General features: G+C 39.2%; 3 protein-coding genes across 3 annotated transcripts; 1 reads left to right on the forward strand and 2 right to left on the reverse strand.

Annotated features, from left to right (window-relative positions):
* Positions 1-14,369: 14,369 nt before the first annotated feature.
* On the forward strand, positions 14,370-33,924 carry LOC128870067 (uncharacterized). Its single transcript, XM_054112666.1, has 5 exons — positions 14,370-15,189; positions 15,237-16,120; positions 25,434-25,511; positions 33,694-33,771; positions 33,904-33,924. Exons 1-5 carry the CDS (start codon positions 14,370-14,372, stop codon positions 33,922-33,924), a joined length of 1,881 nt encoding a protein of 626 aa, XP_053968641.1.
* Positions 33,925-34,479: 555 nt separating this feature from the next.
* LOC128870068 (uncharacterized) lies at positions 34,480-50,934 on the reverse strand. Its single transcript, XM_054112667.1, has 7 exons — positions 50,639-50,934; positions 46,724-46,907; positions 46,133-46,665; positions 40,923-41,106; positions 40,332-40,864; positions 35,126-35,309; positions 34,480-35,067 (listed from the first exon to the last, which is right to left on the reverse strand). Exons 1-7 carry the CDS (start codon positions 50,932-50,934, stop codon positions 34,480-34,482), a joined length of 2,502 nt encoding a protein of 833 aa, XP_053968642.1.
* A 5,780-nt stretch (positions 50,935-56,714) lies between these two features.
* On the reverse strand, positions 56,715-57,338 carry LOC128870069 (uncharacterized). The gene has a single exon (XM_054112668.1). It carries the CDS (start codon positions 57,336-57,338, stop codon positions 56,715-56,717), a length of 624 nt encoding a protein of 207 aa, XP_053968643.1.
* Positions 57,339-72,089: the final 14,751 nt, after the last annotated feature.

Raw genomic sequence — 72,089 nt, forward strand, 5'->3', positions numbered from 1 at the left:
GGAATAAGACTTTGAAATAGTGAGATTTAAATGTTTTTGAAAAGAGAATTTAGAATCAAATACCACACCAAGATCAGTAATTTCACTTCGATGAGATAAGCTAGAACCACAAATGTGGTAGGAAGTGGGTATAAGAGAACAAGATTTAGAATAAGAAATATAAAAACACTTGCTTATATTTAAATCTAACTTATTTCTTTTACACCAAGAATCAACGTTATCTAAATCAGATTGAAGGTTTAAAGAGTCCACTGTACTTGCAATCCTCGAGTATATCTTTAAATCATCGGCATGCAAGAGAAAATTTGCGTTATTAAAACAACTAGAAATGTCATTAATAAAAAGTATAAAAAGTAAGGGACCCAGTATACTTCCCTGAGGTACACCAGAGGACGCAATAAAAGAAATAGATGACACACCATCAACATTAACAACACATTTCCGAGAGGAGAGATAGGATTTAATCCATTTTAAAAGAGTGGAATGGAATCCTATAGCACTCAATTTGGAAATTAAAACCCTGTGATTAACCTTATCAAATGCTTTTGAAAAGTCTGTGTAAACAGCATCAACTTGAGTTTTTTTTTTAAACGATGATATACAATATTCAGAGAACACAGCAAGATTTGAAACAGTAGATCTACCTTTCATGAAGCCGTGTTGGTCAACTGAAATATAACGACTAACTACGAAATAGATTTTATCTTTCACTATTAATTCAAATAATTTTGAAACCGTGGATAATTTGGCAATTGGTCTATAATTAGCAATATTGTTTTTATTTCCACTTTTGAATACTGGATTAATGGTTGTTACTTTCCAGGCATCTATGAATTCTCCTCGATCGAGGGATTTGTTAAACATTAACAAAAGTGGATAGGCAATTGCAGAGCAGTTTTTAAGAAGATACGAAGATAGCCCATCTACATCAGATTTTGTTGATGTTTTGAGTTGCCGAATTCCATCTTCGATATCAGAAAGCGTAAAAGTTAACGAGCCAATATTGATTGAGGAATTCATGCTCGAATGAAACTCATCATTAAATCAAAGTCTACTTGAAAATTTGAACAAAAAAAATCTGCGAAAAGATTGGCTGCATCTGTAGAAGTATGTGCTTGAGTTTCGTTATAGAAGACAACCGAAGGAATACTTGAGCATGATTTCCTGGATCTAACATAACGCCAGAAGGAACTAGGATTTGATTTAATGTCCGATTCGAACTTGAGAATATAATTTCGCTTTAAGTCCCTATCCAAAGATTTAAGTTCTCTAGAGAAATGTAGATATTTATCTTTATCTGTGATGGAATGAGAAAACTTATGCTTTTTGAAATATTTATTTCTCAAATTTTTTAGTTTTCTCAGTTCCTTGGTATGCCACGGTACTCTATAACTAGTCCTATTTATCACTGGTATATTATTTTTACAGATATCATTTATATTATGCTTGAAAATATCATAACAATTGGCAACTTCAACCCCAGTAAATAAAGAATCCCAATCTATAATATCAACTGCTGAATTAATTATATTAAAATCAAAGTTTTTAAAACAGAAATTGGTAGTCACATTCTCAAAATAAAAATCATTAAACACATAGAATTCTATATGAAGGACAAGTGGTACAAGTGGTAAAACAGAAGTCGCAGAGACCTGAGATGAAGCAGCAACAGAAGCAAAGGTAACTTTTGCAGGTGCAGTAATAGTAGCAGCAGCCGTCTTAGATGTAGTCTTAGCTTTCTTTTCCTTAGCGACGGCAGAACCATGCAAAGCAGATGTTTGCGACGCAGGCTTAGACGTAGCAGCAGAGTTCAGCGCATTGTTTTCATGGTCAGTAGGCGGACAACGAACAGAAAGAGGAGAGAGCAAGGAGCTCGCATGTTTTGAATTTCCACTACCGAGAACGCTAGCAGAGTTAGCAACAATGCTTTTGAGATTTTTTACCTCAGTTGTTAATGTAGAGAGAGCGACATCTTTTGCTTCAAGCTTAGAATGCAATGAGCGAATTTCTGCAAGAAGATCATCTGATTTTTGCATTGTTTGTTTTTTTTCTTCACGCAGAGCATTTACAGCAGATAGTATGCGACTGTTTTCCGTTCTAAGCGCAGCTAGTTCTTTAACAACAACAAGCAATGTAATTTGTTGCTTATTATTGTGCACATTTGTATCATCATGATTTTTATTTTTTGTTTCGGCCGAAAGTACTGATAAAGTTTGACACCTAATGGAAGAGCGTCTATCAGCAGAGCAGGTCTTGCAGAGATACGGTTTATCAGATGAGAGCAAGAAATCCACATCTGCCTGTAGTAAACCAACACAATCAAGGTGAAAGAACTCTTGACATTCAGCACACTGCACTTTCAGTTGAGGACGATCAACTTTTTGTCCACATACACACGGCATATTTGTCTTGTTTTTTATTTAGTTTTTTATTTACACTAATTTGAATTTAGTTCAGACTATAATAAATATAGCTTAAAGTCACTGTCTTTTAATTTTTGATATTAACACTAAAATGCCATTTTATATTATGTCGAAAATTACTTTTGTATAGCAAAAATACAGAGCGATAAGAAAAACACGTCCGACATATCTTCTTCTTAATTGGCGCGATAACCGCTTACGCGATTTTGGCCGAGATTAACAAAGCGCGCCAGTCGTTTCTTTCTCGTGCTAACCGGCGCCAATTGGACACTCCAAGTGAAGCCAAGTCCCTCTCCACCTGATCTTTCCAACGCAGAGGAGGCCGCCCTCTTCCTCTGCTACCACCAGCTGGTACCGCATCGAATACTTTCAAAGCCGGAGCGTTTGTATCCATTCGGACGACATGACCCAGCCAACGAAGCCGCTGGATCTTTATTCGCTGCGCTATGTCTATGTCGTCGTAAAGCTCATACAGCTCATCGTTCCATCGTCTACGATATTCGCCATTGCCAACGTGCAAAGGTCCAAAAATCTTACGCAGAATCTTTCTCTCGAACACTCCAAGCGTCGCTTCATCGGATGTTGTCATCGTCCAAGCTTCTGCGCCATACGTTAGGACGGGCATGATGAGAGTCTTGTAGAGTGTTAGTTTTGTTCGTCGAGAGAGGACTTTACTGCTCAGTTGCCTACTTAGTCCAAAGTAGCACTTGTTGGCAAGAGAGATTCTACGTTGGATTTCAAGGCTGACATTGTTATCGGTGTTAATGCTGGTTCCTAAATAGACGAAGTCTTTTACAACCTCGAAATTATAACTGTCTACAGTGACGTGGGTTCCGATACGCGAGTGCGCCGACTGTTGGTTTGAAGACAGGAGGTACTTCGTTTTGTCCTCGTTCACCACCAGACCCATTCGCTTTGCCTCTTTATCCAGTTTGGAGAAGGCAGAACTAACAGCGCGGTTGTTAAGGCCAATGATGTCAATATCATCGGCATACGCCAACAATTGTACGCTCTTAAAAAATATTGTGCCTGAGCGGTTAAGTTCTGCGGCTCGTACGATGCTCTCCAACATCAGGTTAAAGAAGTCACACGACAGCGAGTCACCCTGTCTGAAACCTCGTTTGGTATCAAACGGCTCGGAGAGGTCCTTCCCAATTCTGACGGCGCTGTTGGTGTTGAGCAACGTCATCTTACATAGCCGTATTAGTTTTGCGGGGATACCAAATTCAGACATCGCGGCATACAGGTAACTCCTTTCCGTACTGTCGAATGCAGCTTTGAAGTCGACGAAAAGATGGTGTGTGTCGATTCTCCTTTAATGGGTCTTTTCCAAGATTTGGCGTATTGTGAATATTTGGTCTATGGTAGACTTTCCAGGTCTGAAGCCACACTGATAAGGTCCAATCAGTTGGTTGACGGTGGGCTTCAGCCTTTCACACAATACGCTCGCTAGAACCTTATAGGCGATATTTAGAAGACTAATCCCGCGGTAATTGGCACAAATTGCAGGATCGCCCTTCTTATGGATTGGGCAGAGCACACTTAAATTCCAATCGGCAGGCATGCTTTCATCCGACCATATTCTGCATAGGAGCTGATGCATGCACCTTACCAGCTCCTCGCCGCCATGTTTGAATAGCTCAGCCGGCAGTCCGTCGGCGCCCGCGGCTTTGTTGTTCTTTAGCCGTGATATTGCTATTCTCACCTCGTCATGGTCGGGTAACGGAACGGCAATTCCGTCGTCAACGATTGGGGTATCGGGATCTTCACATTCTCTATGACATGCGCAGCTGTCACCGTTTAACAGGTTCGAGAAGTGTTCCCTCCATAATTTAAGATTGCTCTGTACGTCAGTCACCAGATCACCGTCTTTGTTCTTACAGGACAACGCCCCGGTCTTAAAACCTTCTGTAAGCCGCCGAACTTTTTGGTAGAATTTTCGGGCGTTGTTCCTATTGGCCAGCATCTCAAGCTCCTCGCACTCACGTATTTCGGCCTCTCGTTTCTTCTGTCGGATAATACGTCTCTCTTCCTTTTTCAGCTCTCTGTAGCGATCCCACATGGCTCGCGTTGCGCCCGATCGCAGCGTGGCTCTATAGGCGGCATCCTTTCTTTCTGCGGCAGCATGACATTCCTCGTCGTGCCAATTGTTTTTTCGGGCTCGCCGGAATCCGATTTCTTCTTCGGCGGCGGTATGTAGGGAACGAGAAATGTTGCTCCATTGCTCGCGCATGCCGGTTTGTTGGGCAGTGCTCTCCGAGAGCAGGAGTGAGAGTCGAGTGGCGAATCTTCTGGCTGTCTGTTGTGATTGCAGCTTTTCGATGTCGAACATTCTTTGCGCAGGTAGATGTACGTTTTTTGCTGCACAGAGGCGGGTGCGCAGCTTGGCTGCAACAAGGTAATGATCCGAGTCGATGTTGGGTCCTCGGATCGTGCGTACATCTAATACACTAGAAGCGTGTCTTCCATCTATCACAACATGATCGATCTGGTTTCGCGTTTTCCGATCAGGAGACAGCCAGGTAGCTTGGTGTATCTTTTTATGCTGGAATCTGGTGCTGCAGACTACCATGTTTCGGGCCCCGGCGAAGTCGATCAGCCTCTGTCCGTTACCGGATGTTTCGTTGTGCAGGCTGAATTTTCCGACTGTGGGACCAAAAATTCCCTCCTTGCCCACCCTGGCGTTGAAGTCGCCAAGCACGATTTTTATGTCGTGGCGGGGGCAGCGCTCATAGGAACGTTCCAAGCGCTCATAGAAGGAATCTTTGGTCGCATCGTCCTTCTCTTCCGTCGGGGCGTGGGCGCAAATTAGCGATATGTTGAAAAATCTGGCTTTGATGCGGATTGTTGCGAGACGCTCGTCCACCGGAGTGAACGACAGTACTTGGCGACGAAGTCTCTCTCCCACAACAAATCCGACACCGAATTTGCGCTCCTTTACATGGCAGCTGTAGTAGACGTCGCAAGGTCCTATGGTTTTCTTACCTTGCCCCGTCCATCGCATCTCTTGGATGGCAGTGATGTCTGCCTTTACTCTCACGAGGACATCAACCAGCCGGGCAGAGGCACCTTCCCCATTAAGGGACCGGACATTCCAGGTGCATGCCCTCAAATCATATTCCTTATTTCGTTTGCAGGGGTCGTCATCAGTAAAGGCAGTTCTCATCCGAGGCTTGTTAATTCTTTTCATTGGAGGGGATTTTTAAGTGGCGGGTCCCAAACCCAGCGCACAACCAGCTATCCTGGAATGCTTCGCCTTCTCACGTTAGCTCACTCCCGAACGGGTGTTCGGAAGCTACCCAGAGAATACGTGGGCTAATCCCGGCCGTTGTGAGCTGCTTGAACCATATCTAGAAGAATCGTCCTGGCCACTCCCAAGTGAATGGCGATCAGTAACTTTCCCCACTTGCGTGGACTTCTGCACATGGAACCATCCTCCGACGTCCGACATATACCGCATTTGAAATGAATTGGTATTCATGCATTTTAGAATATAATTTTAAATATTTCGCAATTAATGACAATTTTTTTCGCAGTTTCCAAACAGCAAATCAGAATGGGAGGTCATAACAACAGAATTCGCAGTTCAATGGCAATACCCCAATTGCATTGGCGCGTTATATGGAAAACATTTAATTTCTCGTCCCCCTTGCACTGACGGAGCTTTTTACTATAATTACAAAGGGACTAACAGCTTAACTTTATTAGCCCTGGTGGATGTCAATTGCAAATTTATTTTCGTTGGCGCGGGTTGTAACGGTCGCAGTAATGATGTTGGAGTGTGTCTTCAAAGCGAGTTAAGTACTGCTTTTCAGAGTGAGAAGGAAATACTAAAAGCAGATTTAATTGGAAAAAATCGATGCGTTCCGCACGTCGTAGTCGGAGACGACGCATTTCCCCTGCAGGTGCATTTAATGAAGCCATATTCTTACCACATGCAAGGCCAAGAAAAACAAGTTTCCAAAGACTCTCCCGGGCAAGGCATGTAGTGGAACATGCATTTGGAATTTTATAGAACCGATGTCGCGTTTTTCTAGCTCCTATAAATCTTGAAGTGGCCACTGTTGAGAAAATTGTATTAAGAATTGCACATTACTCAATTATTTGATTGAAAGTGGCCAAACATACACTGATGGTAGAGGAAATGCAGAAGCTGTAAGCAATAACACTGCGTTACAAAAACGAACTTTTTTTCTGTCCTATGAACCAAATATACTTTTTCGGAAAGGGCAGAAAAAATAAAAATACACATGTATCGGCGATTTTCATGTACACGTCAGAATTTTTTTTTTTATGTATAAAATATAGAGCTCGTAGTCCGCCTGTGTGAAAAACTTTGGGTCAATTTTTAACCCTTTTTCCGTGATCCGATCGCGCTGGATTTCTGCAGGCAGACCCGTGGAAATGTTTTTATTATGTAAAATTAAAAAAAAAAAATTGTATCAATTCTCAGATTTTCTTGCATTTTTTTTTTTCTAAACATTTTTTCTAAATTTTCGGCATAACTTGAAGGGACTCCAAATTTTTAAACAACTTATTAACCTTTAATTTATTGTTTCATACAACACACTCTGTGCCGTTTGTGTGTTTGTTACAGTTCCGGAAGTTCCGATCATCTGAAAGTTGCGCTACTAGGAGACGTATACTTTGACAATTGTTTTAAGTTCTGTTGCGCGAAAACGTCTTTCTGTATATTTCATCTTACGAAAACTGCAGTGCCCGACTCGAAATAACTTTTTTTACGTTTGTGGCTTATTCGCACCAAGTAAAAATTTTAAAAATATTACGAAAGCAGTGGTTAATTCGTTTCAGAAAATATTCAAGACTGCTTTTGTTCCTTACTTGTGGTATACTCCGGAAGTCGTGTGCGACTATTGCTATAGAAATTTATGCAAGTTTACTGATGGAAGGTCAACAATAAAGTACTCTGTACCAACAATTTGGCTACCACGTACGGAGCACTGCAGTCAACTGTCCTTCGATGACCTTGTACGAGAAGGAAATTTGTCAAAGAGAACAGCCGAACTCTTTGCATCACGCTTTAAGCAGTGGAATATAGTGGCGGCTGATTTTAAAATAACAAATGTTACAAACGCAAAAATAAAAGGCCTAAGTTTCTTTAAAAGCATTAAAATTTTTAATGCAACAATTTTTTATTTTAATATAATAAAATTAATAAAAAAATTCGCGCTTTTATATCTCTATTGTAATGCGGAGCGAAATACCTTTCTTTTGATACCCACATCGGCATATCTCATGCAATTTTTCTTTAATTTCGAACAGGTGGCAACCCTGTGAAGCATTGTCAGTGGCAACACCTAGGTGAAAAGTCTAGAAATGTGATACACTATCTGTGTGCCCAATTTCATTCAAATCCGTTAAGCTAATCCTGAGATCGTGTGACTACAGATATGCATACAAGAATTGCTCGTTTAAAGTTATAAAATAAAAAAATTGTGACGTGTACATGAAAATCGCCGATACACGTGTATTTTTATTTTTTATCGCCTTTCCGAAAATGTATATTTGGTTCATAGGACAGAATGTGTGTAACGCGGTGTAATTACCCAATTGGTTCGCATATATCTATATATAATATATAAAAATGAAATGATGTTCGTTTGTACGCATTTTTTTGGGCCGATCCGAGGCCAATTTTATTCGTTCTTTTTTCATGTTATAGGGATCCACTAGGGGAAGGTTTTTAGCAAACAAATTTTTTTTTTTAATATTTTCTTCATATAAAAAAAAGAAAAAATCAAAATATTGTACAAATTGTGTTTTTAGTGAAAATTCATTTTCTGTGTACAATTTTTTTTTTAATAAATATACGAATTTTTCGTTATTGTGAAACGATTTGTGTCGTGTTGCTAAGTTGCAATTTTTTTTCGACGGTGAGTAAACATAAACACAGAGGTTTGTACGCTCTTTATAAAGAGAAATGCTTCAGTACACATACACGAACGCCGAACTACTGATTTGTGTTTTGTGTGCAGTTCATTTGTAAGAGCAACAAGTGTGTTGACCAAGGATAATAGATTTACCAAGGTTTTCCAGACAAGAAAATAGTTATTCGCCTCTCAGAGATTTGACAGAAGTTGTTTTTGGGTTTACGTTAAACGCGATATACATTTTGTAAGAACAAAGGAAATGCTCAAACGGTTTGTTTGCGAATACCGCACACCAGAGCACACCACTTTATACCTTTCCCCATGTGATGTGGCAGAAAAAATTTGTTTTTTCAGTTTTCTTTGGGTATTCACATCGATAAGATTACAATTGAATACATTGTTCCCGGATTGATACGAATTGAAAAAAATAACATTACATTTTCGGAATGGCAGATTTAAATAAAGTTGTGGATTTATTTACCGAAGATGATGAACACATAAATACACAAAATTCAGATAACTCCAACGATATGAGCGTGTTTGAAGACATGGGAATTCAGATCGATGAGGAAAATGTGATTGTTGTTTCAGACAAAAATTCAACGAACAACGAGTCAAAGACGGAAATTGTTCATCACGAAACGAAAACACAATCCGAAGTTCTCAATCGAGAACTGGAGCGTGAATACCATTATGATTGTAATGAACTAAACACATTTGTAACATCAAATTTAACGAAATTTAATGACCCATGTTGCTGTTGGTGATACAATCATGAATAATGTTAGCCATGGAACTGGTGGATTGTTTTTCTTGAATGCTCCTGGGGGAACAGGAAAGACCTTTTTGATTTCATTGATATTAGCAACAATTCGATCAGATAACAACGTTGCATTGGCACTCGCTATTTCCGGAATTGCGGCTACATTACTGGAAGGCGGTCGCACAGCACATTCTGCATTAAAGTTACCTTTGAATATGCAGGTAAATGAAACACCAACATGTAATATTTCGAAAACATCTGGAATGGCAAAAGTTCTTACAGTATGTAAGCTCATCGTATGGGACGAGTGTACTATGGCACACAAGAAATCATTGGAAGTACTTGATAGAACTTTGAAAGATCTACGAGGAAGCCAAACAGTCTTTGGAGATGCCATGATTTTATTGGCTGGAGACGTCAGGCAAACATTACCTGTGATCCCAAAATCTACGGCTGCAGATGAAATCAATGCATGCTTAAAATCATCGTATTTGTGGAGACATGTAAACACGTTTACACTTGCTACAAACGTACGTGTTCAACTACAGAACGATCCGTCAGCAGCTGAATTTTCACACCAATTACTGAAAATCGGAAATGGCCAAATGTCTGTCGATCCAATAGGAATGATTACATTGCCTAACAATTTCTGCACTTTTGCACAGTCTAAAGAGGCATTGATACAGAGTGTATTTCCAAACATAGTTCAACATTACAAAAACCATGATTGACTCAGCGAAAGAGCAATTTTAGCTGGGAAAAATAAGGGCATCAATGATATAAATGCAGCTATTTTGTGTCAAATACCTGGTAACATAGTTGCATATAAGTAAGTCAATGGACACTATTACTGCTCAAGATGATGTCGTAAATTATCCAACTGAATTCTTAAACTCACTCGATTTGCCAGGCCTACCACCTCATAATTTACGATTAAAAATTGGAGCACTGATTATTATGCTGCGCAACATTAATGTGCCACGACTTTGCAACGGTACCAGACTCGCTGTGAAGAAGCTAATGGTTAACGTTATCGAAGCTACAATTTTGAAAGGGAAGTACAAAGGAGAAGACGTTTTGATACCCTGAATTCCACTGATCCCGACGGATTTACCATTCGATTTCAAACGTTTGCTGTTCCCTATTCGCCTTGCCTTCGCTATGAGAATTAATAAGGCGCAAGGACAGTCTCTACAAATGTGCGGTATTAATTTAGAATACTCAATTTTTTCTCATGGACAATTGTATGTAGCTTGCTCACGAGTAGGCAAACCATCGTCATTATTCATTTACGCGAAAGATGAAAAAACCAAAAACGTTGTCTACCAAAAAGTGTTACAAAATAAAGTTCGAATGGAATTGTATCAAAGAATTTGCTTTGTTTCGTATTAATTTTATTCTCTTTCAGCAAATCATTGAATTTATCGTCTAGCGAAGCGGGCGAGGGTACGCTAGTAATATTATAGGTATAATCCGAAAAAATAAGGCAAAGGCAAGGAAGGCACTGAAGGAGGCAAACTTAACTGCTTAAACAATAAATAATCTGTTTTTTTTTTCTATTAAAGTAAATGTATATACTACGTATAAGTTTTTGTACTTCAATAAAAAAGTTAAATTAAATACACTTCATGTATAAATACTTAACTTTAAATTCATGAAAATTATGGCTTAAAACACAGTCTCACATCTTTCAGGTACTTTGGTTTTTAGATTTCATAGACTTAACTTAAATATTATAAGAATTATGGCTTTAAACACAGTCTTATGTTTCGTAGGTACTTTGGTTTCTATGATTCCTTCGACTTAACTTAAATTTCATGGAATTGGTGTATTACACGCAGTTTAACTTTTTTTGGCGCTTAAATATCTAAAAATGAAAAAAAGTGGAATTCAATATAAAGATGTTCCATAAGTTTTTTAAATCATGCCTGCTTTACCAGCAAAAATCATCCTTGTCGAATATTCCATCCATGGACAGCTGCAGTAAGTCCTTGTCTGAAGATGTTGATGTTGTTAATGAGGCAGGAGTGCTATGATTGAATTCATAGATTTTTCTTTTTGTTACCGACTGTATTTCCCAAGCAGCGTTCTGCTGTTTGTCATGGTCTATTTGATTGGCAACCAAAGTTCCCAGCCAGGCGTGTTTTCGGAAGTTTTTTTTTCAATCATTGCCTTAAATAATGTGAATTACCGCTGCATTTGACCAAACTAGTTACTTTTTTATTAAAAATTATTTTTTTTTATATTAATCGGAATGTTAGTAACTTTTTCTTTTTTTCGATGGCTCATCGTTTACGCCCGAGCTGCTGTTTTCTGTATTAATAAATTTGCTATTCTCTGTGTTCGTATAAGTTAAGCTACCCGAAGAAGAAGGCATCTGAAAAACAAATTTGCGAAGTATGTTAAATTATTGATTCATTGCAGTTATATATTATACCTCTTAGGTTACCACAATTAATTTTTTCTTAAAATTTGTAATGCATTGCATATCCATATTACCTCAGTATTGTCTTGGCTCTGTCTGGTTGTCTTGGCTTGGGTGGTACATGGCCTTCTGGAAACGACAGCTGGTCAAAACACCAAAGCTTTGCTTCATATAAATCGTTTACTCCCCTTCCACTTTTCTTGGAGTTTTTTCTTCTTTAAATGTGTATTCGGTCCCACTTGTATTCCATTTTAAAAAACCGGTTGATTACAGTACTTTTTCCAACAAAAGAAGAAAACGAATGAAGCAAATGTCAAAAATGGTTTTGCAGCCAACTTTAAGATTGGAAATACGAATAAGAAGCACAAGGCGTGCAGTACGGGAGACAAAATCCCTTCCCCCTTCAACATCGACCCTTCTCCCACGAACAAAATGCCTCCCTTCCAAATGTTTTCCTGTGTATATGGGCACATACAGCATGTGTTATAAAGGCTGGTGCCTACAATGTTTTATTGCTTCATTCAATAACTCATTGATTACTTTTACAAGATCCGGCATTTCCGTACATTCAATTTTTATTGGAGGTTGAATTAGTTTTAAAGGTGAGACACAGATGGCGCTATTTATCACTTTATCGCGTTGGCAATACTGAATATATATTCATGACAAAGCCTCATCCCTAGGCTTTGTTTATCAGTATCTGTCATTTCGCTGAAGTATAAACAACGCAGTGTTTTCGTGCTCCGAGTATGTCAACTTTCGTGCCGTCGAAACGCAATTTGCGGGAAGCTTTGCTTTTCTGCTTCAATTTAAAAAAAAATACAGCCCAAGCCCGTGAATTGCTGCAGGAGGCCTACCCAGACCATACTCCGTCGATTTCAACATGTGAGTACTGGTTTCGACGATTCAAAAGTGGTGATTTTCACACCGAAGACAAGGAGCGTCTTGGCCAGCCCAAAAAGTTCGAGGACGCGGAATTGGGGGAATTGGTAAACGAGGACTCGTGCCAAACCCAAGAAGAGCTTGCTGAATCATTGGGCGTTGGTAAATCAACCGTTTGCAAGCGTCTAAAAGCGATGGGAATGATCCAAAAGCAAGGACATTGGGTCACGTACGAGTTGAAGCTGCGCGACGTCGAACGGCGATTTTTTACGTGCGAATTGCTGATCGAGCGACAAAATCGGAAGGGTTTTTTGCATCGGGTGGTGACTGGCGACGAAAAATGGATCCACTACGATAACTCAAAACGCAAAAAATCATGGGGTTTGCCCGGCCACGCATCAACGTCGACGGCCAAGCAGAATATTCACGGCAAGAAAATCATGCTCTGCATTTGGTGGGATCAGGTCGGCGTCGTATATTTTGAGCTGCTCCAACCGGGCGAAACAATCACGGGGGATCGTTACCGACTGCAATTGATGCGTTTAAGCCGGGCATTGAAAGAAAAACGGCCGGAAACGGTAAAAGGCACGACAAGGTTATTTTGCAACATGACAACGCTCGGCCGCATGTTGCTCAACCTGTCAAAAAATACCTTGGAACGCTTGGCTGGGAAGTGTTACCCCACCCGCCGTATAGTCCAGACATAGCTCCCTCCGATTATCATTTGTTCCGGCATATGAGTCTCGATTTGGCGGACCAGCGGTTCTCCTCGTACGAGGCTACCAAAATATGGGTTGAGTCATGGATAGCCAAGCAGCGGCCAGAATTTTGGAGAAACGGCATCCGGAAATTGCCCGAAAGATGGGCGAAAGTTGTAGCTAGCGATGGCCAATACTTCGAATAAAATATTTTGTACCGTTTTTTCACAATAAAGCCCCAAATCTTCGAAAAAAACCTTTAAAACTAATTCAACCTCCAATAAATTTTATATTTTTGATAATTATTTTTTCATCTTCACAAAAATATAAACACGCAGACCACAGGTACAGGGGGATCACAATTCTCTCCCTTCTCTCCCTTGTCTGACCAGCTCATCCCTCTCACAGTTTCCCGCAATGTCATTGTGACTAGGAACCCAGATAAGGCTTATATCAAAGAACTCGGACGCAGTCGAAAGTTAGGTCAGGCATTCCCTGACCAGGATCGAGTGCACCGTCGTTTGGCTTTCGGAGTAAATATTTACTTTTCTGACTGTTAGTACGCATGTGAGCAGCCAGTCAGCTTCCTCCTTGATCTCGGCTACCTCAGCCTGGAACACACTGCAGTGGTACAGTAACCTAAATTTGAGTCTGATGGGGAGCTCCTCGCAAAAAACTCCTCCGCCAACTTTTCCTTCCATCTTCGATCCATCCGTGAACAAATTCTCCACTCTTTTCTTCATGGTATATGAGTGGAGAAAGTTCCGGTTGGACTAAGCGAGTGTATACATTTGTGGCAGCACCGCTGCTCAATTAATTTATGACATGTGGCAGCACCGCTGCTCAATCAATTTTATGTCAGTTCGTCAAATAATGTCAACCTTAAAATTCAATGAAAATTTATTCTCTTTTCAACCGGCGACGAGACCACACCATAATTTGATTCAACTTATTTAAGTTCCATTTACTTGTGTATTTAATTGGATATAATAAAAACTTCATATTGGTGACCCCGACGTTTAAAAATAATTTTTTTAAATAATCAACGGAATTCACTCGCAATTTTTTTGGACGAAATTTAACACGCTATCCATAAACGCAATTAAGGAAAAGAAGACCTTATTGCCGCCACGTGGTTTCAACGCGCCGATATTTGCGAGGGTTTGTTCGTCGTATTTTTTCAAGAGGACTTGCATGAGCGATCGTTAGCAGAAATTGTTTGAGGGATCTTTCGTCTGGAAGTCGAATCGTGACAAAATTTTGGAAAGTCTACTTCGTGCATTCAACATGCCTGGAGATAGCGAATCGAGCGGGACTTCGCAGTCAAGCAATACATCATACGTGAGTACTGTTAATTCTATGCCTTTACCAGAAATCAGTCGGATTACAATAAAAGCACCGACATTCGTTAAGAAAGAACCGGATTTATTTTTTATACAAATGGAAGCACAATTCATTAACGGTAGCATTACTCGCGACAATTCGAAGTATAATCATGTAATATCTGTTCTCGAACCTGAGTATTTATCAATGGTTTCTGACTTGATTCGTAGTCCTCCCGCGGAAAACAAATATGAATCACTTAAAAACCGTCTAATTAGTGAATACACTCAATCTGATCAAAGGAAACTCAGAGTTTTACTCACTGAAATCGAACTTGGTGATGACAAACCGTCACATTTGCTACGCAAAATGCGTGATTTAGCCAAAAATGCTCTCACCGATGAGGCAATCAAGTCCCTTTGGATTGAACGTTTACCGGAAAACGTTCGTGCCGTCGTGGCAATTTCAAACGACGACCTCAACACCTGTGCTACCTTAGCAGATAAAGTTGTCGAATTGACTGCCCCAAAACTAATTTCGGAGATCAAATCGGATAACACACTCCTTCAATTGAACGCTCGTATCGATGAATTAGCCAAATCTTTTCGCGAATTTAGAGCGAGCAGAAACAATAGTCCAAATAAATCCCAGAAGTCACACAATTCGAGTCGTTCACGTTCCAAATCTCGTAATAAAAGACCGTATTGTCGATTTCATTATCGTTTTGGGGCCATGGCACGCAAGTGTGAACAGCCATGCGCATTCAAAAAGCCCGACGATAAAAGTGATGAACATTCAAAAAACTAAATTCCACTTCGTCATTTGCGGTAGACGAAGTGGGTCTGAATTATTCTCGCCGCTTATTTGTCACAGATCGTTCAAATTGCCGCAAATACTTAGTTGACACCGGAGCAGATTTCTCCGTTTTACCTCGAAATTTGTTCAATAAATTAAAAATTCCCGATAGCTATAAACTTTTCGCCGCAAATGGCACACCCATAGCTACTTTCGGTTATTTCACTTCTTCAGTCGACCTTGGACTTCGACGTAATTTCACGTGGTCATTTCTCATCGCCGATGTAGCAAAGCCAATATTAGGTGCAGATTTTCTCAATGAATTTGGCCTCTTAGTTGACATCAAGAACAAGCAATTAATCGATGCGAAAACTAAGTTACGCACCAAATGCAATTCTCAATTAATTCAATATGAAAGAGTCAACACTATTGACGACAACTCGATTTTTAGCGATTTATTGCAACAATTCAAAGATCTTACGCTTCCCCCTACTTTCAATAAAGGTAATAATCTGAAACAAAGTTCAGTCAAACATCAGATTGTTACAAGTGGACAACCAGTCTTCTCCCGTGCTCGGCGTCTTAATCCAGAAAAGCTAGCAATAGCAAAAAAGGAATTCGAACTGATGATCAAAGCTGGTATTTGTCAACCAAGCAAAAGTCCTTGGGCAAGCCCCTTGCATATGGTTCAAAAAAAGACAGGACAGTGGCGCCTTTGTGGCGATTATCGCATGCTCAATGCTATCACCACGCCTGATCGATACCCTTTACCTCACATTCAAGATGTGACACACATTTGTGCTAATAAGGAAATTTTCTCAAAGATTGATCTCGTAAGTGCTTACAATCAAATTCCAATTGCCGAAGAAGACAAAGAAAAAACAGCAATTATTACCCCTTTTGGTCTCTTCGAATTCAATGTAATGACATTTGGTTTGAGAAACGCATCTCAAACTTTTCAACGTTTCATGAATAATTTAAGCCATAGTAGGAGTCGTTCGAAGCGCCCAACTGGTTCCAGTGAGTGCCGACCTCTGAACTCTCTCCAACTTCTTCACCGATGTCGTCCTCTCTAGGGAGTTCCACTAGACTATGGCTCCGAGATAGGCTTTACAATAGTATTATATAGCCAAAAAACAACTTTAGGCGGAAGGCCCCATCTTTTGCCAATTGCGCCCTTGCACCTATACAAGGCGATTTTTGCCTTCCTCACTCTTTCCTCAATATTGTAAGCTTATTGTCAAGGATTATACCAGTTAACACATGACTCCCCCACCAACCACATTTCCACAGAAACAGTATTTGATAGTCTGCAACGCTTCCAGTTTTGATGCTCAACTGCTAGCGTTTTCCAAACTAAACAAAATTATCAAGTTTCCGAAATAACAACAGCTATAGCTACCGTTGCCGTTACAGCTGAACACAATAACAACAACAATGACTGCGGCTGCCATTGCGGCTGAAACTGACACCATAACTACAACAATAACTGTGGCTGTCGTAGCGGTAAGCTGGTCCTCAAATAACAATAAACAACAACACCAACAACTGCAGCTGCCGCCGCCGTTGCAGTTCTTAGAATTAAGTCAATACCTACATTTAAGAAATTTTGTATTCTTAAGTTTAAGATATTGTTCAATAAATTCAGTTAGATTCCGGCAGACAACTGAGCGGGACTACTCAACCTCATAACTGGTGCCCAACAAAATTATTGAACCCAACAATAATAAAGGACACAATAAATAATAAAGGGCCCAACAATATTAAGGAACCCAACAATAATAGAGGACACAACAAATTATAAAGGACCCAACAATATTAAGGGACCCAACAATAATAAAGGGCACAACAAATATTAAAGGACACAACAATATTAAAGGACCCAACAATAATAAAGGACACAACAAATAATACAGGACCCAACAATAATAAAGGACCCAACAATAAAATAAAGGGGCCAACAAAATGAAAGGTCTGAACAAAATAAGAAGACACAACAAAAATTAAAGGACCCAACAATGTTAAAGGACCCAACAATAATAAAGGACGACACCAAGGATGAAGTACCTGGGATATATACCTATAAGCATAAAACTTAGAATTAGAAACAGTGTGAATAAAAAAAAAAGGAAAAATTAAAATAAAAAAAAAAACAAAGAAGAAAATGATAAGGATAAAAGTATATATAAAAATTGGAAGCCCAAAAACAAAAAAATTAAAAAACCAAATTTGCATACAACAAGAAACTTAGTGAACATCGGTGAAAAATACGTAAAAAAATTTACCGAAGAATTAAACAATAAAGCAAAAGAAAAATACGAGTGAAATATAAAAATGGAAAAATTTAAACAAAAAAGCAAATAAAGAAAAATCTGACAGAAGAATTATAGTACAAATAAAAATATTAAAGAAGAAGAAAAAAAAGAGAAGAAGAATGAAAACAAAAAAAAAAAAACATTTCAGACCGAAACACAATGAGAAAATATATACAAATTAAAGACGCAAAAAAATAGACAATTAACAAACATAAAACGGAACAAAAACTGAAAATTCGAATAAAAATATAAAAATGAAAAAAGAACTAAATTTAAATTTTTTTAAATTAAAGTTAAATATAAAAATTAAACTAAAGAACTAAAAAAGCGATAAAAATAAAAATATAAATGGGAAACGCAAACAAAAAAAAAAAACGAATAAAAAATAAAAGGGAAAATTAAAGCACAAACACGAAAATTATTGTAGTATATAGAAATGAAAACCAAAATAAAAAAATATACATAAAAATTGAACAATGAAAAAACAACAAAAAAATATAAAATGAAAAAGGACATTAAAAAAAATTAAAGAAAAGTGAAAACTTTAAAATACAAATAAAAATATAAAAGAGACATGGAAATACAATTAAAAATGAAAATTTTAAATAAAAAGAATTAAAAAACTATTAAAAATAAAAAAAGTAAAAGTAAATAAACAAACTACTGATACAAAAAAATAACAAAAGACTAAAATTTTAAATTAATAAGAAGTAAAACACAACTAAAAAGAATTAATAAACTGAATAATAATAATAATAATAATAAACTGATTAAAAAGTAAATGAAAAAATGAAATAAAAAACAAACAAAAGAATTAAACACTAACTTAAAGGAAAAAATGAAAATTTCAATAAAAGTATAGAAATGAAAACAGTAATATAAAACAAAAGACTTAAATACTAATCTTACAGAAAAATTAAAATGCAAATAAAACTTAAAAAATAAGAATAATTACAAAAATTTAAGTCACAGAAAAATTAAAAAAGTTAAAACCCAAATAAATATATATTATATATAAAACACTGTATAAAAGAAAATGAAAAAAAATAAGTAAGATATGAAAATATAAAAATGAAAAAGAAAAATTGATCGTGAAAATCAAATAGTGTAAGTCTGGCATAGTCAGCCGCGTTCGCGAGTGAACACAAATTAAAGGAAGAAGGACTTCCCTGCACTCAACATTCACACCATCATTCCGGAGGACTCCTGCAGCAGAAGCAGCAGACGGTAGAACCATAAGCGACTGGTGTCATCAAAAAGGTCTCTGTAGTGCCCGTCCGCAGAGCGCTCCGCAACGAATGTGCTGTCACTAGGATCCTTAGTAGGACAACAAAATGGAGGCATCCTAGCAGCCGATGGAGAAATAATGCTAGCCTACTCTAAGTTTTAGTTAAGTGAAAAATAATTAAGAAATCTTGTAGAAATTATTGAAAAATTTTTTGTGTGCATAAATTGAGTAAAATCTTTAGGCTCAATCGTGAAAATTATGTGAAAATAATTGAAAAAAAGTAGAGTTAAATTTTAAAAGCTCGATTGTTAAATTTAGTTGCGAAGTGGAAAATATTTTTCTGAGCTAAGAAAAATCCATGAGAGAATAATTTAATTGAATAAATTAATAGTGAAATAATATATTAAGAAATTAAATTTTAAAAAATAATAGTGAATAAGGGCTAAATATTCTGTAATATTATGAGCCAATTAAAAGAAGGAATATCCATGAGAGCAGTCTAGGAGTGAAATAAGTGAATAAAAATTAATTTAAAAAAAATTTAATTAAATTACAATAAAAAAAAAATGTCTTTACATAAAAATATCATTCAATAATTTACGTCAAGATGCAAGTGTAAATCAATATCCAACCCTCATGGAGGTGGATCCCAGGGCTATTCGGGCTATAACCCTCGATTCAGAAGAAATAGGTCTAACGTTTGCAACAACGTGGAGAACCCCCCGATGCAGGTTAGGAATAGATTTAACATTGTGGCGATGACTCCGACACAAAGCTCACAACCAGTAACGTCTAGAAAACAATAAATAAATAAAATAAAATGGAATTAATAACAAAGTAAAAAATATATTGTAATAATAAATACAATAAAAAATAATGTAATAAAATAATTAAATATAAAAAAACCAATAAAATAAAATAATAAAATAAAATGAAAAAATAATAAAAAAAAAAAAATTAAATAAAAAAATCAAATAAAATGATGTAAAAAAATATTATTAAATAAAAAATCAGATAAAATAATATAAAAAATAATATTAAATAAAACAATTAAATTAAATAAAAAATAAAATAAGTATTAAAGAAAACAGAAAAAGGTAAAAGTTAAAAAAGACATATAAGTACAAAAATATAAATAAAATTAAATGAAATATAAAAGTAAAACAAAAATAGAAAACCAAAAAAAATGTTTAAATAAAATAAAAAAGAATAGAATAAATTATTAAAAAATAAAAAAAATAAAAATCGTAAAGTGAAACAGAAAAAAATATCAAAATAAAATTAAATATAAGAAAAAACAAAGAAGATACACATTTAAAGAACATAAAGAAGAATAAATTAAAAAAAGGCACAAAAATAAAACTAAATGTAAAACAAAATTAAGACACTCGAGTAACCGTTCATGTTAAAGACAGTCAACAGTAAATTGATCATAGATCAAGGGTGTCTAATGAATTTATTAATGAAGAGAATATATATAATATAATATATAAATATATAAAGTATGAGCAAAGTAAAGCAAAACAAATCGAATTTATATGAAACTATAATTATAATATATAATATAATAAATTAATCAATTAGAATTAGCTAATTTTCTACCTTCATATGTAGAAGAAAGATTAGCTAACCAATGATATTCAAGCATATAAATCAAACCGTAATCATATGAAACTTAGTACTTTCAATATGATAAGCAATTAAGCATATTAATGAACAGAATATATATAATATAACATAGATATATATAAAGTGTGAGCAAAGTTGGTTTACAAGTAGCCATCACGATTAAGCAAAGGACGAGGTCCCCCAGTATCCTTGCGGAAAAAAGGACGTGTTTGAAACGCAGCCGCTTTGCTAGTGTAAAACTTAAATTAACCAAACGGTTTATGTGTAAAAAAACTGACGCTATTCAAAGCTGCGAATTAAAAAGTAAAACACTTAAAATAAAAATTTTAAAGTGAAAAATTAAATTAGCCAAATGGTTTATGGTTGAAAAAGCTAATAATAGCTGTGAACCGAAAAATGCAAAATCGGAAATTAAAAATTTTAAAGTGAAAACCACAAAAAACCTAAAGGTTTAAATAAAAATACGACCGAACTAATACTGTGAATATATAAAAAAAAAAAAACTTGCAACTAGTACAAGGTGGAACTAATGAGAAAATACACATGTAGTAATATTTGAAGATAAAGTAACTATAAATAACACATTTTTTGAAAATAAGGAGCATAAAATATACGACTATACAGAATATCCTGGTTTACAGAAACTAAATGTTGTTAGAGAATTAGAAGAACTGAATCTGAAAAATATTAAAATATTTATTAAATATTAGCAAAATATTAAAAGGAACCACAACAACATGAAAACAGCCTTATGGGTTACCGAAGTGATTTTATCCATATTAATTATTTTAAAAGTTTGGAATCATAAAACGATTAAGCTTATCATGAAAAGACAACACCAGCAACCCAATAGTGTCAATATACGGGAAATGCTGAGACAAGTGAGTGCACCAAATGGAACAAATATTAGCGAGTAATCGCGGACGACTACACTTAAGAAGGGGAGGAGTTAACACATGACTCCCACACCAACCACATTTCCACAGAAACAGTATTTGATAGTCTGCAATGCCTGCAGTATGACTCCCACGCCAAACAGATTTCCAGTAGAAGCAGTATTTGATAGTCAGCAACGCTTGAAGTTTTGAAGCTCAACTGCTAGCGTTCTCCAGACTAAACAAAATTATCAAGTTTCCGAAATAACAACAGCTATAGCTACCGTTGCCGTTACAGCTGAACTTGAGACAATAACAACAACAATGACTGCGGCTGCCGTTGCGGCTGAAACTGACACCATAACAACAACAATAACTGTGGCAGGCGTTGTAGTCAAAGCTGGTCCTCAAATAACAATAAACAACAACACCAACAACTGCAGCTGCCGCCGCCGTTGCAGTTCTTAGAATTAAGTCAATACATTTAAGAAATTTTGTATTCTTAAGTTTAAGATATTGTTCAATAAATTTAGTTAGATTCCGGCAGACAACTGAGCGAGACTACTCAGCCACATAACTTACCTAGGTACCTTACCTTGTCAGAAAGTATCAGAGGAGCGCTCCCAAGTGAGGGAAGTTGAGCTCTCGGTATTTTATATTTCCTCGTAAATAGGACGAGCTCCGTCTTAAGAGGATTCACCGACAGGCCGCAATCCGTTGACTACCTAACAACTACGTTCGGATATCCCTGCCTCAAGTTGTACAGAGTGTCTCCCGTTTTTCCTCTAACAATTAGTGCCACGTCATCCGCGTAGGCAACTACCCTGCAGCCCCTTTCCACCAGCTCCTCCAGCAAGTCATTTACAGCAATAACCCAGAGAAATGGTGAGAGAACACACCTTGCGAAGAGCCCCTACTCACATGCCGGCGGATGGAGATGCCGTCCGACTCTGCCGCTACAGTTCTGTCGCTAAGCATTTTATAGATAAATCTTATGAGGTCGGTTCCGACCCCCAGTTTACCTAGACACCTGGTAATTACCTCCCGGACGACGTTGTTAAAAGCCCCCTCAATGTCGAGGAAGGCTCTCAATCACTTTCACAATTGTATGCAGGGCATATTCCACCGATCTACAATTGCAATAAGCATGTTTGGTATGCGACAACCGACCCCGAGGAGTTTCGCTTCTTATGTGCAGGTCAATCAGTCTCTCAAGGGTTTTCAGCAAGAAAGTTGAAAGACTGATTGGACTAAAGTTCTTAGGGGCGACATGCAAGCCCTGCCTAACCCTCACGGCGCTCCATTATCTTAGTATATAGCCCCCGGCTACGCCACTCGCATGGATAGGGCTCAACCAACGGTATGATACCTCCACAGATTTCTCCAGTGGGGAGGGAATGATGCCGTCAGAACCAGGCGACTTGAAGGGTTTAAAGGAGTCAATTGCCCAAACCAGGCGACGCTTATCCAGCAACCAGCCCCGGTCAGGAATGTAAGTTGAAATGCTTTCCAGGCCGGTGGGGCTAGGTGCTGGGCTCGCCAGACTATGGGCGTCGAGAAGTAACATCAGTGATTCTTCGCCGCCCATCGCCCAACGTCCCAATTCGTCTAGGTAACCCTAGGGAGCGGAACTCTTCGGGAGTACTCGTCTTAACCTGGAGGACTCATGGCAGTCGTCTACGCTCTCGCAGAAGCATCTCCAAGAATCCTTCTTAGCAGGGTTTTCCTCACTACCCTCATAAAAACTGCAGAGATTGCGCACGCTTCCCTCTTCCATTCCATCCTAGAGATAGTCCCGTCTTCTCTACCGCTTTTCATCACTCCGTGAATGATAGAGCCTGCCTGCTTAGCGACTTCGCTAAACGATTTTGGCGGACCACCACCAATCCTGGGCCTCTTTTCTTGGAAGATATTCTCCTCCTGGGAGCGTTGCCTTTTTACTCCCGAGTCCAATTCTGGCGAATTCGCTTTCCCTCCCTTCTCGCTGCCCTCCTCTGCTCCAATGATAACCTTCCTGGCCCACTCGAGCGTCTGGGAATGCTTCTCAGATAACTGAGAGTCATTCTGGCCACCGTAGCGCTCCAGGATCTTGGTAGCCATACGAAGATCAGAGAAGGACCGTTTGCTCTGCCCTGCCTGCCGTTTGAGCCTAGTGGAGGGTATTCGAAGAGATACCCCAAAAGTCCCCGGAAAACTAGGGGAAAGCCCTTTGTTGGTGCTGGCTTCTCCTTCCAACGCCACTACTCTAGGATCGCAGATGGTTCCGTCTGTGATCCGCTACCTATAAAAGTTGGATTCCCACCTGAGACCCCCGGATTAATGCTAAAAGTTGGTTCCGATTTGCCCTCGGTGTCTCCCTTGGTCACTGCCTTACGCGTCGGTTCGCACGCATTACCCGCACTAGCTGGTATATATTCTCATAGACTTAAAATTGAAAGATCTGTGCGTCTCCCTAATGCTTGCAGTGTCTTTCAGGCGGAAGTACTGGCAATTGGGGAAGCTTGTAGGCTACTAATCGCAGATCCCTCTTTTAAGGGCAATATCGCTATTCTTTCAGATAGCCAAGCTGCAATCCAGGCACTGAGTTCAGCTACAACAACCTCTAAAGTAGTGGAGCAAAGTAGAAATAGCCTCACCACCTTGAGCGAGAACCATGAACTTACCTTAATCTGGGTCCCGGCACATCGGAGCATCGAAGGTAATGAAAAAGCGGACGAACTGGCAAGAAGGGGATCTGCCATGAATATCGCCCTTGCAGAATCGGTATTAGTGGTGTGAATCAAGAGTGCAATTTCCCTAAAATACCTCCGAATTGCAGATTGTAGATGGAGAGACCAGACAAAATGCAAAATTAGCAGAACGTTATGGCCCACCTACAACCATAAGCAATCGTCAACATTGATCAACATGAAACGACGGGACGCCTGGAGACTAACGGCAGTCATAACTGGCTTTTTGTCTGTGGGAGAACAAGCAGCCAAAATGGGCATCCCTCACAACACATACTGTCACAGTTGTAAACAACCGGAGAAAAAGGAAACAATCAACAACATTTTCTCTGCGAATGCCCTGCCCTATGGAAGGACAGAATGTTAACCCTGGGTAAACCGCTGTTAGAGAGCCTGGAACAGCTGTCTGGCTTATATGTCAACAACCTGATAAGGTTCCTGAACCGCACAGACTGAATATAGTCATGCTGTAAATAACTGGTAAACAAGTTGGTAACGAGGATGTGGTAACAAAAAGGTGCAGAAGCGATAGTTGGATTCTGGAAGAATCACCACTTAAACCAACCAACCGCCACTAGGGAATACCCCCCGGGGCAAAAATTTTTCAGGAGGCGATTTCACTCCTCCTGTCCTGAGAGAGGTGATTTTGGGATTCGGTTCCGAATTCCCGCTACCCCCTGAAGCTCAGGTTTCCACCGTTCATAATTCAAAAGAAGGAAGGCCGTTGAGGCCGCAGATCATTTAGCGCTACCCAGGGTGCACCACGCGGAGGCGTGTTTATTTAAAGCTAAGATAAACGTAACAAAACTTTACTCCATAAGTAAAATATTAATGAAAATTTTGATTTCTGGAGCAATGTTATTTATAGCGACGAGATTCAATTGAACATTTTTCAATCGGATGGAAGGATTCGAGTCTGGAGAAAACCCAATACCGAATTCAAAAAAGTAATACACTAAGTACAGTGAATCGTGGTGGTGGGGGTGTAATGGTGTAGGGTTGTATGTCAACGGTAGGCGTGGGTAGTCTTGTATTTATTGATGGTATTTCGGATAAACCTAATCACACAATCCATCGTAGCAAATCTCCGAATGTAAATGTCCGCTCCGAATCGGAGCAATTTTTTATCATGCAACCCATGTGAATTCGAAAAAGTTGTTGCCATACGCATATTTTAAATTTTGCCGTTTCGAAATCAGATGTTTTGCAATAAATTGTAATTTAAATAAAGACAAGCGTAAATAAATTTAATAAGACTGAAATATATATTGGAAAATCAAAATGGATTTCCTGGTGCGATTTTATGTGTAGACGGAACACACATTAAAATTGTTGCGCCAGCTAAAGACAAATTCCTGTATTTTAATCGTAAAGGGTAGTATAGCATCAATGTTATGATTGTAAGTCTTGCAAAAACAGATATTTCTAATATCTTTCTAATTTTTCATTTATTGCAGATATGCGATAATAAAATGAGAACTCGTTACGTGAATGCGCAGTATCCTGGCAGCAACCACGATGCTCATATTTGGAACGTAAGCAGCGCGCGAAATTTTTTGAAAATAAACACCTAAACGGCGAACGAAACACTTGGCTTTTGGGTATGTGCATACACATATAGACCGTTTGAATAATTTTTTGCTGAAATGATTTTATTTATTTCACAGGAGACGCTGGATATGCTCTAGAGTCATGGTTAATGACACCTTTTCGTTCACCTACAACAGGAAGCGCCGAAAAAAACTACAATAAAATACATGCAAAAGCAAGAAATACTATAAAAAAGGACCATAGGTGTATTTAAGAACCGATTCAGATGCCTTCTGGGTGCTCGTGAGCTTTATTATGAACCCATGAAGGTTTGCCAAATAGTGAACGTTGCAGCATTGCACAATATTTGTATCCATTATCGCGGGGTTGATGATTTTTCAGAAAATGTTGAAGAAAGCCATTTTAATCAAACGTATGAGCCTTCTCCTTCAACATATACTGATGCAGCTATTCGGATAAGGGAATCTATATCTTCAACATTAACACGACTATAATATTCAATTAAAAAATATCAAGACTTGTATGTTTTATGTATTATATGTATGTCTGTTCTTTTTTGTTTTTCGCTAGCTTCCTTTTCATATACGCCTTCCAGTCTAGCCATACCTAGTAAATACGATGTATAAGCATGCATATATACACACAAGTAAGGCACGAAAATTATTGTAGTATATAGAAATGAAAACCAAAATAAAAAAATATACATAAAAATTGAACAATGAAAAAACAACAAAAAAATATAAAATGAAAAAGGACATTAAAAAAAATTAAAGAAAAGTGAAAACTTTAAAATACAAATAAAAATATAAAAGAGACATGGAAATACAATTAAAAATGAAAATTTTAAATAAAAAGAATTAAAAAACTATTAAAAATAAAAAAAAGTAAAAGTAAATAAACAAACTACTGATACAAAAAAATAACAAAAGACTAAAATTTTAAATTAATAAGAAGTAAAACACAACTAAAAAGAATTAATAAACTGAATAATAATAATAATAATAATAAACTGATTAAAAAATAAATGAAAAAATGAAATAAAAAACAAACAAAAGAATTAAACACTAACTTAAAGGAAAAAATGAAAATTTCAATAAAAGTATAGAAATGAAAACAGTAATATAAAACAAAAGACTTAAATACTAATCTTACAGAAAAATTAAAATGCAAATAAAACTTAAAAAATAAGAATAATTACAAAAATTTAAGTCACAGAAAAATTAAAAAAGTTAAAACCCAAATAAATATATATTATATATAAAACACTGTATAAAAGAAAATGAAAAAAGATAAGTAAGATATGAAAATATAAAAATGAAAAAGAAAAATTGATCGTGAAAATCAAAAAGTGTAAGTCTGGCATAGTCAGCCGCGTTCGCGAGTGAACACAAATTAAAGGAAGAAGGACTTCCCTGCACTCAACATTCACACCATCATTCCGGAGGACTCCTGCAGCAGAAGCAGCAGACGGTAGAACCATAAGCGACTGGTGTCATCAAAAAGGTCTCTGTAGTGCCCGTCCGCAGAGCGCTCCGCAACGAAAGTGCTGTCACTAGGATCCTTAGTAGGACAACAAAATGGAGGCATCCTAGCAGCCGATGGAGAAATAATGCTAGCCTACTCTAAGTTTTAGTTAAGTGAAAAATAATTAAGAAATCTTGTAGAAATTATTGAAAAATTTTTTGTGTGCATAAATTGAGTAAAATCTTTAGGCTCAATCGTGAAAATTATGTGAAAATAATTGAAAAAAAGTAGAGTTAAATTTTAAAAGCTCGATTGTTAAATTTAGTTGCGAAGTGGAAAATATTTTTCTGAGCTAAGAAAAATCCATGAGAGAATAATTTAATTGAATAAATTAATAGTGAAATAATATATTAAGAAATTAAATTTTAAAAAATAATAGTGAATAAGGGCTAAATATTCTGTAATATTATGAGCCAATTAAAAGAAGGAATATCCATGAGAGCAGTCTAGGAGTGAAATAAGTGAATAAAAATTAATTTAAAAAAAATTTAATTAAATTACAATAAAAAAAAAATGTCTTTACATAAAAATATCATTCAATAATTTACGTCAAGATGCAAGTGTAAATCAATATCCAACCCTCATGGAGGTGGATCCCAGGGCTATTCGGGCTATAACCCTCGATTCAGAAGAAATAGGTCTAACGTTTGCAACAACGTGGAGAACCCCCCGATGCAGGTTAGGAATAGATTTAACATTGTGGCGATGACTCCGACACAAAGCTCACAACCAGTAACGTCTAGAAAACAATAAATAAATAAAATAAAATGGAATTAATAACAAAGTAAAAAATATATTGTAATAATAAATACAATAAAAAATAATGTAATAAAATAATTAAATATAAAAAAACCAATAAAATAAAATAATAAAATAAAATGAAAAAATAATAAAAAAAAAAAAATTAAATAAAAAAATCAAATAAAATGATGTAAAAAAATATTATTAAATAAAAAATCAGATAAAATAATATAAAAAATAATATTAAATAAAACAATTAAATTAAATAAAAAATAAAATAAGTATTAAAGAAAACAGAAAAAGGTAAAAGTTAAAAAAGACATATAAGTACAAAAATATAAATAAAATTAAATGAAATATAAAAGTAAAACAAAAATAGAAAACCAAAAAAAATGTTTAAATAAAATAAAAAAGAATAGAATAAATTATTAAAAAATAAAAAAAATAAAAATCGTAAAGTGAAACAGAAAAAAATATCAAAATAAAATTAAATATAAGAAAAAACAAAGAAGATACACATTTAAAGAACATAAAGAAGAATAAATTAAAAAAAGGCACAAAAATAAAACTAAATGTAAAACAAAATTAAGACACTCGAGTAACCGTTCATGTTAAAGACAGTCAACAGTAAATTGATCATAGATCAAGGGTGTCTAATGAATTTATTAATGAAGAGAATATATATAATATAATATATAAATATATAAAGTATGAGCAAAGTAAAGCAAAACAAATCGAATTTATATGAAACTATATTATAATTATAATATATAATATAATAAATTAATCAATTAGAATTAGCTAATTTTCTACCTTCATATGTAGAAGAAAGATTAGCTAACCAATGATATTCAAGCATATAAATCAAACCGTAATCATATGAAACTTAGTACTTTCAATATGATAAGCAATTAAGCATATTAATGAACAGAATATATATAATATAACATAGATATATATAAAGTGTGAGCAAAGTTGGTTTATAAGTAACCATCACGATTAAGCAAAGGACGAGGTCCCCCAGTATCCTTGCGGAAAAAAGGACGTGTTTGAAACGCAGCCGCTTTGCTAGTGTAAAACTTAAATTAACCAAACGGTTTATGTGTAAAAAAACTGACGCTATTCAAAGCTGCGAATTAAAAAGTAAAACACTTAAAATAAAAATTTTAAAGTGAAAAATTAAATTAGCCAAATGGTTTTTGGTTGAAAAAGCTAATAATAGCTGTGAACCGAAAAATGCAAAATCGGAAATTAAAAATTTTAAAGTGAAAACCACAAAAAACCTAAAGGTTTAAATAAAAATACGACCGAACTAATACTGTGAATATATAAAAAAAAAAAAACTTGCAACTAGTACAAGGTGGAACTAATGAGAAAATACACATGTAGTAATATTTGAAGATAAAGTAACTATAAATAACACATTTTTTGAAAATAAGGAGCATAAAATATACGACTATACAGAATATCCTGGTTTACAGAAACTAAATGTTGTTAGAGAATTAGAAGAACTGAATCTGAAAAATATTAAAATATTTATTAAATATTAGCAAAATATTAAAAGGAACCACAACAACATGAAAACAGCCTTATGGGTTACCGAAGTGATTTTATCCATATTAATTATTTTAAAAGTTTGGAATCATAAAACGATTAAGCTTATCATGAAAAGACAACACCAGCAACCCAATAGTGTCAATATACGGGAAATGCTGAGACAAGTGAGTGCACCAAATGGAACAAATATTAGCGAGTAATCGCGGACGACTACACTTAAGAAGGGGAGGAGTTAACACATGACTCCCACACCAACCACATTTCCACAGAAACAGTATTTGATAGTCTGCAATGCCTGCAGTATGACTCCCACGCCAAACAGATTTCCAGTAGAAGCAGTATTTGATAGTCAGCAACGCTTGAAGTTTTGAAGCTCAACTGCTAGCGTTCTCCAGACTAAACAAAATTATCAAGTTTCCGAAATAACAACAGCTATAGCTACCGTTGCCGTTACAGCTGAACTTGAGACAATAACAACAACAATGACTGCGGCTGCCGTTGCGGCTGAAACTGACACCATAACAACAACAATAACTGTGGCAGGCGTTGTAGTCAAAGCTGGTCCTCAAATAACAATAAACAACAACACCAACAACTGCAGCTGCCGCCGCCGTTGCAGTTCTTAGAATTAAGTCAATACATTTAAGAAATTTTGTATTCTTAAGTTTAAGATATTGTTCAATAAATTTAGTTAGATTCCGGCAGACAACTGAGCGAGACTACTCAGCCACATAACTTACCTAGGTACCTTACCTTGTCAGAAAGTATCAGAGGAGCGCTCCCAAGTGAGGGAAGTTGAGCTCTCGGTATTTTATATTTCCTCGTAAATAGGACGAGCTCCGTCTTAAGAGGATTCACCGACAGGCCGCAATCCGTTGACTACCTAACAACTACGTTCGGATATCTCTGCCTCAAGTTGTACAGAGTGTCTCCCGTTTTTCCCCTAACAATTAGTGCCACGTCATCCGCGTAGGCAACTACCCTGCAGCCCCTTTCCACCAGCTCCTCCAGCAAGTCATTTACAGCAATAACCCAGAGAAATGGTGAGAGAACACACCTTGCGAAGAGCCCCTACTCACATGCCGGCGGATGGGGATGCCGTCCGACTCTGCCGCTACAGTTCTGTCGCTAAGCATTTTATAGATAAATCTTATGAGGTCGGTTCCGACCCCCAGTTTACCTAGACACCTGGTAATTACCTCCCGGACGACGTTGTTAAAAGCCCCCTCAATGTCGAGGAAGGCTCTCAATCACTTTCACAATTGTATGCAGGGCATATTCCACCGATCTACAATTGCAATAAGCATGTTTGGTATGCGACAACCGACCCCGAGGAGTTTCGCTTCTTATGTGCAGGTCAATCAGTCTCTCAAGGGTTTTCAGCAAGAAAGTTGAAAGACTGATTGGACTAAAGTTCTTAGGGGCGACATGCAAGCCCTGCCTAACCCTCACGGCGCTCCATTATCTTAGTATATAGCCCCCGGCTACGCCACTCGCATGGATAGGGCTCAACCAACGGTATGATACCTCCACAGATTTCTCCAGTGGGGAGGGAATGATGCCGTCAGAACCAGGCGACTTGAAGGGTTTAAAGGAGTCAATTGCCCAAACCAGGCGACGCTTATCCAGCAACCAGCCCCGGTCAGGAATGTAAGTTGAAATGCTTTCCAGGCCGGTGGGGCTAGGTGCTGGGCTCGCCAGACTATGGGCGTCGAGAAGTAACATCAGTGATTCTTCGCCGCCCATCGCCCAACGTCCCAATTCGTCTAGGTAACCCTAGGGAGCGGAACTCTTCGGGAGTACTCGTCTTAACCTGGAGGACTCATGGCAGTCGTCTACGCTCTCGCAGAAGCATCTCCAAGAATCCTTCTTAGCAGGGTTTTCCTCACTACCCTCATAAAAACTGCAGAGATTGCGCACGCTTCCCTCTTCCATTCCATCCTAGAGATAGTCCCGTCTTCTCTACCGCTTTTCATCACTCCGTGAATGATAGAGCCTGCCTGCTTAGCGACTTCGCTAAACGATTTTGGCGGACCACCACCAATCCTGGGCCTCTTTTCTTGGAAGATATTCTCCTCCTGGGAGCGTTGCCTTTTTACTCCCGAGTCCAATTCTGGCGAATTCGCTTTCCCTCCCTTCTCGCTGCCCTCCTCTGCTCCAATGATAACCTTCCTGGCCCACTCGAGCGTCTGGGAATGCTTCTCAGATAACTGAGAGTCATTCTGGCCACCGTAGCGCTCCAGGATCTTGGTAGCCATACGAAGATCAGAGAAGGACCGTTTGCTCTGCCCTGCCTGCCGTTTGAGCCTAGTGGAGGGTATTCGAAGAGATACCCCAAAAGTCCCCGGAAAACTAGGGGAAAGCCCTTTGTTGGTGCTGGCTTCTCCTTCCAACGCCACTACTCTAGGATCGCAGATGGTTCCGTCTGTGATCCGCTACCTATAAAAGTTGGATTCCCACCTGAGACCCCCGGATTAATGCTAAAAGTTGGTTCCGATTTGCCCTCGGTGTCTCCCTTGGTCACTGCCTTACGCGTCGGTTCGCACGCATTACCCGCACTAGCTGGTATATATTCTCATAGACTTAAAATTGAAAGATCTGTGCGTCTCCCTAATGCTTGCAGTGTCTTTCAGGCGGAAGTACTGGCAATTGGGGAAGCTTGTAGGCTACTAATCGCAGATCCCTCTTTTAAGGGCAATATCGCTATTCTTTCAGATAGCCAAGCTGCAATCCAGGCACTGAGTTCAGCTACAACAACCTCTAAAGTAGTGGAGCAAAGTAGAAATAGCCTCACCACCTTGAGCGAGAACCATGAACTTACCTTAATCTGGGTCCCGGCACATCGGAGCATCGAAGGTAATGAAAAAGCGGACGAACTGGCAAGAAGGGGATCTGCCATGAATATCGCCCTTGCAGAATCGGTATTAGTGGTGTGAGTCAAGAGTGCAATTTCCCTAAAATACCTCCGAATTGCAGATTGTAGATGGAGAGACCAGACAAAATGCAAAATTAGCATAACGTTATGGCCCACCTACAACCATAAGCGATCGTCAACATTGATCAACATGAAACGACGGGACGCCTGGAGACTAACGGCAGTCATAACTGGCTTTTTGTCTGTGGGAGAACAAGCAGCCAAAATGGGCATCCCTCACAACACATACTGTCACAGTTGTAAACAACCGGAGAAAAAGGAAACAATCAACAACATTTTCTCTGCGAATGCCCTGCCCTATGGAAGGACAGAATGTTAACCCTGGGTAAACCGCTGTTAGAGAGCCTGGAACAGCTGTCTGGCTTATATGTCAACAACCTGATAAGGTTCCTGAACCGCACAGACTGAATATAGTCATGCTGTAAATAACTGGTAAACAAGTTGGTAACGAGGATGTGGTAACAAAAAGGTGCAGAAGCGATAGTTGGATTCTGGAAGAATCACCACTTAAACCAACCAACCGCCACTAGGGAATACCCCCCGGGGCAAAAATTTTTCAGGAGGCGATTTCACTCCTCCTGTCCTGAGAGAGGTGATTTTGGGATTCGGTTCCGAATTCCCGCTACCCCCTGAAGCTCAGGTTTCCACCGTTCATAATTCAAAAGAAGGAAGGCCGTTGAGGCCGCAGATCATTTAGCGCTACCCAGGGTGCACCACGCGGAGGCGTGTTTATTTAAAGCTAAGATAAACGTAACAAAACTTTACTCCATAAGTAAAATATTAATGAAAATTTTGATTTCTGGAGCAATGTTATTTATAGCGACGAGATTCAATTGAACATTTTTCAATCGGATGGAAGGATTCGAGTCTGGAGAAAACCCAATACCGAATTCAAAAAAGTAATACACTAAGTACAGTGAATCGTGGTGGTGGGGGTGTAATGGTGTAGGGTTGTATGTCAACGGTAGGCGTGGGTAGTCTTGTATTTATTGATGGTATTTCGGATAAACCTAATCACACAATCCATCGTAGCAAATCTCCGAATGTAAATGTCCGCTCCGAATCGGAGCAATTTTTTATCATGCAACCCATGTGAATTCGAAAAAGTTGTTGCCATACGCATATTTTAAATTTTGCCGTTTCGAAATCAGATGTTTTGCAATAAATTGAAATTTAAATAAAGACAAGCGTAAATAAATTTAATAAGACTGAAATATATATTGGAAAATCAAAATGGATTTCCTGGTGCGATTTTATGTGTAGACGGAACACACATTAAAATTGTTGCGCCAGCTAAAGACAAATTCCTGTATTTTAATCGTAAAGGGTAGTATAGCATCAATGTTATGATTGTAAGTCTTGCAAAAACAGATATTTCTAATATCTTTCTAATTTTTCACTTATTGCAGATATGCGATAATAAAATGAGAACTCGTTACGTGAATGCGCAGTATCCTGGCAGCAACCACGATGCTCATATTTGGAACGTAAGCAGCGCGCGAAATTTTTTGAAAATAAACACCTAAACGGCGAACGAAACACTTGGCTTTTGGGTATGTGCATACACATATAGACCGTTTGAATAATTTTTTGCTGAAATGATTTTATTTATTTCACAGGAGACGCTGGATATGCTCTAGAGTCATGGTTAATGACACCTTTTCGTTCACCTACAACAGGAAGCGCCGAAAAAAACTACAATAAAATACATGCAAAAGCAAGAAATACTATAGAAAGGACCATAGGTGTATTTAAGAACCGATTCAGATGCCTTCTGGGTGCTCGTGAGCTTTATTATGAACCCATGAAGGTTTGCCAAATAGTGAACGTTGCCGCAGCATTGCACAATATTTGTATCCATTATCGCGGGGTTGATGATTTTTCAGAAAATGTTGAAGAAAGCCATTTTAATCAAACGTATGAGCCTTCTCCTTCAACATATACTGATGCAGCTATTCGGATAAGGGAATCTATATCTTCAACATTAACACGACTATAATATTCAATTAAAAAATATCAAGACTTGTATGTTTTATGTATTATATGTATGTCTGTTCTTTTCTGTTTTTCGCTAGCTTCCTTTTCATATACGCCTTCCAGTCTAGCCATACCTAGTAAATACGATGTATAAGCATGCATATATACACACAAGTGAGGCACAGTAAACATTTGTAGTTTTCGATAAAATATGTGTATTATTTTTTTTTTTTTTTTGACAACGCTTCGAGGCTCTTATTTTCTACTTCTAACATTTGTTGTTTTATTTGATTTTTGGCCGCATTCAAGCACTCCATGTTTCTATGGTGCCTACGCGTTTCTTCCAGGTCGGCTGCTTTTAGGTCGCACATTTTTTCCAGTGCCGAACACATTCGCTGGGTAGTCGAAGAGAGATTGTCTAGCTTCATATCTTGCTGTTCAAAATGCTGCAGACTCTTTGCTTCAAAGTCCTTTTGAAGGGCTAGCTGCTCTTTAATAAGATCTGCAGTACTTGTATCGACTCGCTTTTGGACAGTTGGTGCACGTCTAGTGAAAGAAGGACTGCAGTTATCCGACAGCATGGATACGTTCGGATCGGGTCCACTATTCTCTGCTTCGACAGTAGCAGGTAGTGCCACACTTACTGTGCCTGTGATACCGTGCGTGCTGGTCTCTAAAGCGGTCAGAATGATGACTTCTTCTTCCATCTCAGTAAGGTGGTGCTGCTTATATCGGCCACAGATTGTTTGCTCCCTCTTGTTTTCGGACAATTTTCGCTTTATATAAGCCTTCCAATCTAACCACACCTGAAATAAAAATATGTTGTGCAAACGGTTAATGTTCTTATATACAGCCCTTTATTACCTTTTTCCAGCTTGATACATCTTTGGTTGGTGGGCCTATACTGTTAAGCTGCTTCGCAACATTTTGCCAAAACTCGGCTACCTCTTCCTTTGAGTATTTGGAGAACCCCTGAGCAATTTCTGCCTTCTCCTTTATTAGCTCCAACAAACTGGCATACTGCTGACGTGTTGTTACAACTTTGTACCTGTAAAAATCAAATAAAAGTGCATATACTTAAAAAATTCCTTTTTGTTTATAGTTTAGTTAATATAGGACTTACATTTTATAGCTTTTTTATTTGTTTCCTTTTAAATTTTCTTCTTATTACTCCTTCTAATTTTTGTCCGTTAGTCTAACGTTGTCGTAGAAAAATTGTACGAAACTGTAAGATTTGACGTTATGAGTGTATTCAGTGAATGCTACTCTACGAATTTCGAATGTGCGTTCGGAGATATTCGAATTGTATGATTACATTTTCTTAGTTTCTACGAAAAACAGTCTACGACGGATTCTATGACAGGGCTGAATATTTTAAAAGAAAACTTACAAGTGCGCAAAAGCTGTGTGTTCGAAATAACTTTTATTTTCAACAAGATATTAATTCCAAGCATATTACCTCCGATGTTCATATATGGATCATACATTATGTGCCTCATATTCTTCCAACACCATCATAGTCTCCTGACTTGAATCCCATCGAATATTTGTGGGATGAACTCGGTAGGCGTGTCGCTAAAATTATTGTATCATAACTAGCAAAACCCAACTAAAGGAGGTACTTCAACAGGAACGGCGAAATTTTAGTCCAAATGTGACTAAAAAACTAGTTAACTCTATGCCAAATAGACTTAATGAAGTGATTGGGCAAAAAGAAAAGCCCACTAAATATTGGAATTTCATTGATATATTATTTGTGAAATTGAGTTGTGTGAAAAATTGTGTCCCTTAAAAATATGAAGAATTTTACATTTTTTAATAATTTTTCATTCATGGAGTAAAGTTTTGTTAAGTTTATATTATGTTTAAGTAAACAATAAGTTTGTGTATCTTTCTTAGAATAACATTTTCAATCACATAAATTTTTTTTTCAAGATACAACCTATCGAATGATAAATTAGTAGTTGTGTGAATAATTTTGTCCGTGTGTGTATGTGGATCACATACAAATACATACGTACGTACATACAAGTAGGTATTGCTAACTTCGCAATATAGAATTGTCGCGAATTTGGCGAATGGTGATATTTTTGTTGTGGCGAGTTGGTGCCGGTGTATATATAAACATATATGTTAAAAAAAAGTGTGAGAAACACAAGGTGGAAATGGCTAACAGTGACTTGACAGTTGATTTAATAATACGATTAATCGCTAACGCTAATATAGGCCTTAGGCAGGAAATAGGCAGATTAAGGTCTCATGTCGAGATTTGGCAAGAGACAAGAGACAAGATTTGATCTAGAAGCAACAAATGAAAGTGTCCTATGTCAGGGGTCCTTGGACGTAATAAAACCACAACAAAATAATACCAGCCCCAGTTGAAAATGGTATAAAGCGTCAAAGAGAAAAGAATAATAGATTTAGGCCGCAAGGAACCAAAAGTTCCCAAAATACTCGCCGATATGTTTACCGGCAATAATAAAATAATAAAAATCATTTGGAACCAAAATTTCCACACGACCCAAAGATAAAAAATTATTTTGAAGTTACCAAAAATAAAAAATCCTTTGGAACCAAAAGCTTAAAAGGTACCCGCCGATATATTTACCGGCAATAATAAAAGAATAAAAATTCTTACGAAGCATAAGTTTCCAAGCTAAGCAAAAATAAAAACATTATTTGGAACTAAAAGTTCCCAAGGTACCCGTTGATATGTTTACCGGCAATAATAAAAGATTAAAAATCTTTCGGAACCACAAATTTCTAAGGTACCTAATCATAATAAATTCTTTGGAACCAAAAGTTTCCGAGGTACCCGCCGATATGTTTAGCGGCAATAATATAAATCCTTAGGAACCAAAAGCTTCCAAGGTACCCAAAAATAAAGAATTCTTTGGAATCAAAAGTTTCCAAAGTGCCCGCTGATATGTTTACCGGCAATAATAAAAGAATAATAATCCTTTGGAACCAAAAGTTTCCGAAGGACCCAAAAATAAAAAAATATTTGGAACCAAAAATTTCGAAGGTACCAAAAATAAAAAATCCTTTTGAACCAAAAGCTTAAAAGGTACCCGCCGATATATGTAGCGATAATAATAATAAAAATACTTACGAAGCATAAGTTTCCGAGTTACCCAAAAATAAAAAATCCTTTGGAACCAAAAGTTTCCAAGGTACCCACTGATATATTTACCAGCAATAATAAAAGAGTAAAAATCTTTTCGAACCACAAATTTCCAAGGTACCTTTACATAAAAAATTCTTTGAAACCAAAGGCTTTCAAGGTACACGCCGATATGTTTACCGGCAATAATAAAAAATATAAATCTTTAAAAACCAAAAGCTTCCAAGGTACCCAAAAATAAAAAATCCTTTGAAACCAAAAGTGTCCAAGGTGCTCGCCGATTTGTTTACCGGCTGGACCGATTTGACTGAAAATTGACTTAGAGACTTAATGGGCATTTCTTAATTTGAGTTTGTTCAAAAAATGATATAATTGTACTTTATATAAAAGCAGCTGAGCTAACTTTGTTCCGTCTTTGAGCAAAATTAATTTTTTTATTAGGAAATATAAATTAAAAAACTCAAGCATTTTAATGATTCTTTATTGCCCATGTATTCTGGTGCATAGGTTGTACTCTCCAGTTAAGTATGATACCTTCTGATACAAGACATTTTTTGCTTTATTATCAGACGCAAGAGCAAATAACGCAGATGGTCCTTCGACCCTCACATGCCACATGGGAAAAAAATGGATTTTTCAGATTCGGACCGCAAACTTTCAAGGATTCGCCTTGTGATTTGTTAATGGTCATGGCAAATGCAAGATGTGCAATTTCCCTAAAATACCTCCGAATTGCAGATTGTAGATGGAGAGACCAGACAAAATGCAAAATTAGCAGAACGTTATGGCCCACCTACAACCATAAGCAATCGTCAACATTGATCAACATGAAACGACGGGACGCCTGGAGACTAACGGCAGTCATAACTGGCTTTTTGTCTGTGGGAGAACAAGCAGCCAAAATGGGCATCCCTCACAACACATACTGTCACAGTTGTAAACAACCGGAGAAAAAGGAAACAATCAACAACATTTTCTCTGCGAATGCCCTGCCCTATGGAAGGACAGAATGTTAACCCTGGGTAAACCGCTGTTAGAGAGCCTGGAACAGCTGTCTGGCTTATATGTCAACAACCTGATAAGGTTCCTGAACCGCACAGACTGAATATAGTCATGCTGTAAATAACTGGTAAACAAGTTGGTAACGAGGATGTGGTAACAAAAAGGTGCAGAAGCGATAGTTGGATTCTGGAAGAATCACCACTTAAACCAACCAACCGCCACTAGGGAATACCCCCCGGGGCAAAAATTTTTCAGGAGGCGATTTCACTCCTCCTGTCCTGAGAGAGGTGATTTTGGGATTCGGTTCCGAATTCCCGCTTCCCCCTGAAGCTCAGGTTTCCACCGTTCATAATTCAAAAGAAGGAAGGCCGTTGAGGCCGCAGATCATTTAGCGCTACCCAGGGTGCACCACGCGGAGGCGTGTTTATTTAAAGCTAAGATAAACGTAACAAAACTTTACTCCATAAGTAAAATATTAATGAAAATTTTGATTTCTGGAGCAATGTTATTTATAGCGACGAGATTCAATTGAACATTTTTCAATCGGATGGAAGGATTCGAGTCTGGAGAAAACCCAATACCGAATTCAAAAAAGTAATACACTAAGTACAGTGAATCGTGGTGGTGGGGGTGTAATGGTGTAGGGTTGTATGTCAACGGTAGGCGTGGGTAGTCTTGTATTTATTGATGGTATTTCGGATAAACCTAATCACACAATCCATCGTAGCAAATCTCCGAATGTAAATGTCCGCTCCGAATCGGAGCAATTTTTTATCATGCAACCCATGTGAATTCGAAAAAGTTGTTGCCATACGCATATTTTAAATTTTGCCGTTTCGAAATCAGATGTTTTGCAATAAATTGAAATTTAAATAAAGACAAGCGTAAATAAATTTAATAAGACTGAAATATATATTGGATAATCAAAATGGATTTCCTGGTGCGATTTTATGTGTAGACGGAACACACATTAAAATTGTTGCGCCAGCTAAAGACAAATTCCTGTATTTTAATCGTAAAGGGTAGTATAGCATCAATGTTATGATTGTAAGTCTTGCAAAAACAGATATTTCTAATATCTTTCTAATTTTTCATTTATTGCAGATATGCGATAATAAAATGAGAACTCGTTACGTGAATGCGCAGTATCCTGGCAGCAACCACGATGCTCATATTTGGAACGTAAGCAGCGCGCGAAATTTTTTGAAAATAAACACCTAAACGGCGAACGAAACACTTGGCTTTTGGGTATGTGCATACACATATAGACCGTTTGAATAATTTTTTGCTGAAATGATTTTATTTATTTCACAGGAGACGCTGGATATGCTCTAGAGTCATGGTTAATGACACCTTTTCGTTCACCTACAACAGGAAGCGCCGAAAAAAACTACAATAAAATACATGCAAAAGCAAGAAATACTATAGAAAGGACCATAGGTGTATTTAAGAACCGATTCAGATGCCTTCTGGGTGCTCGTGAGCTTTATTATGAACCCATGAAGGTTTGCCAAATAGTGAACGTTGCCGCAGCATTGCACAATATTTGTATCCATTATCGCGGGGTTGATGATTTTTCAGAAAATGTTGAAGAAAGCCATTTTAATCAAACGTATGAGCCTTCTCCTTCAACATATACTGATGCAGCTATTCGGATAAGGGAATCTATATCTTCAACATTAACACGACTATAATATTCAATTAAAAAATATCAAGACTTGTATGTTTTATGTATTATATGTATGTTTGTTCTTTTTTGTTTTTCGCTAGCTTCCTTTTCATATACGCCTTCCAGTCTAGCCATACCTAGTAAATACGATGTATAAGCATGCATATATACACACAAGTAAGGCACAGTAAACATTTGTAGTTTTCGATAAAATATGTGTATTAATTTTTTTTTTTTTTGACAACGCTTCGAGGCTCTTATTTTCTACTTCTAACATTTGTTGTTTTATTTGATTTTTGGCCGCATTCAAGCACTCCATGTTTCTATGGTGCCTACGCGTTTCTTCCAGGTCGGCTGCTTTTAGGTCGCACATTTTTTCCAGTGCCGAACACATTCGCTGGGTAGTCGAAGAGAGATTGTCTAGCTTCATATCTTGCTGTTCAAAATGCTGCAGACTCTTTGCTTCAAAGTCCTTTTGAAGGGCTAGCTGCTCTTTAATAAGATCTGCAGTACTTGTATCGACTCGCTTTTGGACAGTTGGTGCACGTCTAGTGAAAGAAGGACTGCAGTTATCCGACAGCATGGATACGTTCGGATCGGGTCCACTATTCTCTGCTTCGACAGTAGCAGGTAGTGCCACACTTACTGTGCCTGTGATACCGTGCGTGCTGGTCTCTAAAGCGGTCAGAATAATGACTTCTTCTTCCATCTCAGTAAGGTGGTGCTGCTTATATCGGCCACAGATTGTTTGCTCCCTCTTGTTTTCGGACAATTTTCGCTTTATATAAGCCTTCCAATCTAACCACACCTGAAATAAAAATATGTTGTGCAAACGGTTAATGTTCTTATATACAGCCCTTTATTACCTTTTTCCAGCTTGATACATCTTTGGTTGGTGGGCCTATACTGTTAAGCTGCTTCGCAACATTTTGCCAAAACTCGGCTACCTCTTCCTTTGAGTATTTGGAGAACCCCTGAGCAATTTCTGCCTTCTCCTTTATTAGCTCCAACAAACTGGCATACTGCTGACGTGTTGTTACAACTTTGTACCTGTAAAAATCAAATAAAAGTGCATATACTTAAAAAATTCCTTTTTGTTTATAGTTTAGTTAATATAGGACTTACATTTTATAGCTTTTTTATTTGTTTCCTTTTAAATTTTCTTCTTATTACTCCTTCTAATTTTTGTCCGTTAGTCTAACGTTGTCGTAGAAAAATTGTACGAAACTGTAAGATTTGACGTTATGAGTGTATTCAGTGAATGCTACTCTACGAATTTCGAATGTGCGTTCGGAGATATTCGAATTGTATGATTACATTTTCTTAGTTTCTACGAAAAACAGTCTACGACGGATTCTATGACAGGGCTGAATATTTTAAAAGAAAACTTACAAGTGCGCAAAAGCTGTGTGTTCGAAATAACTTTTATTTTCAACAAGATATTAATTCCAAGCATATTACCTCCGATGTTCATATATGGATCATACATTATGTGCCTCATATTCTTCCAACACCATCATAGTCTCCTGACTTGAATCCCATCGAATATTTGTGGGATGAACTCGGTAGGCGTGTCGCTAAAATTATTGTATCATAACTAGCAAAACCCAACTAAAGGAGGTACTTCAACAGGAACGGCGAAATTTTAGTCCAAATGTGACTAAAAAACTAGTTAACTCTATGCCAAATAGACTTAATGAAGTGATTGGGCAAAAAGAAAAGCCCACTAAATATTGGAATTTCATTGATATATTATTTGTGAAATTGAGTTGTGTGAAAAATTGTGTCCCTTAAAAATATGAAGAATTTTACATTTTTTAATAATTTTTCATTCATGGAGTAAAGTTTTGTTAAGTTTATATTATGTTTAAGTAAACAATAAGTTTGTGTATCTTTCTTAGAATAACATTTTCAATCACATAAATTTTTTTTTCAAGATACAACCTATCGAATGATAAATTAGTAGTTGTGTGAATAATTTTGTCCGTGTGTGTATGTGGATCACATACAAATACATACGTACGTACATACAAGTAGGTATTGCTAACTTCGCAATATAGAATTGTCGCGAATTTGGCGAATGGTGATATTTTTGTTGTGGCGAGTTGGTGCCGGTGTATATATAAACATATATGTTAAAAAAAAGTGTGAGAAACACAAGGTGGAAATGGCTAACAGTGACTTGACAGTTGATTTAATAATACGATTAATCGCTAACGCTAATATAGGCCTTAGGCAGGAAATAGGCAGATTAAGGTCTCATGTCGAGATTTGGCAAGAGACAAGAGACAAGATTTGATCTAGAAGCAACAAATGAAAGTGTCCTATGTCAGGGGTCCTTGGACGTAATAAAACCACAACAAAATAATACCAGCCCCAGTTGAAAATGGTATAAAGCGTCAAAGAGAAAAGAATAATAGATTTAGGCCGCAAGGAACCAAAAGTTCCCAAAATACTCGCCGATATGTTTACCGACAATAATAAAATAATAAAAATCATTTGGAACCAAAATTTCCACACGACCCAAAAATAAAAAATTATTTTGAAGTTACCAAAAATAAAAAATCCTTTGGAACCAAAAGCTTAAAAGGTACCCGCCGATATATTTACCGGCAATAATAAAAGAATAAAAATTCTTACGAAGCATAAGTTTCCAAGCTAAGCAAAAATAAAAACATTATTTGGAACTAAAAGTTCCCAAGGTACCCGTTGATATGTTTACCGGCAATAATAAAAGATTAAAAATCTTTCGGAACCACAAATTTCTAAGGTACCTAATCATAATAAATTCTTTGGAACCAAAAGTTTCCGAGGTACCCGCCGATATGTTTAGCGGCAATAATATAAATCCTTAGGAACCAAAAGCTTCCAAGGTACCCAAAAATAAAGAATTCTTTGGAATCAAAAGTTTCCAAGGTACCCGCTGATATGTTTACCGGCAATAATAAAAGAATAATAATCCTTTGGAACCAAAAGTTTCCGAAGGACCCAAAAATAAAAAAATATTTGGAACCAAAAATTTCGAAGGTACCAAAAATAAAAAATCCTTTTGAACCAAAAGCTTAAAAGGTACCCGCCGATATATGTAGCGATAATAATAATAAAAATACTTACGAAGCATAAGTTTCCGAGTTACCCAAAAATAAAAAATCCTTTGGAACCAAAAGTTTCCAAGGTACCCACTGATATATTTACCAGCAATAATAAAAGAGTAAAAATCTTTTCGAACCACAAATTTCCAAGGTACCTTTTCATAAAAAATTCTTTGAAACCAAAGGCTTTCAAGGTACACGCCGATATGTTTACCGGCAATAATAAAAAATATAAATCTTTAAAAACCAAAAGCTTCCAAGGTACCCAAAAATAAAAAATCCTTTGAAACCAAAAGTGTCCAAGGTGCTCGCCGATTTGTTTACCGGCTGGACCGATTTGACTGAAAATTGACTTAGAGACTTAATGGGCATTTCTTAATTTGAGTTTGTTCAAAAAATGATATAATTGTACTTTATATAAAACTAGCTGACCCGGCGAACTTTGTTCCGTCTTTGAGCAAAATTAATTTTTTTATTAGGAAATATAAATTAAAAAACTCAAGCATTTTAATGATTCTTTATTGCCCATGTATTCTGGTGCATAGGTTGTACTCTCCAGTTAAGTATGATACCTTCTGATACAAGACATTTTTTGCTTTATTATCAGACGCAAGAGCAAATAACGCAGATGGTCCTTCGACCCTCACATGCCACATGGGAAAAAAATGGATTTTTCAGATTCGGACCGCAAACTTTCAAGGATTCGCCTTGTGATTTGTTAATGGTCATGGCAAATGCAAGATGTGCAATTTCCCTAAAATACCTCCGAATTGCAGATTGTAGATGGAGAGACCAGACAAAATGCAAAATTAGCAGAACGTTATGGCCCACCTACAACCATAAGCAATCGTCAACATTGATCAACATGAAACGACGGGACGCCTGGAGACTAACGGCAGTCATAACTGGCTTTTTGTCTGTGGGAGAACAAGCAGCCAAAATGGGCATCCCTCACAACACATACTGTCACAGTTGTAAACAACCGGAGAAAAAGGAAACAATCAACAACATTTTCTCTGCGAATGCCCTGCCCTATGGAAGGACAGAATGTTAACCCTGGGTAAACCGCTGTTAGAGAGCCTGGAACAGCTGTCTGGCTTATATGTCAACAACCTGATAAGGTTCCTGAACCGCACAGACTGAATATAGTCATGCTGTAAATAACTGGTAAACAAGTTGGTAACGAGGATGTGGTAACAAAAAGGTGCAGAAGCGATAGTTGGATTCTGGAAGAATCACCACTTAAACCAACCAACCGCCACTAGGGAATACCCCCCGGGGCAAAAATTTTTCAGGAGGCGATTTCACTCCTCCTGTCCTGAGAGAGGTGATTTTGGGATTCGGTTCCGAATTCCCGCTTCCCCCTGAAGCTCAGGTTTCCACCGTTCATAATTCAAAAGAAGGAAGGCCGTTGAGGCCGCAGATCATTTAGCGCTACCCAGGGTGCACCACGCGGAGGCGTGTTTATTTAAAGCTAAGATAAACGTAACAAAACTTTACTCCATAAGTAAAATATTAATGAAAATTTTGATTTCTGGAGCAATGTTATTTATAGCGACGAGATTCAATTGAACATTTTTCAATCGGATGGAAGGATTCGAGTCTGGAGAAAACCCAATACCGAATTCAAAAAAGTAATACACTAAGTACAGTGAATCGTGGTGGTGGGGGTGTAATGGTGTAGGGTTGTATGTCAACGGTAGGCGTGGGTAGTCTTGTATTTATTGATGGTATTTCGGATAAACCTAATCACACAATCCATCGTAGCAAATCTCCGAATGTAAATGTCCGCTCCGAATCGGAGCAATTTTTTATCATGCAACCCATGTGAATTCGAAAAAGTTGTTGCCATACGCATATTTTAAATTTTGCCGTTTCGAAATCAGATGTTTTGCAATAAATTGAAATTTAAATAAAGACAAGCGTAAATAAATTTAATAAGACTGAAATATATATTGGAAAATCAAAATGGATTTCCTGGTGCGATTTTATGTGTAGACGGAACACACATTAAAATTGTTGCGCCAGCTAAAGACAAATTCCTGTATTTTAATCGTAAAGGGTAGTATAGCATCAATGTTATGATTGTAAGTCTTGCAAAAACAGATATTTCTAATATCTTTCTAATTTTTCATTTATTGCAGATATGCGATAATAAAATGAGAACTCGTTACGTGAATGCGCAGTATCCTGGCAGCAACCTCGATGCTCATATTTGGAACGTAAGCAGCGCGCGAAATTTTTTGAAAATAAACACCTAAACGGCGAACGAAACACTTGGCTTTTGGGTATGTGCATACACATATAGACCGTTTGAATAATTTTTTGCTGAAATGATTTTATTTATTTCACAGGAGACGCTGGATATGCTCTAGAGTCATGGTTAATGACACCTTTTCGTTCACCTACAACAGGAAGCGCCGAAAAAAACTACAATAAAATACATGCAAAAGCAAGAAATACTATAGAAAGGACCATAGGTGTATTTAAGAACCGATTCAGATGCCTTCTGGGTGCTCGTGAGCTTTATTATGAACCCATGAAGGTTTGCCAAATAGTGAACGTTGCCGCAGCATTGCACAATATTTGTATCCATTATCGCGGGGTTGATGATTTTTCAGAAAATGTTGAAGAAAGCCATTTTAATCAAACGTATGAGCCTTCTCCTTCAACATATACTGATGCAGCTATTCGGATAAGGGAATCTATATCTTCAACATTAACACGACTATAATATTCAATTAAAAAATATCAAGACTTGTATGTTTTATGTATTATATGTATGTTTGTTCTTTTTTGTTTTTCGCTAGCTTCCTTTTCATATACGCCTTCCAGTCTAGCCATACCTAGTAAATACGATGTATAAGCATGCATATATACACACAAGTAAGGCACAGTAAACATTTGTAGTTTTCGATAAAATATGTGTATTAATTTTTTTTTTTTTTGACAACGCTTCGAGGCTCTTATTTTCTACTTCTAACATTTGTTGTTTTATTTGATTTTTGGCCGCATTCAAGCACTCCATGTTTCTATGGTGCCTACGCGTTTCTTCCAGGTCGGCTGCTTTTAGGTCGCACATTTTTTCCAGTGCCGAACACATTCGCTGGGTAGTCGAAGAGAGATTGTCTAGCTTCATATCTTGCTGTTCAAAATGCTGCAGACTCTTTGCTTCAAAGTCCTTTTGAAGGGCTAGCTGCTCTTTAATAAGATCTGCAGTACTTGTATCGACTCGCTTTTGGACAGTTGGTGCACGTCTAGTGAAAGAAGGACTGCAGTTATCCGACAGCATGGATACGTTCGGATCGGGTCCACTATTCTCTGCTTCGACAGTAGCAGGTAGTGCCACACTTACTGTGCCTGTGATACCGTGCGTGCTGGTCTCTAAAGCGGTCAGAATAATGACTTCTTCTTCCATCTCAGTAAGGTGGTGCTGCTTATATCGGCCACAGATTGTTTGCTCCCTCTTGTTTTCGGACAATTTTCGCTTTATATAAGCCTTCCAATCTAACCACACCTGAAATAAAAATATGTTGTGCAAACGGTTAATGTTCTTATATACAGCCCTTTATTACCTTTTTCCAGCTTGATACATCTTTGGTTGGTGGGCCTATACTGTTAAGCTGCTTCGCAACATTTTGCCAAAACTCGGCTACCTCTTCCTTTGAGTATTTGGAGAACCCCTGAGCAATTTCTGCCTTCTCCTTTATTAGCTCCAACAAACTGGCATACTGCTGACGTGTTGTTACAACTTTGTACCTGTAAAAATCAAATAAAAGTGCATATACTTAAAAAATTCCTTTTTGTTTATAGTTTAGTTAATATAGGACTTACATTTTATAGCTTTTTTATTTGTTTCCTTTTAAATTTTCTTCTTATTACTCCTTCTAATTTTTGTCCGTTAGTCTAACGTTGTCGTAGAAAAATTGTACGAAACTGTAAGATTTGACGTTATGAGTGTATTCAGTGAATGCTACTCTACGAATTTCGAATGTGCGTTCGGAGATATTCGAATTGTATGATTACATTTTCTTAGTTTCTACGAAAAACAGTCTACGACGGATTCTATGACAGGGCTGAATATTTTAAAAGAAAACTTACAAGTGCGCAAAAGCTGTGTGTTCGAAATAACTTTTATTTTCAACAAGATATTAATTCCAAGCATATTACCTCCGATGTTCATATATGGATCATACATTATGTGCCTCATATTCTTCCAACACCATCATAGTCTCCTGACTTGAATCCCATCGAATATTTGTGGGATGAACTCGGTAGGCGTGTCGCTAAAATTATTGTATCATAACTAGAAAAACCCAACTAAAGGAGGTACTTCAACAGGAACGGCGAAATTTTAGTCCAAATGTGACTAAAAAACTAGTTAACTCTATGCCAAATAGACTTAATGAAGTGATTGGGCAAAAAGAAAAGCCCACTAAATATTGGAATTTCATTGATATATTATTTGTGAAATTGAGTTGTGTGAAAAATTGTGTCCCTTAAAAATATGAAGAATTTTACATTTTTTAATAATTTTTCATTCATGGAGTAAAGTTTTGTTAAGTTTATATTATGTTTAAGTAAACAATAAGTTTGTGTATCTTTCTTAGAATAACATTTTCAATCACATAAATTTTTTTTTCAAGATACAACCTATCGAATGATAAATTAGTAGTTGTGTGAATAATTTTGTCCGTGTGTGTATGTGGATCACATACAAATACATACGTACGTACATACAAGTAGGTATTGCTAACTTCGCAATATAGAATTGTCGCGAATTTGGCGAATGGTGATATTTTTGTTGTGGCGAGTTGGTGCCGGTGTATATATAAACATATATGTTAAAAAAAAGTGTGAGAAACACAAGGTGGAAATGGCTAACAGTGACTTGACAGTTGATTTAATAATACGATTAATCGCTAACGCTAATATAGGCCTTAGGCAGGAAATAGGCAGATTAAGGTCTCATGTCGAGATTTGGCAAGAGACAAGAGACAAGATTTGATCTAGAAGCAACAAATGAAAGTGTCCTATGTCAGGGGTCCTTGGACGTAATAAAACCACAACAAAATAATACCAGCCCCAGTTGAAAATGGTATAAAGCGTCAAAGAGAAAAGAATAATAGATTTAGGCCGCAAGGAACCAAAAGTTCCCAAAATACTCGCCGATATGTTTACCGGCAATAATAAAATAATAAAAATCATTTGGAACCAAAATTTCCACACGACCCAAAGATAAAAAATTATTTTGAAGTTACCAAAAATAAAAAATCCTTTGGAACCAAAAGCTTAAAAGGTACCCGCCGATATATTTACCGGCAATAATAAAAGAATAAAAATTCTTACGAAGCATAAGTTTCCAAGCTAAGCAAAAATAAAAACATTATTTGGAACTAAAAGTTCCCAAGGTACCCGTTGATATGTTTACCGGCAATAATAAAAGATTAAAAATCTTTCGGAACCACAAATTTCTAAGGTACCTAATCATAATAAATTCTTTGGAACCAAAAGTTTCCGAGGTACCCGCCGATATGTTTAGCGGCAATAATATAAATCCTTAGGAACCAAAAGCTTCCAAGGTACCCAAAAATAAAGAATTCTTTGGAATCAAAAGTTTCCAAGGTACCCGCTGATATGTTTACCGGCAATAATAAAAGAATAATAATCCTTTGGAACCAAAAGTTTCCGAAGGACCCAAAAATAAAAAAATATTTGGAACCAAAAATTTCGAAGGTACCAAAAATAAAAAATCCTTTTGAACCAAAAGCTTAAAAGGTACCCGCCGATATATGTAGCGATAATAATAATAAAAATACTTACGAAGCATAAGTTTCCGAGTTACCCAAAAATAAAAAATCCTTTGGAACCAAAAGTTTCCAAGGTACCCACTGATATATTTACCAGCAATAATAAAAGAGTAAAAATCTTTTCGAACCACAAATTTCCAAGGTACCTTTACATAAAAAATTCTTTGAAACCAAAGGCTTTCAAGGTACACGCCGATATGTTTACCGGCAATAATAAAAAATATAAATCTTTAAAAACCAAAAGCTTCCAAGGTACCCAAAAATAAAAAATCCTTTGAAACCAAAAGTGTCCAAGGTGCTCGCCGATTTGTTTACCGGCTGGACCGATTTGACTGAAAATTGACTTAGAGACTTAATGGGCATTTCTTAATTTGAGTTTGTTCAAAAAATGATATAATTGTACTTTATATAAAACTAGCTGACCCGGCGAACTTTGTTCCGTCTTTGAGCAAAATTAATTTTTTTATTAGGAAATATAAATTAAAAAACTCAAGCATTTTAATGATTCTTTATTGCCCATGTATTCTGGTGCATAGGTTGTACTCTCGAGTTAAGTATGATACCTTCTGATACAAGACATTTTTTGCTTTATTATCAGACGCAAGAGCAAATAACGCAGATGGTCCTTCGACCCTCACATGCCACATGGGAAAAAAATGGATTTTTCAGATTCGGACCGCAAACTTTCAAGGATTCGCCTTGTGATTTGTTAATGGTCATGGCAAATGCAAGATGGATCTGAAATTGAAGTTTTTTGAACTCAAACGGCATATAGTTTGGGATCATCGTGATCCTCGGAATGAGAACTTCCTCACCTTAGAATTTTTCTTTGAGTATCGCCGCGTATGTCACATTGTTCACCCATTACTTACAACCAAACATGTACCGTTGCACAGTTTTGGTTCGTATATGTTTCGAAGTATGATTACTACGGAGCCAACCTTTAGGCGTAAATTGTGCGGGTGTAAATAATGCACATCCAAGGAGTTTTAAAATTTAATTGGATAGTTGGTGGCTTCATCTACATTTGTTACATAGTCAATAGATTTGTTTAAGTCATCTACAACTTTATTCTTATCCGCTAAAAGTGCTCGCTCACTCAACCATTCATTAGTTTTGTAGTTATTAATGATGTTTGGGAATACTTTGTTGATAAGTTCGTCTTTCGATGAGACAATGTTACAAAAATTCTGAGGAAATGAAATCAATCCGTTTGGTTCGACGACATTTCGAGCCATGGTCAAGCCATTACTGATAGTCAGAAACTGCTCAGAGAAATCTTCAGCAGATGTATCATTTAGTAATGTACCTCTCATGTTTGTTTTCAGCTGAAGTTTCGTCACATATCACCATAGATTCGATGATTTGAGCGTTTATTTCGTCGGCAGCCGTTGACCTTGGAATTACTGGCAGTGTTTAGCGGCAATCGACAGACAGTAAAACCACTGAGTCTCCAGAACATCTCGAGTCATTCCGAATATCTTTCAATATTCGGTTAAGTGCTTGTAATACACATTTATGCGCCATTGCGCATTCGTCCCGGATGATGATTTTCGATGCTGATAAAACTTTGACTATTTGACTAATTTTAATGCTGGATGAATCGTGGCTGCTATTCCAGAAGAAGCAACTGCATTCGAAATATTGGATCTCGCTCGAAAAATGGCTACAACTACTAACATGAGGAATGTCTTACCAGTTCCACCAGGGACATCCAGGAAATATGAACCACCATTTCCACCATCAATTGCCTTCATTAATGTATAATATACTTCCTTTTGTTGGGAATTCAACAGGGGTAGATTCGTTTGAACTACTAAATCTAGCTCCGCGTGAACATATTCGCGTTTCCGTTGCAATTCTCGATTAAATGCGTCATTCATTCCACGATTTGGCGCTAGTAATAAACTACCGGACATGAGGCAACACATATCTTCGATCAAGAGTAAAGCCCGATTTTGAATGTCCTCATTCATCTCAAGTAGGGTATATCACCGATCGCCTTCGTCTAGCTCAGCTAAAGGTATGCCCAGGAAACATGCTGTTTCGACAGGTTGGGTCCAGAGGGAGAGTGGTTTAGATGAGTGGGTTTTAAGGGGCATGTGAAAAGGTGGTTAGTGTCGAACATACAGGTATTTTTGGTTTGTCGGGTTCAATTCTGGATAAGTAGGAGTTTAAGTGGGTCTCGCAAGGAAGCTGGAGCTCCTCATCTGCTATGGGTGGTGGTTGGACTCCGGCATTCTCTGGACTAGAGCTTATGAAGGTGGTAACACTCTAACGGTGAATGTCATTTAATGCCTGTCTGGTTCAGTAGACGTCGGTTTGTTTTGTCCTAGATATCGTCGGCGTAGTGTAGTAGGTGTCTCCTGACGTGCCTAGGACGCGGATCTGGCTCAAGCAGATGCCTGCAAGGGTGAAACCTGCGGTAGCACTCTAACAGGAACTGCTTGCTGATCAGTTTGCTATGTTCTTTATCAGGTAGGTGTTGAAGGTGTTGTATTGGGGACATCGGGAGGCAACCCGTCTATGTCCGAATGGCAGTGATTTGGCATGCCTGGAGCTTTATCCACTGCGTGTCACTGGTTCCAGGCGACCAGACACGCGCTGCATAGGTTAGAACCGGCCGACCAATTGCCTTAAATGTCGATAGCAACAGTTCTTTGTCTTTGCCCCAAGTGCTGCCGGCAAGCGATTTGAGGACCTTGTTGCAGTTTTGGTCGTTAGTGGCAATTGCGGTTCTGTGCGCTGAGAACGAGAGCAAACTGTCAAAGGTTACACCAAAAATTTTGGGGTTGTTTACCGTCGGAATTGGTGTGTCGTCGATTTTTACCTTGAGGACCTGTTTGACCTCCTTTGTCCAGGTGGTAAAAAGGGTTGCCGTGGACTTAGTGGGGGAAAGTTAGAGATTGCTCGCAGTGAAAAAGCGAGAAAGATCGGTGAGGTATATGTCACTTTGGAGCACAGGCCATCAATGTCATTGCCCGACGCCATTATCGTGCAGTCGTTAGCATATGAGACCAGGGAGACTCCCTCTGATGTCTAGGTGAGTTTCGAGACATAGAAGTTGAACAGCAAGGGTGAGAGGACCCCTCCCTGGGGAACAACTTGCTTGATCTTCCTCTGCTTCGATGTTTGATCTCGAAAAATCACTGACGAGTGACTACCGCTCGGATAGTTGGCGGACCACCTCTTCAGCCCTGGTGGGAGTGTCGACTGCTAAATATAATCTTGTAGCGTGGAATTGCTGAGAGTGTTGAAAGCCTTATTCAAATCCAACGCTACTAGGACAGTCCTCTTGCAGGAGTAGTTTTTGTTAAGCTGTGCACTCGTCGGAAGCTGTGCTGATGTAGGGCTAAGGTCAGCTGTTTCGTGAAAATTGGGAGTAGGAGGGCCTCAAGTGTCTTCACTACTGGGGAAAGCAGAGTCATCGGGCGATAAGAAACCCCTTCGGTTGGCGGGTTTCCCAGGATTCAGTAGTGGGACCAGTCTCCCTGCTTTCCCCTTGTCAGGGATGATGAGAGTGAAAAAGAACACATTGAAAAACCTTGTGAGAAATCCCTTCTCAAAGGTCCCAGGTGCTTCAGCATCAGTATGTTCATTCCGTCAGGGTCAATGGCTTTTGATGATTTGGATTTGTTGATGGCCCCCTGAACCTCATATCTGGAGAAAGTAGGTGGCGCACTGTCGTTCGTCATGTTGTGCAGCCGTCTGGTGGCACGACGCTTTACCTCAACGGGCTGATTAGCTCATACGCGGCTAGTTATTTTGAACCTCCGCGCGTCTTAAATCATTGTGGATATATTTTACATCTGCGCAGGATCGCTTCCAGTTATCACCCGATTTTAGCATAAAATCTATAATATTCTCTCCGTTTAATATGCTACAAGTTTCGGCAGCATATTGTGGACATTGAAACAAGACGTGATCAGCGTCTTCTTCCTCTCCATGCAGATTGGGCAGTTTAGTGAACTATCATGGTGGAATCTATGGAGGTATTTTCGAAACACCCCGTGCCCTGAAAGGAATTGGGTTAGATGGAAGTTTGTTTCCCCGAGGTTACTTTCTAATCAAGTCGTAAAAATGGCTATTAGTCCATGCGTCCATCTACCTTTCGGTGACCTGTTCCACCGGTCTTGCCAGTGGACGATCGAATAACGCCTTTTGTCTTCTGCAATGGTTGGTTGGTTGGTTAAAGTGGTGATTCTTCTAGAATCCAAATAGCGCTTCCGCGCCATTTTGTTTCCACATCCTCGTTACCAACTTGTTTAACGGTTATTTACAGCATAACTATATCCAGTCTGTGCGGTTAAGGAACCTTATTAGGTTGTTAACGTCTAAGCCAGATAGTTGTTCGCGAATCTCGAACAGCGGTTTACCCAGGGTTAACATTCTGTCCTTCCATAGGGCAGGGCATTCACAGAGTTCACAGAGGAAATGCAAGATTGTCTCCTTTTTCTCCAGTTGTTTGCAACTGTGACAGTATGTATTGTGAGGGATACCCATTTTGGCTGCTTGTTCTCCCACAGACTAAAAGCCAGTTATGACTGCCGTTAGTCTCCAGGCGTACCGTCGTTCCATTCTTATTAATGCCGGCGATTGCTTGAGGTTGTAGGTGGGCCATAACGTTCTGCTAATTTTGCATTTCGTCTGGACTTTCCACCTACAGTCCGCGATTCGGAGGTATTTTTGGGAAATTGTACTCTTGACTGCACCTAATGGTGTGAATACCGATTCTGCAAGAGCGTTATTCATGGCAGACTCCCCTCATCTGCTTTTTCGTTACCTTCAATGTTCCGATGTCCCGGGATCCAGATTAAGGTAACTTTATGATTTTCACTCAAGATGGTGAGGCTATTCCTACTTTGTTCCACCACTTTAGAGGTTGTTGTTGCCGAACCCAGTGCCTGGATTTCAGCTTGGCTATCCGAGAGAATAGCAATATTACCCTTAAAAGAGAAATCTGCGATTAGTAGCCTACAGGCTTCCCCAATTGCCAGTACTTCCGCCTGGAAGATACTCCTGGTATTAGGGAGACGCACAGATTTCTCAATTTTAAGTCTGTGAGAATACATACCAGCTCCAACACCGCAGCCCATTTTACTTCCATCTGTATAGACTTCTTCCATAGATGGACGTCGAGACGATGTAGTCAGTTCTCACCGAGATTAACTGAGTTTGTCGCAATAATAGACTGACATGACCATACGTTTTTTTCTCTTTAGCGACCCGCTTCATTTAACCTTAAAGCACTCATGGTTGCCGTCTTCTTAATATGTAGGTCTATTGGAATAAGGTGGGTCAGTGCATTGAGAGCCTCTCTAGGACATGATCTGATTGCACCGTCCGTTATTGCACAGGCTGATCTTTCTATTCTGCCGAGTAGTTTGGTATTGTGCTCTCTTCCTAGAGCCTTCCACCAAACTACCGAACCATACGATAAAATAGGTCGTATAACCGTCTTATACAGCTATAATATATGCTTAGGTTGAAGACCCCATCTTCTTCCAAGCATACGTTTACAGGCATATAAAGCAATTTCTGCCCTCCTTACCCGTTCTTCAACATTTAATTTCCAGCTTAGTTTGGATTCCAGAATTACCCCTAAGTACTTTGCGCTGGGTGATAGTGAGAGAGTTTGTCCGTTAATATTTGGTAGGATAAAAGCTTGTACCTTATATCTGGTGGTGAAAAGCATAAGTTCTGTTTTAGGTGGGTTTAAACCTAGGCCACAGCCTGTAGCCCAAGAGTTAAGCTCGCCTAACGCCCTTTGGATGATCCCACTGATCGTATTAGGACACAGTCCTGACGCCATTAACACCACATCATCAGCGTACGCCACCCCTTTTACCCCACCTCTATTACGTTTTGTTAAGACTTTGCTAATAACGCATAACCAGAGAAGGGGAGGCAATACTCCCCCTTGTGGGGTGCCTCTGTGAACCTTCTTGGTTATACTGATATTACCCATATTAGCTTTGATGATCCTGGTTTCTAGCATAGAGATGACCCAATTACTGATGCAATTGTCCACCTCTAAGTCAATCAACGCCCGTTGGATCGCATCTGTACTAACATTGTTAAAGGCGCCTTCTATATCCAAGAATGCCGCCATGGTATAATGTTTGTTCTCTAGAGAGCCCTCTATTGTTCGGATTACCTCGTGAAGCGCTGTCTCCGTAGATTTGCCTTTAAGGTACGCATGTTGTGCAATAGATATACCAGAGCTCTCCAAAGAGCTTCTTAGATATACATATATCTAAAAGTCTTTCAAAGGTTTTTAACAGGAAAGACGAAAGACTGATTGGCCTATAGTCCTTCGCTGATTCATGTCCCCTCCTGCCTATTTTTGGAATGAAGACGACCTTGACTAGTTTCCAACTCTCTGGAATATGACTTAGGTTTAAACACGCTTTAAAAATTTCCTCTAGACATGGTAGGATACAGTCCAAGGTTTCCTGTAACATCTTTGGTATGATCCTATCTGGCTCCGGAGATTTAAAAGGTGAAAAAGATTTAATTGCCCATGCAACTTTCTCCTTTGTAATTATTTCTTTTGCCCACTTTCGTGGACGCTGCACCCCGGGAAATGCGTGTTTAGCAGAAGTTCTAGCGATTCTTCTGTCGTAGCTTTCCAGGTACCGTCAGGCTTCTTGACCCAAGAAGCCATTGAGTGATCTTTGGACAAAACACGGCTAAGCCTGGCAGAATCCCTGGTGGATTCGATTGACGAACAAAATTCGCTCCAGCTCTCTTTCTTGGCGGCCCTAATTGCCTTCTTGTACTGTCTCCGACTCTCTTTGTACAATTGCCAATTTCCTGTCGAGTAGCTGAGGTTAAACGTTGATTTAGATTTTTCCCTTAGTTTTGAGAGCTCACTGCTCCACCAAGGAGGATGGGATTTTTTGCTGAATTGTATGGGGAAGGACGTTTTGTAGGTCCTACTAAATGCCTTCTCCACTGTTGTGACTCTACTCTCAAGGTTTTCGGTGAGAGTGATTTTGTGGATGGGAATCTCTCCTATCCTTGTATTGACTATGTTTCTGAACCTTTTCCCGTTGGTTCTTAGTGGATTTCTATACGGTAAGGGCGGATCAACATTAAGATCCAGATCGTACAGGATCCAGCTGTGATCCGAAAAAGACCTTTTATCAGAGACCCTCCAATTGTCTAACCTTACGGAGCTGTTTTCAGACATTAGGGTAACAACGATCACTTCCTCCCATCCTCTGAAGTACTCCGTACTTGGAAAGATGAAATTGGGAGTGTTACCCCTGTTACATACCGACAAGTTAGTGTTAATTATGAAATCATAAAGAGACTCACCTCGGTCGTTTGTTTCGGAGCTTCCCCATAGAGCATGCCTTGCATTGGCATCGCATCCGAGAAGCAGGATTTGTTCGGGTTTTCCTGCACAAGTTTACGGGCCTCCTCAGGCGGTGCTGGTCTTTCGTGTGCCATGTAGAGGCAAGCGTTATTCTGACTCCGTCAGTGGCTTCCACCTAAACAGCCGTCACATCCTGTGAGCTATATAATGGAATTAAAAATGTGTTTAAGTGTTTTTTAGCTACAATACATGTTCCGGGATTACCTTCTATCCGTTTATAGTAGATATTGTAGGTTTTCACCTCGGTGCTCCGGACCCAGGGTTCTTGAATTAGTGCGATGTCCACGTCCTCCTCCGCCAGGAGAACGGTTAGGTTGTCCGTTGCACACCGTGAATGCTGCAGATTAGTTTGGACAACCTTTAAACCCATGTTTATTGGTTTCCTTTTTTGGACTCGGTGTCATCTAGCTGCATGCCAGTCAGCAGTTCGTTGGCACCATCGACCTCATCCTGGTGCTCTTCCGGGTTTGCACAACGGAATATCTTCAGTTGGGTCTTCCTGATCCCAAACTGAAGTTTGTTTCCAACTTTCTCCAGTGGTTCCAGACTCTCTTCTGTAATTAGAAAGAGGAAAGACCTGCTGTGCCTTTGCGGAGCCTCCGCTTTGATGATCGACCAATCGGCCATCGGTACTGAGCGATTATGAGCCTGAAGGTAGAGGATTAGTTTATTGGCTTGAAACTCCATGTTTGGTACCCAGATGCGAGCCCGCGGCCTTCGTGGAATCTCGCTGGCCGGAATTAGCTTGAGTTTCAAGCCTTCCCAGCTGTTCTGGATTTTTCCAATCACGTTTGTCAGAAAATGCAGTGAGAATTGGTCATCAAACTTAATGACACGGTAACCGCGGACTACCTCCACCGAATCGAAACCTGGTGTTTGGCCCTCCGGGTTCGCCATGACATGGCCAACGACTATGCGAGACAACCGTGCCTCAATCTCTGACCATTTGTCAAGCACTGGTTTTCCGCGGTTAGAGGTTTCGTCTACCAATGCCATTTGGAGATGGTCCCGTGCCACCTCACTAAATCGCTTGTTAGGTTTGGAGGCAACTGCACCCTGATCCGATATTTTGTGCTTCTTTGTTACCTTCCCAGGTTTTTGGCATCTGCCCTGTTGGCGGCTTGGAATGCCAAGTATTCATCAACCCCCTTTTGACATCTTGCCTTGTCGGTCTCATCTTTGGGATGAACTTTACCTTCGGTCTCGTTTTTTCGAATCCTTCCAAGGATAGCGAGAGACCTCTGGTAAAGTTTATACCTCGAGGGACCTTTATTACCACGCTTTTGCCCCATGGCTTTAGCGGATGTTGTTAGTTGATTTATAGTTGTTGGCGTGCTGTGGCCCACAGCTTTGCCCTCAACTGTTTCTTGGCTGAAGTGCGTCCATGCGCGATGACCAAAGAGGATAAAGGAATTTAACAGGGGGTTTTGCACTAATAGTTACAGTCCCAACATTAACATTTATAGTTTCTACTACCTTTCTGCTGCTTATTAGGACTACATCGGTCAGCTAATTCCAACTTCATAGACCTTAGCCAAGCCAAGGGTGCAGGGCTCTTCAGCAGGAGGCAACGTATTCAGTTGTCCACTCGCGGATGGTGCAGAGGCCGGAGCACCTACAAAAGTGGCACCAGCTTTTGGTCTGACACACGGAACAGACTGTGCGGGGGACCAAGAGTTGCTGGCTTGTACCCGATCTGGGGTTGGAGCAGGAGGGAAGGGAATGGGCTATGTTGGGGAACTTATGTTGCACCGATAGGCTCCTTACCTTGCAGGTGTGGATTTTGGTGGCGGTTGGAAGTGCCGGCCTATCTGGGCGGGTAGTAGCCGCTGAGGCATCGGGCGCCTGCTGGCAGGAACAACACGTGGCCACATATTTTGTGGACCACTCCCTGTGTAACCTAAGGCCTGAACTGGTCTTTAGGTGGCTCCACCCGTTACACTTATTGCACCTCACCGCGCAGCAATAGAATACCTCTAGCTCAGGGTTTGATTTGATACCAATCCTGAGGCTGGATTTGCTCCTGTGATGTAAGAGGTGGGGTGATACTGTTCACTATAGAGGGCTAGTTTACTGAGGCGACAGCCCTTGGTCGGGAACAGCCTGAGTCATTCCGGTAACGTAGAACCAGCTGTCATGGGAATTCAAAGAAACTGGTCAATGTTGTCGCTGGAGGTGTTTTAGCACCTTGACCAACATTCGAACGAAACCGTGAAATAAGTACACTTATATAAAGGGTCTGTCATATAACTTTACGGAATTAAAAATGCTATAAAAAAGAAACTACTCAATATTTTTCCAAACTGTTTTTTTTACTTTGAAGTACAATCCTTCCGGTTAATGATGGAACACAACTTAATTCATATGGCTGCCTCCGCTAGCCATGCACCATTCCATACGATCGGTTCAATTTTTCAACACATTTTCGATTGTATGCGGCTGTATTTCAGCTATGACATGATGAACATGGTGTTCTGATGTTCCTGGTGATTCACTAATACTCTCGGCCACAGCAGCAATATTTTCGGGTGTACGCACGGTTTTTGGTCGGTCACGCGTTGGTTTGTCAAAAAGCAACCCAGTTTCTCTTACTTTTTTTCGCAAAGTAACGTACATATGCGTCATTCGGTGCTTTTCTTCTTCCCATTGCCGTACGTAATTTTCGTACACATTCTGCAACATTACCATGATTTTCAAAGTAATGGCGCAATATTTCCCAGCATTCTTTGAGCGTATATACAACCCTTTTCATTCAGCGGAAGAATAAAACTAATTTTCTGTCAAATCAGATGACAGCTAAGTGCTACCATTCTTCAAATAATATATACCTAGTTCAAATCCGTAACGATAGATGGCGGGCCCTGTATATATATATATATATATATAATTGGCGCGTACCCCCTTTTTGGGTGTTTGGCCGAGCTCCTCCTACTATTTGTGGGGTGCGTCTTGATGTTGTTCCACAAATGCAGGGACCTACAGTTTCAAGCCGACTCCGAACAGCAGATATTTTTATGAGGAGCTTTTTCATGGCAGAAATACACTCGGAGTTTTGCCATTGCATGCCGAGGGGCGACCTCTATTAGAAAAATGTTTTTCTTAATTTTGGTGTTTCACCGAGATTCGAACCTACGTTCTCTCTGTGTATTCCGAATGATAGTCACGCACCAACCCAATTTCGTATATTGTCATACTTTTGTGCATAATTTAAGCAATAAACCTTTTCGTGGAATCTAAAAATACGAATAAAACATATGGGCAACACTGTAATCGATTAGAGGTGACATGCCATAAATCCGTAATGATAACCATAACCATGGAGGCCAATTGAATTTTGGTTTTTCGCCGTAATCATAACCAGTTGCATTGTGGGTTGCTGCACTGTGGTATAGGCAGATGTTATAAAGGTTGGAAAAAATGTCTTGCGGTATTTTAATTGAAATTTCAATTGTTCATAAAATTGGTTATAATAATGCGATTTAAGTCAAATATGCGCCGTTTTGTTCGATGACGAGTTCCCAACGAGATGCCTACTTCATAATGCCCCTCTTATAGAAGCTCGCTTCCCTATTGTCAAAAAACTCGGAGAGCCAATTTTCACAGGACTCTCTTGAGGACAACTTCCGACTACCAAGCTCGTTCGCCATGGACAGAAATAGGTGGTAATCACTTGGTGCGAGATCCAGACTATACGGTGGATGCAAAAGAACCTCCCATCGGAGCACCCGGAGCTTCTGGCGCGTCACCAAAAATGTGTGTGGCCTGACGTTGTTCTGATGGAAGACAATTCGGCCTCTGTTTTTTTGCGTCAAGTCATGTGGCACCCATACATCGAGCTTCTTTTTGAATCCAAGCTTCTTCAAATGGTTTATAACGGTTTGATGACTCATGCCCAGCTCTTGGCCGATGCTACGGCTGCTACTATGCCGGTCTCTTTCGATCAATTCAGCGATTTTATCGCAATTTTTGACGATAGGCCTTCCGGACCGTGGCGCATCTTCGATCACCTCTGCACCAGAGCGAAAACGTTGAAACCATCGTTGTGCGCTGGAAATGGAAACTGTATCGGGTCCATAAGCTGCACAAATTTTATTGGCAGCATGAGATGCATTTTTGCCTTTATCGTAGTAGTACTGTAAAATATTCCGTATTTTCTCTTTATTTTGCTCCATGTTTGCGACGCTATAACTCACGAACGACTAAAAGCAAACAACAATTAATCAAACACGTGTTAGCACGTGAAAAGAGCTTTCCAAAAAGCTCTAGCGTGAACCGATGCGACGAATACAACTAGAACTACGCGCTTGCAAAGACAAGCTTGCGGAAATACCGCAAGACTTTCTTGCCAACCTATTTTCCTTAGTTTCTGCACTTCGAAATGCTCAAATGTAATAGCATGCGTAAATTTCAGCTGCTTATGGCTATGACACCAATAGTTGATGACATAAATATCGTTATGGTTAATACTACGGTTCAGTTAATGGCGCTATGGTCTGGGGCCTCTACTTTAGGCAAAGACAAATCGACACCGCTTTTACTTACGAGCAAAGACATCGTTTCTCGCCTCTAGAACTTGTTGCAACAGTTCGCCAAGAGAACGTTAATATATTGAGAAGTCTCGTAGGCTACGAATAGCGTGAATTGTTTAAAATTAAGTTTAACCGCCGTCTTGGTGTCCGGAAATTTTTAGCAGAGCTGATTACAGTGAATTTTCTCTTGGCTTTGCACAGTTTTTGGCTTCTGTAGTTAATCAAACTGACGAATAGCCGACGGCATTTTTCAAAGCGTTTGAATGAATTTCTTTCTATCTTTTTTTTCAATTCGAAATATTATTCATTTTATATATTCAAAAAACCTAAATGCACATTCAAAGATACATACCTATATTTGAATTATAAGCACCAACATTCAAAATCAAAGTAACTTTCATATTCTCTGCATAATTTCAAAAAGAATATTACAACAGAAGCAAAATACATTGCAAAACGACCTCCCAACTTTGTATATGAGTTTTAATAAATTTAAAACTTTATACAAATTTGATGAATATTTTTCCTATTTTTTGTGTTGAAACCAATTTTAGACGAGAATATATGTATATTCTCCTCCTCCTATTTGTGGCGTGCGTTTTGATGTTGTTCCACAAATGGAGGGACCTAAAGTTTCAAGCCGACTCCGAACGGCAGATATATTTTTATGAGGAGCTTTTTCATGGCAGAAACACACTCGGAGGTTTGCCATTGCCCGCCGAGAGGCGACCGCTATCAGAAAAATGTTTTTCTTAATTTTGGTGTTTCACCGAGATCCGAACCAATGTTCTCTCTGTGAATTCCGTATGGTAATCACGCACCAACCCATTCGGCTACGGCGGCCGTCGAATGCATTTTGGGATATAGATGTGTATATACAAAATTTCAATTGCATCATTAATTTTTATAGTGTTACATATGCCTAACGTACCTCACGACGCTTCGCCTTATCATATCTACAAGCAACAATTAAGGGGTAAATACCCAAATGATCGAGTTCCTTCCTAACATATGCCACTGCATATATAGGGATTTTAATAAGACGTGTTATTTTTATATTCAAAGATAAATGATATTTTTTCATATAAATGTAAATATAAATATGAAGAGGAAGATATGTTAATAACAGTAGGAGTATTGAAAGTATATTTCAAGACATTAAGGATAATCAAGGAGAATATTCGTTAACCACTGCATAATTCATCAGGAAAATTTGTGTACGAAAATATTAAGTTTGCCAAATGTCACAGTACTAATAACACTGGATCACAAATTTCCACTTTTTTTCTGCACCAGAGACGCCGTTATGAAACTCCTACGTAAAATCACCGTCTGATTCCGAAAATCAAGGTTATTTTTTATTCTATGGTAAAGTTTTTGAGATATTTACGAATTACCGTTATTTCAAAAAAAAAAAAATTGGGCCACTTAATCATATATATCTCGAAAACGAATTAAGCGATTCCAAAACCGCTTAAAGCTTTTAAAAGGTAATAAAATTTTCTATAAACTGTGTGTAAAACACTTTTTGCTAGGCCCTGCAGATTAAAAAGATAACGAACTATCATAGCGGATTTTTTTTGTAAAAATATAAAAAAATGTGTACTTTGAGAGAAAGGATCTCGAAAACTTTTTACTTTTTCGTGTATTTTTTGTTTTCACTCTAAGCTCTGTTTTATTACAAAAAAAATAAACTTCGATTCAACAAAATCGATGAACTAAAACAAAAGTTACAAACATTCGAGTAAATATATCCATTTAATACTTAAGTACCCTACTGATAATATATGTTAGTATTCGGATATCAGTTAGTTACAGGTAGATTTTGGAACACAGATACATTTCAAGCAAGATCATATGTTTAAGGCAGGTAGTGTTTTCTATCACATCAGTGCCAAAGACCTCAAACCTGATTCGGGCGAAGGCGGGGCAGACACACAGGAAGTGGTCCGCCGTCTCATCCTCCTCTTCACAAGCTGGGCAGAGTACACTGTCTGAGATGCCCAACCTTTCCATGTGCTTTGCCCACAGAAAGTGGCCCGTCATCAGTCCAACCAGCCGTCTGCACTCCCCTCTGCTTAATGACAGAAGGGTTAGCGACAGTCGATCGGACATGACAGGTAACATCAGTTTTGTCCATCTGCAGCCTCTCTCAGCCTGCCAAGCTCGCTTGTGGGTAGTAGTTACCCATTTGCTAACCGTGGCCGTGATGGCCGCAGAGGGGAGTGGCAAAGCGGGCTCTGGGCCAAAGAAGTTGGCTTCAGAGCCCATCTTAGCTAAGGAGTCAGAGGTCTCGTTACCCGCGATACCCACGTGTCCCGGGACCCATGTTAGCATCAGGCTATTATGTCTGCCGACATAGTTCAGCCTGGATTTACAGGACTTCACTACCCCTGATGTGGTTTGAGGGCTGCCTAAGGCCATAAGCGCTGCTTGGCTGTCGCTCCAGACACATATAGATCTGCCTCTCCATCGTTTTTCCACAACAAACTTCATCGCTTCTTGAACTGCATACACCTCCGCTTGAAACACAGATGCATGAATTCCAAGAGCAAAGTGCAGTTTTGTCCCGCTGGATTCCACGTAGACCCCAGAGCCAGAGCCATGCTCGGTCCTGGAGCCATCCGTAAAAATGCGAAAACAGTGTTTGCCGGGCTCATTTTCAGAATTTGACCACAACTGAGCCTCTGGTAGCACTGTATCTTCTTTCAAGTACGACTCTTGATGGCATTGAGTCAAGGGGCATGGAGAGAATCGTTGGATCGATGTCCATGCCTTCTCTGTGTTCCAATGCCGGACAAGGGCCGTACCAGTTCCCACTGTGTTTTAGTCTGCAGATGGCCTTCAGGGCCTCTCCTCGGATGAAAGCATCAAGTGGTGGTAAACCAATCAGAGCATCTAGTGCCGGGCCTGAAGTAGTCGGAAAAGCTCCGGTGCAACAGATGGCCACAGTGCGTTGTAGTCTCGATAAGGTCCTCCTGACTCCCACTAGGGATAGTCTACTCATCCAGACCACTGATGCATAGGTGATAATGGGTCTTATCATAGCCGTGTAGATCCATAGGACCTTGCTAGGAGAGAGACCCCACGTTTTCCCAAAGACACCTTTGCACTGCCAGAAAGCTGTCAGCGCTTTGGATGCCTTTGTCTCAACGTGCGTAGATATTTAATTTCCTTGGATAGCTGGATTGTGACTCCTTTTAGCCTTGGCAGAACGAGTCCGTCAAGCTTCCTCCTTTTGGTAAAGAGGAAAATACCAGTCTTGGCGGAATTTGCCGACAGCCCGTTCACACAGCACCAAGTGTCAATCCGATCCAGAGTTTTCTGCACTTTCCTGCAGATGTTCATAAGCGAAGAGCCTGTTACCAAACAAGCAACATCGTCCGCATATGCTTGTGCGTAGACTCCCGAATCGTTTAACGTGGTGAGTAGAGGATCGATTACCATGCACCAGAGTAATGGAGACAGCACACCGCCTTGGGGGCAGCCTCTGTTAACCCCAGATGACACCAGCAGATCTTCCTCTGCTTGCACCGAAACGATTCTTTGGGCCAGCATCGAACGAATCCAATTTACTAGCACCCGGTCAACGCCGTGCCTACTAGCAGAGTTACACATACTATCAAAAGTGGCATTATCAAACGCCCCCTCTATGTCTAAAAAGATACCCAAAGTGTAGTCCCTCCTGTCGATGGCCAGCTCTACCCTAGCAACAAGATTTTGCAGTGCCGACTCGCAGGATTTTCTACTCTGATAGGCATGCTGAAATAGAGACAGAGGGTGAGCCTTCAGCGACTTCTGACGTATGCGCAGTTCCACCAGTCGTTCGAGACTTTTCAGCATGAAAGAGGTCATGCTGATTGGTCTAAAGCTTTTGGGGCTGGTGTAGTCGTCTTTTCCAACCTTTGGGATGAAAGCGACCCTCACCATCCTCCAAGAGCGTGGTATGTAAGCCAGTGCCAGGCATGCCGAGAAGATTTTCTTCAGGGCTGCTGTCACGAACTCTGCACCCTCCTTCAGCATGGCAGGAAATATGCCATCTGGTCCGGGCGACTTGTAGTCGCCAAAAGCTTTGATGGCAAATCGAATGGCGGCCTCATTCACCACAGATCTGGCAACGAACCAGTCATGCCGAGAAGGTGTAGCAGCTCTGACAACTGCCTCTATCAATAAGGGCTGTTGCCGGCTGATGCTTATCTGATTACCAGGAAAGTGAGACTCCATCAGCAAGCTGAGTGTCTCACTTTTCCGCTCCGTGAAGGAGCCATCAGATTTCCTGAGTGACCCCAGCTTTGCCGTTGGGTCCCTTTTCAGGATCCTTACCAATTTCGCCGTGTCACTCAGAGATTCAATACCGCTGCAGAATTCCCTAAATGAGGATTTTTTCGATTCCCGAATAAGCCTCTTGTAGTTCTTCTGAACATCACGGTATCGCTCCCAGTCCTCTGCAAGGTTAGTCTTGAGGGCCCGGTTTAGAAGTTTTCTCGACTCACGCCTCAATATCTGGAGCTCTCGGTTCCACCACGGAACGGGAGTCCGGCTAGGGAGAGGTCGAATTGGACAGGCTGACTCAAAACAGTCGGTTAGGGCAGCGTTGAGTTTCTCAACAGCCGCCTCAATGGCCTGTTCTTTTCGAAGTCTTGGTGGCGCAACGTCAAGGTCCCGCAACGCCTCCCTAAACTTCTGCCAGTCTGTTTTTCTTAGGTTTCTAGAGGGCAATGGCATTTGTGCCTCCTCGCCACACTGAAACTCAATGTACCTGTGGTCCGAGCACGAATCTTCGGCAAGGACTCTCCAGTTCTTGATTGACCACCCAAGTTTTGAGTTTGATAGGGCTAGATCAATCACCTCCTGTCTTCTAGCCGTTACAAACGTTGGCTGTGAGCCCTTGTTTTGTATGTCTAGGCAGGAGGACGCGATAAATTCGAATAGTCGAGAGCCCCGTCCATTGCACTTGCTGCTGCCCCAGATTGTATGCTGGGCATTAGCATCGCAACATAGGATGAGGCCCAGACTGCGCCGCTCACAGAACCTCACGAGACTAGTGGCCTTCCCGGGTGGTGGCCCTTCCAGAGCATCGTAAGGAAAGTAAGCAGATGCAATCACAAACTTCGACCATCCGCGTCTACCTCTATAACACACCTCAGCCGCTACCAGGTCTTGGCAACAGAATTGCTCAAGACCCGTCACAGTGAGATGGGATGATACTATAAGATCGGTCCTAGGTCGCCACAGAGACGGCCCCTAAAGACCCAGGGCTCTTGCACTGCTGTTATGTGGGGTAATGTGAGCAGCTGGGAAAGCCTTCTACTTAGTAGTGCAGTAGCGGCTTTGGAATGCTGCAAGTTAATTTGCGTCACCGTCAAGGGACGATAGCTACAGGAATCGTCCGAGTCAATCATTTGGGAAAGACATGGAAGCTGGCCGTCCCAAAGAAGAGACTCAGACGGTTCCCGTACTGTGAGCCCATGACATCAACACTGGCCTCGTCCACTCGCACCACAAGAGTAGCCCCTTCCTTCCCGTCCCGGTTTTTACTCTTGGTGTACGAGACGACTCGCCAAAGCCTCGTGATGATGCCCGGATTCTGGGCATGTAGACAGGATAGGACATCCGCCGTAGACAGGTCTGGATCCGGAATCCAGCAGATGGCCTTCCTGAGGGGTACACTCTCCTCGCTGTATACTGCGAAGCGAGTGGTCCCCATGGGGGGCACGTTATTGACCACGGTCCTGATCCACTCGAAGTTGGCCAGAGACGCGCACGTCACCTTTATGGTGCCGTCCTTTGTCTCATAGCCCTTCGCGTTGGCTTCCGGACCGGAGGCAATAACCCGACGCATCAGTTGGCTTTTGCAGTATTTGATTTCTGCATCCGTCAGCTGATGGTCAGGCCCCAGTTTTCCAAGCACTGCCACAGGTCGTGGGCCAGCAGCCTTCTCGCTATAGGATGGCTTGGCCGCACCCTTGGATGTGCTTGGGCGAAGGTCCAGCTCCCGATCCTCCACTGACGAAGATTTCGCCGGGCAGACCGCTGTGCTGGACATTTTGTCGAGGCGCCGATAGAGACGTGGCTCAGCAGAACCTTTTCCCGCCACATTGACTGGCGCCAAGATCGCGCTCGTACCTTGGGCGGTCGTGGCTCGGCCATTGGCGGCAACCGCAGGGCAGGGAGGTGTGCTGCTTTCAGCCACCGTCTTTCTCCGCTTGCCTCGAGAGCGAGACAACTTGGGAGTGCCTGTGCCCACCGTAGATTCGGTAGCTTCCGTGGGTGTCACTTCCGCTGACCGAGGTCATTTGGAAGACACAGACGCAGAAGGGCCGCGCTCTTCGATTTCCATGCTTCTCTAGGAGGTCGTGCAACCACCGAAGAGACCTCACACCACCGTCTCCTCCAGGATGCGCTCTCGCTCGTAGAGCTGAGAGACTTGGGTAATGGTTGGGGCCTCCAGAATCCATGCCCCTGCCCCCGAAGCGGGTGGATTGCCACTTGTGTGGTTTCCACCTGGAGTAATAGAACCATTGTTTTCCATTACCTTTTGGTTTTTTTCGGAACTCCTCCCTAGCCAGTTTGGTTCGCGGATGGCACCCTGATTCTATGCCAACTTTGAGTCATCACACGAGTGTTGAACACACCCCATCAGGGAAGGCCACTCTTGTGATGCCAGGGCTCCCTATCCACCACCTGGGACGCGCCCGATGGGAGATCAGGCAACTCCACACGGGTTTCTATGTATAACTAAGGAACCTTTTTGTATAGGTAGGCTTGCATTTTTAGTTGATCTATGTAAGTATAAATAATAGTACGTGTGCCTCGTTCCTTCATAATTTCTGCAAGGATCGCCGGATACTGTTCACTTTATAATTGCAGTTTATAATCCGTTATTTACTTAAAAATATAATATGAATTAAGGGGCGCGAGAGTTTGAGTGTAAAAGTGATCCAGATATGTTCTGTTTCATCTGCGGGGAATTTATCGTTAAAAGGATGCGACGTGTGTTTTCAAATCCTTTGAAATTTGCATACCATAAGTGTTATGGAATTGAGCCTAGAAACAATGAAAAACCATGGACACCGAATACTGTGTGCACCACATGTCGAGTCGAATTGATATTTTCGGAAACCGGAACCAAAAGGTACATCTAAAAATTAGGAGTTTGCTCTCTTTTAATGCATATCTGACTAATTTCTTAAACTATCTATTTAGGCGACATATGAAATTTATTACACCAATGAAGTGGAGGGAACCAACTTGCCATTCAACGGACTGCTATATTTGTACTACAAAAGTATTAGGGGTTGGAAAGTCAAGAAAAGTAGCCTATGCGAGCGTATCTACAGTGTCATTACCAGAACTAAATTCAACGGAAGCTACATTGCCAGAATCAAATTTAACTTTAGTTCCGGCTCCAGTTTCATTGTCAACAGCAGTATCTGATTACGCGGCATCATGTTGTACTGAATTGCAAACGGAAAACGAAAGAAACCCTTTGTCACAAGCACAACTCAATGATTGGATAAGGGATTTGGAATTGTCAAAAGAAAAGGCCGAACTACACGCCTCTCGTATGCAACATTTTAAATTTGTTTCATCCGATGTTAAGGTAACATATTATAGGACTCGTCACGAACAATTCTCCCAGTACTATACGAAGAAGGACAGTGTTTGTTATTTCAAAAACATTGCTGGTCTATTTAAACAGTTTGGTGAACCATATGATTCAAAAGAGTGGCGATTGTTCATAGACGGCAATAAATTAAGTTTAAAGGCCGTATTATTGCATATTGGCAACCAAAAGCCATCTATCCCGATTGTGCATGCAGTAAATACGAAGGAAACATATGAGACAATGCAAAAATTGCTTAAATTAATTAAATACGAAGAACATGATTGGAAAATATGTGCCGATCTAAAAGTCGTTGGAATGCTATGCGGTCTACAATCTGGATACACAAAATACTGTTGCTTTCTATGCAAATGGGATAGCCGAGCACGTCAAGACCACTACATCATAAAGGATTGGCCAGAACGAATCGAGTTTCAAGTTGGGGTGGATAACATAAAATACTCACCACTTATAAAGAAGGAAAAAATAAGTCTACCTCCGCTCCACATCAAGCTCGGCCTTATCAAAAACTTTGTCAAGGCTTTGGACAAAGAAGGCGAAGCTTTTCATTATTTGAAAACAATCTTTCCACAGATTTCAGAAGCAAAAATAAAGGAAGGGATTTTCGTGGGGCCACAAATAAGGAAAATAATGGCCAATACCCATCTCAAAGAACTATTGTCACCAGTGGAGGCAGCGGCGTGGGACTCTTTTGAAAAGGTCGTTACTTCTTTTTTAGGCAAACACAAAAGTCCTAACTTCGAGCTGATAGTGAACGATTTAATCAAAAACTATGCGGAAATGGGTAAATAAAAAACACATATAAGACCGTTTTCTCAGTTAACTTTAAAACTGAACAAAAAATTTGAAAGCAAATTTTTAAATTTACATGAGAATATATAGCCCTTAATCTGAATTTATTGCCCTGCTCCGAACAAACAAGAACGACCAAAATTTGTTCTGAATTGGAAGATTAATCCAGCCTAAGAAAATTATATGCTAATGTGTCACTTATGTATTTATCTAATTCCCTTTTTAATTTTCTTTCAGGAGTAAATATGTCTTTGAAAATTCATTTTCTGCACTCCCATTTAAATTTTTTCCCGCAAAATCTTGGCGACGAAAGTGACGAGCATGGCGAAAGGTTTCACCAGCAAATGAAAATGATTGAAAGTCGGTATCAAGGATTCTGGGATGTCGCTATGATGGGTGACTGCTGTTGGTTTCTCATTAGAGAAACCGATCCTTATATAAATAAGCGTCAACACAAGACACACAACTTCTTCAATTATAAAATAAGATCATAGAGTTAAGACAGATATGTACATATGCTATTATTTGTAGGGTACTTAAGTTTTACTATATGAATACATTTACTTCAATGCTTGTAACTTTTGTATTAGTTCATCGATTTTGTTTAATCAAAGTTTATTTTTTTTGTAATAAAACAGAGCTTAGAGTGAAAACAAAAAATATACGAAAAAATAAAAAGTTTTAAAGATCCTTTCTCTCAAAGTACAAATCTTTTTATATTTTTACAAAAAAAATTTAAAAATCCGTTATGATAGTTCGTTATCTTTGAATCTGCAGGGCCTAGCAAAAAGTGTTTTACACACAGTTTATAGCAAATTTTATTACCTTTTAAAAGCTTTAAACGGTTTTGGAATCGCTTAATTCGTTTTCGAGATATATATGATTAAGTGGGCCCACTTTTTTTTTTGAAATAACGGTAATTCGTAAATATCTCAAAAACTTTACCATAGAATAAAAAATAACCTTGATTTTCGGAATCAGACGGTGATTTTACATAGGAAAGTCATAATGGCGTCTCTGGTGCATTTTGGCTGTAAACCAGTGTAATTAAACTAATTAATTTTATAAAGTCACGCGCGCTAAGTCACCGTGAATTTAAAGAATTCCTGAAAGTTTAGAAACTGCATATTTTCGAGGATAAGGTGTCTAACTTTCCACATTTAGAAAAGGAAAGACATTTTGATCAACGAATTTCAATTAAGTTCCAAAGCTGAGAAGACAAGGTTTTCCATGAAAATGTTTTCCTCGCCATCGATGTGGATACAGTTCCCGAAGACTTTCAAATGGAACTGGTTAATATGCAGAATAATACCGATTTAAAAAATCTATTTTTTTTTAAGTAGACATCGAAAACGCTTAAAAATCTTATGTGAGCCCTGAGAAACTTCCGCTTTTGACGAAAAATACAAAGCAAATGATGTCTCTGTTCGGAAGTACAGTCTGTGTCAAAAGAAAGAACGGGTTTTTTTTTAACTTCATGATATATTTCGTTCTCCTTCTTGCTGCATAATAGTCCCACTCAAGCGACGCCAGTGCTAACTCAGATTAGTGTCGTTCGCAACTTTCCCGTAAATGCAATTAAACAAAAATGACTGAGAAGTACGCGAAGCTCTTCGAGACTGAATTTTTATGCACGCGTTCGAAAGGGCCGAAACTATCTTACGCCGCGGCTGCAAAAGCGATTAACACACCAAAAAAAATTTGTGGTGATGTGGAATCAGCGGTATAAGGTGTACAAAAATGTTGATAACTTTTCCGAGCGCGCCTTGAAACGAGTGGCGACAAAAAAGCACGATAAAGTCATCGTCCAACTTTTTAAGCGGGACCCTTCTTTGTGATTACGCCAAGCACGATCAGTTCTTGCTAAAAAGGGAATATATGTGAGTATCAACACCATCGAACGTCGACTGAAGGAGGCGAACATATCCTACCATCCGACATCATCAAAACCCCCGCTCTCAGAAAAACATATTGAGAAACAATAAAACAAAAAAATGGCGTCCCAGCATTGGACCGGCCTTCCCAGTCCCCAGACGCCAACCCCATTAAAAGTGTGGGAAGCTATGAAAACGAATCTTGGCGGAAGGCCAGTCCGTGATTTAAAGCAACTCGTGGTTCAAAGCTGGTTCAAAGCATGAAGAAGATGCCAGACTATACTCGACAACGATGAAGACTACACGGCTTATTGAGTAATTGCGACTCGTAGTTTTGTACATACTTTCTTGTAAAAAATTTTGAATATATATCTTTTATACGGCTCCTTTTTTCTGACACAGACTCTACGTATATTTTCAAACAATTATTTTCAACCAAGAAATAAATCAAAAATTACCACCGATCAAGACTGAGTGATGCACGATTAGAAAGCTGCGTCCGTGTAGCTACCTCATCAATTCCGGCTAATATAGATCAGCCAAATTTCTGATTAAAAATTAAAAGTAAATTCATTTTTTGTTTTTATTTTAGTACAGTACTTTCATTCATAAATCGAGCCGCCCATATGCCAATTTTCGTACAAAAATATTTGCCAACATTTGGCGAAACCTGAATTTTTGCCATGTCGAATGGTCGCGGCCCGTATATATGCTTTTACCTATATGTATATATATGCAAATATGTATTCTAAATGCTCGACAGCCGCAGTTGCTGTACGTCAAGTGCGCGCAGGAGCGTAAAGTAAATAATTAATTAGTATCTTACTTTACGTATGTGGTTCTCCAATTGATAAAAAGTGCACAAAAGCATATGTATATAGGTGAAGGTAGAAACTTGTTCTGAAACCAGAGTGCAACTTATTTG

Source organism: Anastrepha ludens, chromosome X (genome assembly GCF_028408465.1).
Source record: "Anastrepha ludens isolate Willacy chromosome X, idAnaLude1.1, whole genome shotgun sequence".
Classification (NCBI taxonomy): Eukaryota; Metazoa; Arthropoda; class Insecta; order Diptera; family Tephritidae; genus Anastrepha; species Anastrepha ludens.

What these genes read in the sequence shown, in the direction of transcription:
- LOC128870067 (XM_054112666.1), top strand. Translation starts at nt 14,370, where the DNA reads ATGCCTGGAGATAGCGAATCGAGCGGGACTTCGCAGTCAAGCAATACA. An exon ending in TTGGTCTCTTCGAATTCAAT is followed by an intron (nt 16,121 to 25,433) that starts GTAATGACATTT and finishes CATTTATTGCAG; the next exon opens with ATATGCGATAATAAAATGAG. An exon ending in ACGATGCTCATATTTGGAAC is followed by an intron (nt 25,512 to 33,693) that starts GTAAGCAGCGCG and finishes CACTTATTGCAG; the next exon opens with ATATGCGATAATAAAATGAG.
- LOC128870068 (XM_054112667.1), bottom strand. Translation starts at nt 50,934, where the DNA reads ATGAATGAGGACATTCAAAATCGGGCTTTACTCTTGATCGAAGATATG. An exon ending in ACTGGTAAGACATTCCTCAT is followed by an intron (nt 46,908 to 50,638) that starts GTTAGTAGTTGT and finishes TGATTTTTACAG; the next exon opens with GTACAAAGTTGTAACAACAC. An exon ending in ATGTATCAAGCTGGAAAAAG is followed by an intron (nt 46,666 to 46,723) that starts GTAATAAAGGGC and finishes TTTTTATTTCAG; the next exon opens with GTGTGGTTAGATTGGAAGGC.
- LOC128870069 (XM_054112668.1), bottom strand. Translation starts at nt 57,338, where the DNA reads ATGGCATTGGTAGACGAAACCTCTAACCGCGGAAAACCAGTGCTTGAC.